Source organism: Haliotis asinina, chromosome 12 (genome assembly GCF_037392515.1).
Source record: "Haliotis asinina isolate JCU_RB_2024 chromosome 12, JCU_Hal_asi_v2, whole genome shotgun sequence".
In the NCBI taxonomy this organism is placed as follows: Eukaryota; Metazoa; Mollusca; class Gastropoda; order Lepetellida; family Haliotidae; genus Haliotis; species Haliotis asinina.
The window spans coordinates 7,653,296-7,725,384 of NC_090291.1; the positions used below are offsets into that span (position 1 = coordinate 7,653,296).

General features: G+C 37.8%; 1 protein-coding gene across 1 annotated transcript; it reads right to left on the minus strand.

Annotated features, from left to right (window-relative positions):
* Positions 1-22,605: 22,605 nt before the first annotated feature.
* LOC137257638 (putative G-protein coupled receptor F59B2.13) lies at positions 22,606-44,745 on the minus strand. Its single transcript, XM_067794967.1, has 3 exons — positions 44,657-44,745; positions 26,506-27,157; positions 22,606-25,798 (listed from the first exon to the last, which is right to left on the minus strand). The coding sequence occupies exons 2-3, from the start codon at positions 26,508-26,510 to the stop codon at positions 24,721-24,723; spliced, it is 1,083 nt and encodes a 360-aa protein (XP_067651068.1). The 5' UTR covers positions 26,511-27,157; positions 44,657-44,745; the 3' UTR covers positions 22,606-24,720.
* Between the last annotated feature and the right edge of the window lie 27,344 nt (positions 44,746-72,089).

The following is a 72,089-nucleotide window of genomic DNA, read 5'->3' on the forward strand; positions in this document are numbered from 1 at the left end:
ACTTGGTGTAAGGCTGCTTGATTCCATGCTGCATCCTGAAATCCTGTTTGAAAGGTTAAATAAAACAATGTTCATGAGTATGCTATGGAAACATTTGGGTCACACATATTTATACCATTGTGACCTTCTTCATACAACTGACACAGCTGAAGGTATAATGGACACTTATCTGTGTACAATGCATTACTTAAATAGTAACGCACAATGTTGTATTTGTTACATTACTAAGGAGACCACTGTATGGGATAGCCATCTTAGCTGTGCAGAGTTGCATCTCTTTCCTCAAACTCTTGATTGCAGGTTTGAATGTCAGTTCATCCGAAATATTGGTTTGTTAGTGCCGTACCCAGGCTCATGTATCTGCATCACTTCTTCTGGCACGTGTGGTAGGGTATTGTGCTGCAAATGAAATCTCTTGCTATATGTTGGTAACGAAAATCCACAGTTGATGAGGACGATGATGATAATGACGGTGAAAGCTTCGGTCTTTAATTTTTTCTGTACCTAATATAAATGACAAGTTTCAGGAAAAACATGGCAATTAAATGTGCAAATGTCGCTTATACAAAATGTCCCATTTCATCCACAGTTCCAAGCTTTCATACTCAAGATTGTTGTTGGTGCCATGGTATGGTACGTCTTCGTCTCCTGCCTAACATTGGGAGAGCAACCCAATGCTTCCAGGAACACTGCCCTTCTGACGCTGTGGGAGGTGGGTGATGCAGGATGCGGCAGTGCTGGGTAGGGTTCATCTACAGGGTATACGTTCTGATAAACTTCCACTATACCCAGTATGCATCCATGGCTTGACCCAGTGATTTTATTACCTCTTTTGGCTTGCTTTTATCCAATCAGGTTTCAACGCTGGGAAGATGAGCATATCAATTTCATCTCAGTTTTGCTCCTTAAATTATCAAACCATTTATCTTGCCAACACAAATGATGCTGAGGTTCTCTGAAAGATGTAGAAGGAGTTCTAACATGTATTTTTTAATGTTTCGGATCTGTCCATTTGTCTGTATGAGTAGGTTCAACTAGACACTGCTTGCTGGGAGAAATCCCAATTGCTATCTGGTTTGTGTGTAAAAGAGGACAAGGGCTCTGAGCTGATGATGAGCCTAACCAGTTTGGGACAATTTATGAACCTATCATCGTGCTATGACTGTTGTACCTCCTGTACTGTAACATAGGCTTACAACAGTCTTAGCATTATCACAAACAAGACACTGGCTGCCCGGGTACATTTATTTTCATGTTTAAATGCCAATGATAATGAAACCATGGACAGTCAAAAATGAGGCCAAGATGCTGGTTTGGCTAACGGATGGGAGTAAGTGTTTCAGATTCCATATGTAGATTAGATTAAGGAGCAGTCCCAGTAATACAGTTATGTGTAAGCTTGCATTAAGATAACCCTATATAGAACCCTCAAGTGTTAAGGAATCTTCAATCCCCTTAATTTCAGAGTTGAGATGGGGATGAGTATCGGTAGTGTGAGCTGAGAATGAGATGTGAAAGAAATGGATGTGATTGTTTTATTAAATATGTACTCTGTTGTCAGTCAGTACTGGTATTGCCGTCACTGATGACTGGTCAATGCTGCCTGGGACTTAAAAGTACATAGGTACTACAGTAAATGTCAGCTGAAGATTGATAACTGTTGTTATATTTTTAAGGTTGCATGTAGGTTGTGTATTACCAATAGACAACAAAACAACTGTGGTTTTTACCTGGCTGCATTGAACATCTCTTGTATGTTGAAACATTTGAATTTATGAAAATATAAGCTATTAAAATAAACCCTATATATTAACAAAATTACATTTTGGGGAAATTTGGCTCTCATAGGAACTTCGCCATCAACAATAGATATAAGAAATAGAAATGTTCATCAATATATCAATATTAGTTACAGGTATACTGTTATGGATTGTTCAAGTTCTAATACATGTCAAGAAAATCTTGAACTATTTCACAACCACAGAAATACATATTTTCAGAAAAGTAGTCACATTTACAGATATTTTGTAGACTTTATGTTTAACCCCATGGATGACACAGGGACATATATGTCCCTCCTCTACACCCCTCACTTTGAAGCACAATAAAATTCTAAACATACCCTGCACAGTTATATACTTCACAGTTTTGAATTCTGCGGAAAATTCCCCGTTTCCTGATACCATCCACTATTATCTCAGACCAAGCTAAAGTGCTTAAAATTGCCTTTCAAAATAGGCTTCATCGTAAATGTTGTCATTTTTCACACTGTACAAAATAGTGATTCAGAGCATTATTTGCACTATGTTTTGAAATGTGAAAATCAGATAATTACGAGGAGTATTGAATTTAAAAAAATCATGGCATATTAATGATCAAGTTTTCTTGTAACCAGTAATGATAATTCTGAAACGTCGCCGATGAACCCAGAATCGGTTGGGATGTTTTCAAAAATACACCTGTAAACACGAATGCCGAAGTGCGCTTTCTGCCATATTGGATAGTGTTTACAAAATCACAGTTTGAGAGGCCTATTACATCATGTATATTTATTTCATAGTCAGCTGCAACAAGTGCATCATTGAATTCCCCAAACATCTTAGAATCAAATTACAAATGGTCATTGTCACCCATACCAACTGTCTAGATAAAATGCAACGAAATATACTTGGTATGAAAATGAAAGCTGTGTTCGAAAGACAGCGTGTGTTTGAAATGTAAACAAAGAAAAATTCCCATTTTACACTGCGTAGCATTTTAGGAAATTTTCCAGCATCCAGCCGTGTAATCATTGCTTAGAATGGTTCAATACGCTTAGAATATTCAGGGGAAGAATATCGTAGCAAGAAACAGTAAATTAAAACTAGATACACTGCAATCATTTGATAATTCATAAGAAGCTCTCATTTAAGTGAAGTGTGATGCCATGACTGCTGCAAAATCAAGCAGAACGACAATGGTGCGTGTCTACATTTCTGGCTTCTTCCGTTATTTACAATGCAAACAATAAAAACATATAACAATACACAGATAGTCAAAATAATTCTGGATACTTACATCCTACATTTATGAACAAAAGATCACTGAATCAATTATAGAGTCCTCATAAAATCCTGTGTACCCTTGTCAGCGAAGCCGCCATTTTGAAAGAAATTGGTCACGGGTAGCTATGTCACACGTCAACATTGTTTCACATATTAGGCAATTTCTTTGAGGTGAAGGTCGGTTGAACAAGAGTAAACACAATGACCATATCATTCTGATTGCACTTTCAGTATTGTGATGTATATTTTGCATATATTCAGATATTTTTTCATGAAACTGATTCAGTACCGGTATATCCATTTTCAACACCATATCATATGTGGATACAAGGTATGTGTTTTTATTCTTTGAAAGCTTTTGATTGGGAAATTGACTGGGAAATAGACTGTGTTAGTGTACTATACCACATTTTAAGCCTCTAAGCCTCTTAAGTGTTGGAAGATCACACGTAGCCAGTACTACAACATGTGCTTTGGTTATCTTTGATGTACAATATTCAATACGTTGGGATAAATATTGCAGTTTCACATCTCAGGTTAGTAAACAGCAATTTAATTCCAACTTATAAGTAAAACTGATAATCTTAATGAAAATGATTTGTACATTTCATGAAATGTAGAGGCACACATATGTAAAGGAATTGTTTTGTTCATTGCATTGGTTTGTGTCATTTTTATAGGCAGAACAATTGTGAATATTGATTGACCAAGAGTGAGTTTGTCAAAAACGTTTTATGATTCATTATCATCTTTTTAGATAATAAAGTCAATTCAAATTCAATTAAAACATATCTGATGGCAGAATATCTAACTGAAACAATGTTTATATGAAAATATGTTAAAAATATATAAAAAAGGTTATGTCTTAATTTGGACAAACCTTATGTCCATATTTCTTATTGTTCTGTACTGAAAAAGCAATCCCTTTGTACGTTTCATTACATACTTATGAAGTGAAATAATTACATAATCATACAAAGAAAAATCTATTTCCTAAATGAATATTCTATTAATATTCAGGTGTTGTGAAATTTTCATTTACACCAAATTGATGCCAGACAAGTGAGCATGTTGCTCACAGTAAGATACGTAGTAAAACCGTGTAATTGTTGATAAATTCAGGACACTATTTTAGTGGTAAAACCATTCATTTTATGTTTTGTCTAACAAGTGTTGAATTCTGACACAGAAGCCGAGATGTTTTACAAATTGAGTGGAAATTTAGGTTAGATATATACTAATCAGCAAACCTGTGTCGTCTTTTTCCGACGTCACAAAATGCACAAAACATGCCATGACATCAACTAAAATGTCGCATTATTTTAAGTTATTTCATCACATTTGAAAATGTGGCTGTCACTCTATTAATAATGATGCAAAATTAATCAAAATACATCTACACAAACAGGAGAATATGGAAATCAAAGAAGTACATTATGTATGGGATAGGTCCATCCAAATCGCTATTACCTGCTTTCTGATGTAGTACATTGGCATGTTTTGTCACAAATTGTGAAACTACCAACAGGTATCCTCTCATATGGGGGAAGTTTTAATTGGAATAATTTGGTTCACTGTGAACAAAACATAACGAAAATATACAGTCTGAATCCACAGGAAATTCTCTCCATGTTATCTGAATTACATTGACCTAATATAAAACATAGTGGAGTTATGCCTCCTTATCTTTATACGTGCATGACCTCACTGTCGATGTTTGATGTCATAGAAGAAAATCGATTTTTGACATTTATTGAAGGTCATTTTTTATTTTGTGAGTATGACGTTATACATTAGCAGATACACCCATTTCATATACACTTATGTCATTCAGATATCAAGCTGTATTTCCTTCGCTCACACTTTCCGTAAAGATGACAAATTAAAAAAATCGTAGCAGAGTGCTGTTATTGGTGCACGAGAAAAAAACAAAGCAATTTACTGTTTTAACGCACACAAAATTTTTGGACAACATTTAACAGTGTCTATTTCTCACACCTCTGAGGTAGTCGCAGTTATATTTATACCAATGGGATAGGAAATTAAATATTCTACATTTCTGTGTAATTTTATAGCTGTACGCAGATCCAGGACCACACAAGCGCAATTCTGAAACAACATTCACTTTTCAAACCTTACGAAAAGGTGCATCTGAAAAAAACCTCAGCATCCAGAGGGTTAAACACAAGATGAAGTGCAACCACAATCCAGTCAGTTTAAGGCTTGTCAGTGCTGTATCCATGGAAGATTCTTTGGCACATATTATTGAATTCTTGACTGATCTAAAGAAGGATTTTGAACATTATCTGATGTCTGTTCACATGAGGGAGCAAGGATGAGTCGATTGAACAAGAATAGTCAATCCTGTTAGTAAACACTGTTAAGCAGTGGTGGACTCTCACTTTGCCAGAGTCAAAGCAGAGGAATCTTGTTAAGACACCTTAACAATAACACAGTAGAGTCATAGCACAAACAATGGAAAAAGCACATTTTACCACTGCCCTCTCAGATATTTGCAAATGTTGTTGTGATGATACAACAAACCTGTCTGGAAACTCTCTTTTTGAAAATTTCACTTCTTTACTAAATGAGATATTTTGATGTTTGTGATCTGGGAATCATACCATCTGCAACTGAGTCCGTGATGGTGGCACCAAACCAAGTAACAGCTCATCAGCAATGAAATACCAGCCAATCCCTATTGCTGTTGGTGAGAGTTTACTTCATAGGTATTTAATGAAATAAAGGGTAAAGAAACAACTGTGATATTAGACCATAATAGCTGGAAGTTGGATATTGCGGAAGGTAATTACAGATTCTGGAAGTGATACAAACCCAGTGTTTGCCCTCACAGGAGAGGTAAACACTAATTTCCTCTGTGTTTGGATAAATGGCTGAATCTGATCAGTGACAAAACTGTGTTTACTTCAAGGTGTTATATGGATGTTTGGTCTAAAACAGTTGTAATTGTCTGAAAAGATTTTTATGTGGAGATTTATGTATCCAGTAGCCACAGAAATGTGATCTCCCGACAAAGAAATCACAAACAGCAGTCAGTGTCACCAGTAAGTAGGAAGGAAAATGTTATTGTTTGTCGACAGAAGTAATTTCAGATAAAGGATACAGCGTCTTGTAAAACACATTAAGCTTGCTTCACGCATGTGCCAAAATATTTTCTCAAAAGATAATCATGTCGATAATCATTTTGTCACTTACTTTAATATCCTTTTGATTGTGCATTTGACTTGATTTTTATAGTAGTTTCTGCTAGTATCACTACTCACTATGAGGAAAGAGTGACAAGTTTACTCACACTTCGTTAGGGTAACATACATACACTTTTAAAAAAGTAACACAAAAAAGTAAAGTTCCCTATAAATTTTGATATGCTGAATATATTGTGTTATGGAACGTACAAAATGCATTTTAATCACTAGAATCGTTTTGAAATCAATGACTTTGTACAGAGATTGGTAACAGCAAAAAAAACCAAAATGCAATTGCTGTCATGTTTAGCTACTTATGCAAAGGCATGTAATGTGTATGCTAAAAGACACAAGCACTTTAAAAGTGCAGGATTCTTGTCTTTTTATCTCTTCTCTGCATCCTCAGTACAGGATCTCACAGGATCTCGGACCAGACTGTCCAGAACTGTCTACAAAATACGTCCTTTTAGAGGCATGACTTTGTCCAGGCAGGGTCCACCTTAGGGACAATGGAGACCCCTATGCTTCAGCAATGAATCCCAATTCATGGTCTGTAGTCAGGGTGAAAGGGCTTGTGCCCACCACTGAAGAGATGAACACTTTGCAGTAAATTGCACACAGGAAATTAACAAATTTGGTGGAATAAGTGTCATGATGTAGGCAGACATCTCTCATAATGCTGTTTTCCAGCAGGACAATTGCCCATTGTCACACGTTACTAACTGTATGCGATTTCAAATGTGATATTGGGATGTTGATGACAGTTACTAAAGCCTAGGTTGCTGTTGTGTATCTGTACAAAATTTCAAATTTCTCTCCTTTTAAGTTCATGTAGTAAATATCTCTAAACAAAATCTGGCCTTGTATTACTTGGTTGAAGAGGATTCAGGATATATCCACCAGTGATGGTCATAAGACAGTGTATAATTAGGAATTAATATGTCCTAACAGTCTTGCTGTTCGTAATATCAATCAGTGGATCGCCTGATCCAGATTTTGTGATATACAGGCTGCAGCCATATAGCTGTAAATCCTGGCATGTATTTGATCCCACCTGATTGTAGGCGATGAACTAATTATCCTCCAGACTAAACATTAGAAGGATGCTGCAGAGCTCTGTTGGCATCATGGCAAGCACCATTAAGCTGAATTAGGCACAGAATATACGTAAAGCAAGACTGGTTCCAACAGTCTGCAACAAGGTTGTGCATCTAAACAGTTTTTCTTTGAATTTTGGCAGTGAAAAATTTTGAAACAAATGTGTAATTCAATTGTGATGCTTAATTAGATATTGTTTTAGTGTTGTTCTTTGTTTACTTTGCATAACATATTCTTTGGTACTATTATGGACAAACAATTATCTAATTATTACAACAATGTGTCTATGGCAGAAACTTTGAGGGAAAATATATGATGGATTTTGTAAGGTAATTTAGTTTACTCTTGCATTCATATAGATATACACTTGGCCTTTAATGCAGTAATGTCAACTATGGTTAAACCTATAATATCAGTCATTGTTTTGTCTAGTCAAGACTTGATTATTTACATACCATGAACATATAGTTGTTACTGTGGTGAGTGAGTGAGTGAGGGTGAGTGGGTGTGTGAGAGTAAGTGTGAAAGTGAGTGAGTGACAGAAGGAGGGTGGATGGGTAGGTGTGTGAGAGTGAGTAAGGGTGGGTGGATGTGAGTGAGTGAATGAGAGTGGTTGTGTGAAAGTATGTGAGAGTGAGTGAGAATGTATGGGTAGGTGTGTGAGAGTGAGAAAAGAAGGGTGGAGGGGTAGGTGTGTCAGAGTGAATGAGTGAGTGAGGGTGAGAGTGAGTGAGTGTAGACAGAAACAACGAGTCTGACACAAACGAACATATCGGTTATGAAACTTGGTGTCCAACTCTGAAAGGGTCCAGAATAGAGAGGCAGTGGTAATGAATGTTATGAAAAACTTGCCATTTTCAGTTAGTGGAGATCATCATGAAGATCAGGAAATGAATCACAGAGGTAGATGTTTTTCAAGGCAGGGTTTTGAAAACTATGGATTTAAGTCGCGACAGAGGAAGAGAAATCTGTAGCATAGCAGCAGCAACGTTGTTATTAATCTGATACAAAAAAATACAGAGGCTAAATAACACTGAAGAAAGGAGAAGATTCAAGTTTTCACAATTTGAAAATTGGAATTTCATCAGACTGTAGTTAAGTGTCTCTAGGAAGGCAGGAGTGAACAGAACAAGTCTGATGTCTCGGGTTGTACAAATACTCGTATATTTGTGGGGTCTTTGAGGCAAAGTGACTAGACTGAAATGCTTCTTGATCAGGAGTTGCAGAGACACAAATACTTGATTTCAGGTCTGAGTGATCACTTGTCTTAGATTGACTTGTAGTCAGCTTGGACTGGAGTGCACAGACAGCTTAGTAGTTTACTCCAGGAATACAGAGTGAGTGAGTGGGTGGGGTTTAGACCCACTTGGACTGTTTTGTCATGACTACTTTGCTCTTTGTGGCAGGACAGCTCAAAGTGATATACGTGGCATTGATGGTGCTATATTGATGAAGGCAAATTGTGATTGCAAACATAGAATAACGATCAGTGCAAACTGGGATTAGGACCCCTGATCATAACACCCATGTCTGCACTGAAAAATATAAAGTGTAAAGCTGAGAAATAACAGTCATAAAACACTTGCTGATATACATAATTCCTTCACTGATCAATATAACATTGTAGGGAACAATTTGTGATCACTAGCACCAGACTTGGGTGGCAAGGATCGTGGTGTTTGTGCACATGCTCAAGGTCATTAAAGGTGTGTGACACTGGAGGGTGCCATTATGAATATACTATACACAAGGCCAGGATGTATAGATGTGTAATGGCTTTATGAGATGTTAATAACACTGAAGGGTGCTGTTATGGTGATGCTATATATGAGGCCAGGATGTGAAGATGCGTAATGACATTGCGACATGTCCATTTGGTAGTAACACTGGAGGGTGCCTATGGTGATGCTATATATGAGGCCAGGATGTAAAGATTTGAATGACATTGCGACATGTCCATTTGGTAGTAACACTGGAGGGTGCCTATGGTGATGCTATATATGAGGCCAGGATGTAAAGATGCGTAATGACATTGTGACATGTCCATTTGGTAGTAACACTGGAGGGTGCCTATGGTGATGCTATATATGAGGCCAGGATGTAAAGATGCGTAATGACATTGCGACATGTCCATTTGGTATTAACACTGGAGGGTGCCTATGGTGATGCTATATATGAGGCCAGGATGTAAAGATGCGTAATGACATTGCGACATGTCCATTTGGTAGTAACACTGGAGGGTGCCATTATGGTGATGCTATACACAAGGCCAGGATGTATAAATGTGTAATGACAGTGAGATGTCTGTATGTTATTAACACTGGAGGGTGCCATTATGGTGATACTATACACAAGGCCAGGATGTATAGATGTGTAATGACAGTGAGATGTCTGTATGTTATTAACACTGGAGGGTGCCATTATGGTGATACTATACACAAGGCCAGGATGTATAGATGTGTAATGACAGTGAGATGTCTGTATGTTATTAACACTGGAGGGTGCCATTATGGTGATACTATACACAAGGCCAGGATGTATAGATGTGTAATGACAGTGAGATGTCTGTATGTTATTAACACTGGAGGGTGCCATTATGGTGATACTATACACAAGGCCAGGATGTATAGATGTGTAATGACAGTGAGATGTCTGTATGTTATTAACACTGGAGGGTGCCATTATGGTGATACTATACACAAGGCCAGGATGTATAGATGTGTAATGACAGTGAGATGTCTGTATGTTATTAACACTGGAGGGTGCCATTATGGTGATGTTATACACTAGGCCCGGTTGTATAGATTTGTTATGTTGTCATGAGATGTCTGTATGTTAATAACTCTGGAGGGTGCCATTATGGTGATAGGGTTTGAATCTTCAGAACAAATACGGACTCACTGACAAAACAGGATTTATGAAGAAAAGAAATTAGTTTAGGCATGACATATTATGGTCAGATGTCAATTACGCCCAGAGAAATATTAGATTTATCCTTTCATTTCATTACAATCAATTTGATTATTTAAGCACCAGCTATAGAGATGGTACTTTCATCTTGAAGTGGGTAACTGGATCAGCTTGTCACAATAATGTTATTCACGGTTGGAAATGATGGTAAATTCTGGTAAGCTGTTGTGGGGAGACTGAAGGGGCTCTTCACATTTCTTTATCTGGAGGTTATGGTGGCATCTTCCAGTGGCATTTTAAGAGCTGAAGTGTTTATCAAGACAGGGTTTCAAGTTTGTAGCTCCACCTATACATGTTCTTGTACCTTTAACAGACAAGTATAGCACTTGCACAGATTCACCTGCATGGCAATACCTGATCTTAATTACCTGCACCGAAACACCTGCTCCAAAATATTTGCACCCGCATACCCATACTGAAATACCTGTACTGATACTGTGCTGAAATACTCATGTCAAAGTACCTGTGCTAAAATACCTGTGCTAAAATACCAGTCGTGAAATACATTTGCTGAAATACCAGTGCTGAAATATGTTGAAATACTTGTTGTGAAATACATTAGCTTCAATACCTGTGGTGAAATATGTTGAAATACTTGTTGTGAAATACATTAGCTTCAATACCTGTGGTGAAATATGTTGAAATACTTGTTGTGAAATACATTTGCTGAAGTACCAGTGCTGAAATATGTTGAAATACTTGTTGTGAAATACATATTCTGATAAACTCTTGCCAAAATAACTGTAGTGAAAGTGAATTTTCTGAAATATGTTTGATACACTTTCAACTGTACTGTAATACCCTTGCTGAAATACCTATACCCTATACTAAAATACCACTGATGAAGAAAACACTCTGAAATACCTTGGCTAAAATACCTGTACTTAAATATCTACACCAAAAGACATTTATTGAAATAGACTCTTATGGAACCATCTGTTGCATCACAATACAAGGCCTGAAATACCTGATACAGTGAACCATCATTATGTAGCTTCTTAAGCATGCCACGACCAAAGATGCAGTGTGGGGAACCCTTAAGAGCCAAAATAATTCATGAGGAATTTCACCCATAAGTCTGGAAATAAAAAGGTGGCAAATAAGCTAATGAGATTTTATCCCAATTCATGGTATGTATGTTTGTACAATTGCTACTTTTGTGATATATGTCAGCAAATGATTGTCACCATTCTGCAGTTAAACTTCACTTCTGAAAAAACATAAATGTATACAGATTTCAGCAAATTGCAACAGCAACCCAATTAAACAACAGTTTGTTGTGAATGTTGAGATACCGTGTCTTTCGCCTTCAAAAGGATTATGTTAACACAGTTTTGCATGTTCCTGTTAAAGTGGCAACCGTATTACATTGACAACAAATAGGGCTGGGACAGGACCAAAATTTGTACCCTGTACTCCACCCCCTATTGCCCTACCTTACCTGGATATTCATTATGTTAATTTCTGATATCAAGTTTGTAAGAAGTGGCAATAAATTCTTCAGCTTGGAGGCTTAGATATTAAAACTATATTAAAAGCCATACAAAGGGAGATATTTGCCCTCAAATACATTAGAAGTGACACCTGTTTTCACATTCGGGTTAAATGGAAGCATCAAGCTCATATTACACAATAGTTACGACTTTATTAGCAGATGGTTTTGACACAAGAAACCAGAGAAGGGGAAAAGAGTCTCCATGTCAGTCTTACAGTCTATAGCCTGTGACACTGTGAGTTTCCTTTCAACTGTGAGATGTTGCTCCACGGTTTACTGGCCTTACCATTTGACTGTCTGAGATGCCTCTGACTTTCTTTGTACAGTGAGATGATGCTCCTTGATGTAAGACTGACTCTTTGACTGTGAGGGAGAATTGAGGGATTTTTTCTTAAATGATGAAACAATTTAAATCTGTGTTTGTAAGTCTCTGTGTCTTAGTTTCCTTATCTGTGTTTGTAAACCTTTGTGGCTTAGTTTCCTTATCTGTGTTTGTAAACCTCTGTGGTTAGTTTCCTTATCTGTGTTTGCAGACCTCTGTGAATTTGCCTGAAATAAGTTTTAGTGGTTACATTACTCCCTAAAACATTCTAACACCAGTTTTAAGGTAGGCTGAATCAGAATTTTTAGCAGATGAATCTGAAAGTAAAATTTAATGCTGGATATTGCCTTGAATATTCATATTTATGAATAGAGCTTTTCAATTGATTAGTGTTCAAAATAATCAAAGTTTTTATTGGAAGTGAAGTGTCTGGTGGCATAGCCTAACAGGCATGTTGTTTCATGAATATTTAAATGGAAAAGAGTCATTGCTAATTGATGTGTATTCCCATTATGTGAACAATATGATAATATTTGGTCACAGTTGGTAACAATATGTTTATGAAATGCTAATTCATATAATATTCAGAAATGTTTTTATGTTGCCTACTTATTAGTGTTAGGAATCACTAATAAGTGCTTCACTTATTAGAGATAGAGGCAACCTCTAGTTGTTTTAGACTTTCCTTCATTTAAGAGATGTTACTCATTGAATCACCTCATGAATATTAGTAAACACTGAAGCCCTTTTGGCACAGCAGTCTCAGATGCATCCTGGGGCTGTACACCAGGATCGCCTCATCTTGGGTATGAACCTAAGAATCTCCCCATTTCTTAACCTTGGTATGTCAGTGACTGGTAGCTTGCCATTCAATTTCAGTGAGGTGAAGTAAGGTCCCTTTCATTTTTGCAAAGGAAATTATGAACGTGAATATCAGATTATCAGATCTGCCAGCTGACAGATGAAACCTTAAAAATATGACTACATCCAAGTTAAACTGTTTAACCTGCCTGCTAATTCAGTTTATCATGCTGTTTTAAGTATTGAGAAGAGTCACAAAGTCTCACACACTGGGTTAAAAAGAACATGTAATTTTTATAGTTCTCTGTCTGAATCTGAATAGTACTGTAATGATGGTAGCAGAGGATGATTCATGTTTATTGATGTGTTGCATGTTCACATAACCACAATATTTATTCAATAATTAATGTCATCAAATGAGTAGTGAATGACCTTTAATGAACACATATATGAGTCTAATATAATACAATCTAATATGCATGCACACATCAGCAAGCCTTACCACCCAATCAGTTTTTACTTGCATCTTCATGTGGAAAAACCTAATAAACCCTTCAAAAGTGATCAGCACCCAGTAAACCCTTCTGCATCTGTGATCACCACCCAAGAGACCCTTCTCCATCTGTAATCACTACCCAGTAGACCCTTTTCCATCTGTGATCAGCACCCAGTAGACCCTTCTCCATCAGTGATCAGCACCCAGTAGACCTTTCTCCATCAGTGATCAACACCCAGTAGACCCTTCTCCATCAGTGATCAGCACCCAGTAGACCCTTCTCTATCTGTGATCAGCACCCAGTAGACCCTTCTCCATCAGTGGTCAACACCCAGTAGACCCTTCTCCATCAGTGATCAACACCCAGTAGACCCTTCTCCATCAGTGATCAGCATCCGGTAGACTCTTCTCCATCAGTGATGGTTTCTGAAGTGTTGGCTCAAAGCACAATATGTCAAAGCACATTTCTAGTGTGACTGCGTCCCAGCAGCATAAAACTGAATTCACTCACTCCGTCACTGATGACCACTGAGTAGACTCTTCTCTGTCAGTAATTTTGTGTTGTAATGTTATTTTGGCATCATTGGACATTTGTTTCTTGGATGACCATTGATGGGATCACTGATGAGCATGTATGTTGGGAAGATGATATGCCACACATTTTATTCCAGAGTCCAATTGTCAGCATTTCTTTCTTCCATCAAATGAATAATGGAATAAGTTAGAAATCAGTACTATCATGTATACAGGGTAGAGAAGTAATTAGTTGTGTGACATATTCAAGAGTGACAAGTTAAAACCCCTGAGATAGCCTGTGTCGGATGACTGTTCAAGCACTGTCAGACATCCTGTATTAGCACATTCAAGGGGAACAAAGCAAAGCCTCCCACACACTTACATGCAGCACTTGTCTGTGGCCACTGATTCTGAGAGCATCGACTCAAGAATTATTGCCTTTCAACATCTTAAGATTTATACTTTTAGTTATCTACTTAACTATTGTTATGGAAGCACATTCAGATGGATGTATCTGTGGATTGAAGCTCTTACCACTGACGATCCACTAATACAGTTTACGTATCCATATAAAATCATCAGGCTGTGTCTGTGAATCCGGTTGATGACTGCTGATTGTCTTGAACAGTTTGTACATGAGAGTGTCCTCCATGTTTAAGGTCTACAGTCAGGTGTTATGAGATGTATAGGCCTTGTTGTCTTTGCCTTTTTGAGAATTTGTTTCTGTAAGTCCATACCAGTTGTGTTTTGCATTGCATGTGACCTTTTAAGATCCTCAGTTTGGTGTTGTATGATGTTTAAGGTCTACAGTCTGGTGTTGTGAGGCGGTTGAAGCTTACAGACTGGTGTTGTGAGATGGTTGAAGCTTACAGTCTGGTGTTGTGAGGCGGTTGAAGCTTACAGACTGGTGTTGTGAGATGGTTGAAGCTTACAGTCTGGTGTTGTAAGATGGTTGAGGTTTACAGTCTGGTGTTGTGAGATGGATGAAGCTTACAGTCTGGTGTTGTGAAATAGATGATGTTTACAGTCTGATGTTGTGAGATGTTTGATGTTTACGGTCTGGTGTTGTGAGATGTTTGAGGTTCACAGTCTGGTGTTGTGAGATGTTTGAGGTTTACAGTCTGGTGTTGTGAGATGTTTGAGGTTTACAGTCTGGTGTTGTGAGATGGTTGATGTTTACAGTCTGGTGTTGTGAAATGGATGATGTTTACAGTCTGATGTTGTGAGATGTTTGATGTTTACAGTCTGGTGTGTGAGATGTTTAAGGTTTACAGTCTGATGTTGTGAGATGGTTGAGGCTGACAGTCTGATGTTGTGAGATGTTTAAGGCTTACAGTCTGATGTTGTGAGATGGTTGAGGCTGACAGTCTGATATTGTGAGATGCTTGATGTTTACGGTCTGGTGTTGTGAGATGGTTGAAACTTACAGTCTGGTGTTGTGAGATTGTTGAAGCTTACAGTCTGGTATTGTGAGATGTTTGAAGCTTACTGTCTGGTGTCGTGAGATGGTTGAAGGTTACAGTCTGGTGTTGTGAGATGTTTAAGGTTTACAGTCTGGTGTTGTGAGATGGTTGAAGGTTACAGCCTGGGTTGTGAGATGGTTGAAGCTTACAGCCTGGTGTTGTAAGTTGGTTGAGGTTTTCAGTCTGGTGTTGTGAGATGTTTGAGGTATACAGTTTGGTGTTGTGAGATGGTTGAGGTTTACAGTCTGGTGTTGAGATGTTTGATGTTTACAGTCTGGTGTTGTGAGATGGATGAAGCTTACAGTCTGATGTTGTGAGATGTTTGAGGTTTACAGTCTGGTATTGTGAGATGGTTGATGTTTACAGTCTGATGTTGTGAGATGTTTGAGGTTTACAGTCTGGTGTTGTGAGATGGTTGAAGCTTACATGTGTCATGACATGAAAGGACGACGGTATATGATGTTTGTGTTGTGGCCAAGGTTATTACCGATAAATAGTGAATACTAAACAATGTCCCATGTAATACTATATTTATGAAACGAGTGAATGGTTTGGTATCTAACAAGTGAAAGCTTATTGGCATACTGTAGTACAACTAGTTACAATGAGCTATCCAGTATTTACTTGGCAATATCAAAAGAGTGAATGAATGATAAATTCCAAGTGAGAGCTTCACAATACCCCCAAGTTCTTGGTTGCAGCTGACAGTACCATCAGATGTGAATCAAAGTGTAGTAAAACTGAACATTTAAACTGGAAGCAATAATGCAGTCAACTAGAGATTTAGGAAAACCATTCACAGTTTAGTTATAGCTTGTTTGGCGTTCTTTCGTAGGAGTTTAGAAATCTGTTGCGGAAAATGATGGCATTATCACCAGGTCTGTAAATATTTGAGTCTGGTCCTAATAATCCAGTGACTGTTTGGAAAACTTTAATTAGTTATGTACTGATGTTACTGGTCATGTTATAAAAATACACGTATGTGAAAATGAGTGGAACTTTGCAAGTTTGTTTAAATGATACTTTGGTGTCATACTTTGAACTCTGGTGCCATAAATACGTTTTTCCCTGAACTTCTTCAGTTGTTGCATGATATTTTATCATTTGCATACAGATATGACATAATATCATTGCATTCAGTGCATTGAGCAACATACTGATGTAACACAAATGAAATATGTGTTTATCAAGGTACTTGTCAAGACTGAGCTTGAAAATTGGTGCCATAAATATTGTTTTTCCAAGAGACTCTCAATGTGTGTTTATTTCACATTTAATCATTTTTTCTAATGTCGTGAAGTGACGCCAGTGGCTCTCACTTCCTTAACGATGTGAATGACGCCATTTCTATAGTTAACTTGAAGTTCCTTATCATTCATTGGTATATGAGCAAATATAATGCTAATGTGCCCTATGAATGGTGATAATGCTGGTTTGTTGTTAACAGAGGACTGTATGACATGAATACTTACTGTGAAGGGTGACTCTGATTGGGTCGCATGATTGATAGTAATGGTGTCAAGGAATGATGGTTCATTAAGTCGATCCATGCTTCATCTTGTGGCAGTCAGGAGTCAGGGTTGTCATGTTTCATGACAGTTGTTAAGTCTATACTCTGGTTGTTGAAGAATCCTAAGGGTGAATCTGGGTCAGGATAGGCCTCTGTTGTCATCACAGCTGACTGAACGGATCTGATCATCAGATTGTGATTGGTCAGACTTGGACTGCCGAATGACAAACAAAATTCAAAAGACATGTCTCTTTGCTGAGGAAGCTATATGACTTACGCCTCCCAAAGACATGTTAGTAAGCATTAAAACCACGGGATAAAACAAAGCTCAAATATAGCATGCCGTGGGAGCCATGCCAATTTACACTTACCAGAGGGGTACACAAAGTACGCAGTCTAGACTACCAGTTGTCCGACTTTCATTTTTATGGAAGTCGCGTTGGCTGAGGGGGCTAGGCGGCTGACTTTGTGTGCTGGCGATTAGGTGCCTGACTCTGAGGGTGCGGGTTTGAATCCAGGATGGGACTCAACCAAAAAAGTACTAGAATTTGTACTTTACTATGAAAGTGAAATCCCAAATATGACATATGTTGCATAGGATGCTTGTGTAATACTTGATACTTCCCAACATGTTGTAAGAAGTCAGTAAATAAATTTGGTGGGCAGAAGGCATAAAACCGTACTACCTTAGAGGTTGTATACAGTATCTGGTTCTTCAGACACAGATCAGTTTATTTTCAGGGTTGTCTGATGTACCTGTATTCATGCTTATGACACATAAACTTGTTGATTTTCAGGATGATGTAATACAATAGTATGCTTGTTTATCACAAACACACCTGCTGATATCATATAGCAGTATGCATGTTTATCACAGACACGCCTGCTGATATCATATAGCAGAATGCATGTTACTGACACATACGCCTGTTTACTTTCATGCTGATGTACTATAGCAGTATGCATGTTTATCACACGAAAACAGTTTATTTTCAGTTGACTCTAATTTAACAGTATGCATGTTTATCACACATAAACCTGTTTATTTTCAAGTTGATCTAATATAGCAGTATGCATGTTTATGACACACAAACCTGTTTATGTTTAGGACAATCTAATGTATCTGTTTTCATGTTTATCACACGCTGTTTATTATCAGGCTGATCTAATATATAAGAACATATGTTTATCTCCAACGGGATGACTTGCTTTGTTAAAAGAAACTAGTGAGTATAGTTGGTTTTGTTCTGAAATAACAGAACAAGCAATATACAAATACTTGTACAAACTTCTATTCACCTGCATGATTGATCAAACATTCAGGTTCTTTTCAAGTATGGCTAATCCATGACAACTGTTGAACTCTAACACCCTGTGACATGGTTCATTCAGTTATTTGACACAATTAATTTTGAATGTCAGTTCAGTTAATCCTGTCCAAATATTAGTGTGTCATCCATGCCAATTCTGTTGTCTCTATGGATGAACTAAAGTGTGAATGAAGTATGTCTGCCAGGAGAGGAAACCAGTTGAGATCAACATGCTCGCCCTATCTGTACTATAGACGTACACAAATATCAGTAGTGGTCCAGGAATAGAGTCTGTGTAGCTGATGGTATCTGGGCAATACCTCAGGGCACCATTTAATGATGAGCTGTTGACAAAGAGAGGGGACATTCACTTGTTTGCTGACTAACTGGATTTGATGGAAGGAGACATTGACTTTGGTTCTTGGTCAGTGTCAGTGGTTTAGTTCACAAATGGCATCCATAAATGATTGGCCCAGTTTAATCTTCTGTGACATTTCGATAGGAAAACATCCATTCATATGTGTTTACCCAGAGGTTCTGGGCTGTACCCATCTCCAGAGTTATTCTGAACTGATGTTGTTCAGATCAGCTGACAGGATATTCGAGGCTGTATTACAACAGCAGGAAATTAGGATCAACAACACGTTTTATCTTCAAGCAAAACTCAAGTGTTTTCAGTAGAACTTTGCCTTGAGATGAGTCAAAGGGGATCTTTTGTCACGCATGTGGGCACGTTCGTATGTTTAATAGTTATCTAAAAAAATCTTATAAGAAAGGAAAATATAAGTAGTAGACACTTAAAGTTACTTGGAAATTAACTTTCAACAGATCTTCAGATTTTCAGATCTATAATGAAAAACAGGATGGAAGACAATGAAGCAATTCAAAGCAATTTAGTAACTGAAAAAACAGTAAACATTTAGAAGTAATGTCTTTTTTATGGCTTCTAGGACAGCAATATTTCAATTCTGAGATAGTGTTTGCATTTTTAATAACATTGATTCATTGGTAGCGGTTTCATGGTTTTCAATTTAACCAGTCTATTGTTGTCATTATTCAGCTTCAGTAAACTATGTTTATACTGAACTCACTTACAAAAAACTGACAGAAATAATTGAGTTTCTAAGTTCCAGCCATTTGCTTTGTACTTTGTAACATAAAATTGATGGATACAATAATGATATTTACAATGAACTGAATGATTCTGAAGTAACTATATTCATGTGATTAGTGTTCTCCTAATGAACATTTTAGGGATTAAACATTATCCCTGAACACCTTAGGATAGATAAGATGGATATATTTAGTCTGCAAACATTCCTTGCTGAAATAGTAACAATATTCCATAAACAACATCAACAAAATATATAATGAATCAGAGAAACAAAACATAAGATATTACAAATGTGTACAATAATGGCTTAAGACAGTGTAGATATCTTTTAGATTTGCTTAGGTTGTACATAAGGTTGCAGATTATTTCTATATTATATGGCTCATTATTTTTATACAGAATACCTTTTTCTGTGAGTAAGGCTTTGAAAGTTGTTAATTTGAGAGGAAATGGAGTTAAATAAGCAATGTCTTGCATCTGAATATTTACTACAGGACATAAAATAGTGTTCTTCATCCTCAAGGACTGAGAATTGATCACATATAGAAGGTCTTCCTAAAGTGTTGAAACCTTTCTGGTTACAAAGTGTGGTCTGATCAGGTGCCTCACACCTGTGGGGAGACCTGTGAGAATCGGTCCTCACGTTCAGCAACCCATGCTAGTTGTAAGAGATGATTAAAAGTTTGAATGGTCAGTCTTGCTGTCTTGGGAAATCGTATTCCCATTGAGTAGATTGTAGCCACAAGATTTTCTGCACTGGGCTTGAATATTTGATATGCAGGCCATTTTGTTGTGTAGAACAACATTCAAAATGCTAGGACAAGAGAGGGACAGGCAGGTGTACAAGAAGCACACGAACATTCGTGCCAACAAAGTTATTGCTTCATTTACCTGTGCTGAATCCGTCCATTTTTTGTACACCTGGCTCTCCCTCTCTCTGCACTCCTCTGTCATAACAAATAGTGTACAGTGACAACATTTTAATGATAGTTTCATAAACAACTTCTATATTTTTAGAACAAAAATTCTGCTAAAAACTCAGAGTTTTTCTGATGTTTTGATTATGATCAGCATCTTATTGAGTATTATATATTTATTAGTTTTTGAGTTAGATTGCAATTCATCGGATGGCTTTGGAGTCAAACAGACTATGGTGGTCAACCTCTAGGTCATCAACTGTATCAAGTGCAGCAAGCTGTAGTTACACACTATAACATGAAACCCTGCACAATGTAACATATAGATGTCTTAGAAATCTGTGAAAACTTGAAACTTGCAACTTGCCCCCTTCACTACATTACTGAATGTCATGTTTCATGTTGGAAAGATCACCTTTGATGAGCTGATATGGAAGTCTCTTTAGGACGATTGCATCAAGGTTGTGGCCTTCCTGTGACCTACACAAATGTGGCTGTCGCAGGTCGACAGATACACTATTTTACTTCATCATCTACACTGGGCATTAGTATTTTATTTTCGGCTTATTTTCAATTCCCAAACCTGTACTCTTGTTTATGCTTTTATCTTTCCTTATCCTGACTCATGCTTAATTGCTTTTGTCATGAGTCAGGATAAGTATAAAATATAAATTTTATTCAGAAAATTACATCTTTATTATGTTATTAGGCTTATTTTACCTCGTCCATTCTTCATGTTTGCAGTCAACAACTGAATCGGTGGGATACCCACCTCTGTACGCAGATTCCTTGCTGCTAATCGTAGAGGCTGTCAACATTCTCTTGGCAGGAAGGATTCTTTAGAGAGTTTTTTAAACTAACCAGTCAGGTTTACGTAATGTAACACAAAATAATAGATGGCATACAGATACCAATTTTCAAAGTAAAATGTATTTCATATATGAATACAAAAGGCTTTTTAGAAAGTGGTCAGATGTAGTATACATGTATATCATTTGGGATTACACTTTCTTAGTAAAGTACAGATCTAATACTTTGGTAGGTGCCTGACTGAGAGTGTGTGGGTTTGATTCCTGGATGGAACTCAACCTAACAAGAATGCTGTAATTTGTACTTAGTGAAGAAAAAGTAATCCAACTTAAACATATGTTGTATTTTATAGGCATTATTTTATCAGTAGTTAGTTTCATTAATATAGGTCAAATCACACTCCAGACATGTATTCAATAGGATGTTTTACCTTTGGATTGATGTGAGATTGATGCAGTGCGGGGGTATTAGTGTTTTTTTAGGCATTAAAGTGGGACTAGGCACCATATTGCAGCGGCCTATGTGCAACATGACATTGTGTCAGTGGTTAAAGTAGGATGGCCTTCAAGAATGAAAACGCTGGCTTATGACATTTTCAAGTGGAATTTTACTGGTTTGTAAATAGTGAAACCTGATGAATATATGTTTGTGGCATAAAACAGGAAAATCATTGGTCCAACTTGCAAAATGAGAGGAGAGGTTTAGGGCAAGTCATCAATATGGCTACTGGCCCACTTGCCAAATGCTAGCTCATTTTGAATCGGGCCTGTAATATTTTGTTGAAGCTATTCCGACTGGCTAAATGAAAATATCAGACAATGACTACTTTTGTTTAAGCAGATGAATATGTTGAAGTCAAGTATTAAGGGGTTAAATGTCTATCCGCAAATGTTTCCCTATATTTATTATCTCTTGTCACACAAAGATCACTACATAAAGTTAATAGTGTTGTGCAACCTTTACAAATGGAACATTTGGCATCTGCAGTTACCAATCATTACACCAGTTCCAACCACTATGCATTTTAATATTGATATTTTGCAGGGCCAGCGAAGTATGATGTAGACTAGCAACCTTTTTAGTTAACCATCCCTCCTGGTTCAGTGACTTTTCAAGATTATTTCACATGTTGTTTAGGACTGAGGACTGTGGTAAAGGTATGCCAGGAAACCATGTTTTCCTTTTGGTATGGCTTTCAGGGAAATATTTGAAGATAAATATGGAGAAACATATTATCATGTGAGTTCAGTTCCCTCAATTAACTTTTGTAGTAAAAGGCTAGTAAAAAAGGGAGAGAGTAAACAAAGATATTTAACACCTACACAATATTTTCATGCGTGTGGTTTTTTACGTTACTGTTTGGTACCATGCTCATTCATACGTTGTGTAAGATTTTGGCCTGGACTGATCCATCACTGGTTATTTGTGTGTATTTTGCATATTCAAATGAATCCAAATTCAAGAGAAGTATATGCTTCAATGATTCTGATCTAAGTGTAGTTTCAGTGAAGAGAAGAGCAAGGTGTCAACATTATAACTTTTATTCCACACGTCAGCCATACAGTGCAATATCGTCACACCTGTGCCAGTGTCTGTTCTTTACACAGTGGAACCTTGTTAAACTGGACAGGTCTTTCCCAAGCTTCTTGGCCGACAAGCGTTCACAGTAACCTGACATAGAGGAGCAACTATTATATCTAATATGTCAAGGTTTCAAACAAATGTCCACAATGTTGTGGTGTGGACATACATGATAGCATTGTTTCTACATAGAGTATAAGGTGGACATGCAAAAACATGTTCATTCGGAATGTTTCCCTTGTCAATAACTATGCTGAATGAAAGCCTTTTACAGCACAATCATTATCTTACAACAACATCTACTTATTAATCATATTTTCTAATTGACAAAGATTATTTTAGCTTAAAATCTTTTTCAAGTGTGTGATTATGATAGGAAGTACAAAAAAAAGAGATTCTTTAGGTAAATTCTTACAGATAAAAGAACAGAGACTGGCAACAAGATATCATAGACTGTCTCCGTGGAAACTATATATTATGCACATTTGATCAGGAATATGGCCATATTCAGTGAGATTCTGATTTGAATTGTATGGACCATCCGGTGTGTAATAACAAATATATACATACAAACATCAACAGCACACAGCTGTAGTTACCTGAGAGGAAAGGTCCCAGTCTGGATATTGTTCTTGGGGAAACATTAAACAACAAGAAATTCTTTGGTCAGGTAACTGTAGATGTTCGTTCATTGGCCAGTACATGGCTGGGGCCGACCATTCTATATTCTGTGTGTTGTTTATTTCAGAAAATGATGTAAATGTAATAAATATCAGGTTTAAGAAACACAAAATTCATTAATATGTTGGCTGTGAAAAAGCAAGAAATCCCAGTCCCTCGGAATATTAAGTGGCTGGTCCCATACAGCAATCATAGAAGACAATATTTTCAGCCTGCAGCAATCAGAGACTCGGGACTGGACAAGATATGTACAGGTCATTACTTTCACTCACTTCACAGGCCACAACTACATTCTTGTTTCTGTAGCCTGTCACAGTATGCCATGGTAATCTAAACAAGAATATTCATGCAAACAGATACTGCATCACAGATTACGTTGTCCACGCACAGTGGATCATTATCTTTATATCGGGGTGACCTTATTCATTTACAGTGATTGGATTGGGAAGTGATCTGATGACTGGGATGAAGTACTCACACTGACCAACGTGTTGATGTCCTAAGAGTGGGTACATGTCCCAGACTCAGGGAGAAGTGTTTCTGCTGATGTAGCAGGTTTTCTACCTGATGACAATGAACTGCAGTATCCCAGAAGGATGCTAATGATGAAGAGGGAGATATTGACCCATTGTTGAACACTGTGTCTAACAATGGTGTATAAATCTTATATACCATACTTGGGGGGAAATGTGTACTAAAAGAATCATACAAATTGAGGATAAGGATTGATTCCTAATTCACAAATAAAATAAATAAGATTAGTTGAATCTGAAGTCATTCAGAGATATACTGACATTATCTTTGGTAAAATGTGTGGTTCATGAGCACTGTCTTCAAAATCAGATTTTGCTCCAAATACATAACAAACTCCACCAGGACCTGACAGTCCCTAGACAGATCTCAGGTGATCCTGAGAACACATTCTTCATGAAAGATGGATTTTTGCAAGCCAGTCAGATGTGATCTGTCCAAACAAGCAAACTTTCCTTGCTATTTCGCAGACTTGGTGTCAAGGAAAAATGAAGCTGATAGAATTTATATCATCAGTTGTGTGATGCGACTGAAGCAACAACAACACATTCTCAATATTGCACCAACATTATTGTTCTCCATTTGGAACTGCCTGTTCATTCTCATTTCACAGCTGTGGCATTATCTGTTCCCAACATGCTCCACTGAATAATAACTTGCTCTGTTTTTCAAAGCCGCCATGCTAATAGTCTGATGCTTAAAGTGCACGTGACATCATCTCTTAAAGAAGGATGGTCGTATCGATACAATGTATCAAGTATCAGAGAAGGTCAAATTGGCATAAACTGTCTGATTGTAATGAGATTGAGTTTATGAGAAACTTTGTAATTCCAGTTCTGTCTGGGGGGTTGATTGTCACATGAGTGACGTTTCAAACTCCTTCTTCCACTGCTTGGATACCTGGTAGATGTTGTAGCAGCCACAGCAGAAGATGTATTTGAGTGTCTTCCTGAAGTACGGGCTGATGATGCAGTACAGGATAAAGTTGACCGAGAAGTTCAGTGACTGGAGGAAGTTCATCACAGCTTCTATAGTCATGTAGGAATAGTTGCTCTCATTGTTTGTTATTTTGGCTATCACAATCACAATCTCCGACGGGGCCACCAGGATGAAAAACATCACCACAATCACCACAAGCGTTATTGTTAGAGTGTGGCTTGAGTTTTCTGATCCATGTCGGTCTTGCTTAAATTTTTGTCTCATTTTGTATGAACGATAAATCTTTCTGCACAAACACACATTGAAGTAGAAGAGCAGGATCAGAGGAATAAAGTTTCCAATGAAAGCCCACAGTATCCGGTAAGCTGTGTCAATTTTCACGCTGCCCAGTAAAGGAACTGTTTTCGGCATGTAAATAGGATGTGATGAATTTGTACTACATAGGAGTCTGGGCTCGTACCTCCACAGAATTGGAACATTGAAGATAAAAGAAAATATGTATGATATCACAATGATGATTTTTATCCGCCGTGTTGTTAAATATAAATCTTGCCGAAGAGGATAACATATTGCCAGGAAGCGTTCCAGCGACATGGCAACTGTGAGCCAGGTGCTGACCATGATGAACACATTGATGATCGCTGTCCCATACATCCGATACTTCAGAAGAAACGCTGTGTTGTCATACATGTCATCCCCAGAAAGAAATGTCGTTGGAAATGCAAATACACAAAACATCAGATCAGATACAGCCAATGCCACGAGGCAGTAGTTAGCTGCCATTTCAAGTGTTCGGAAAGATTTTTGAAGTTTACGCCGTGTTAGAATGGTTAGGTTAAGAACATTGCCCACCATTCCAAACAGACAGACACTTGGCAGGGCGAAGCCATACACTATGTAGCTGACATCCTCAAACAACAACTTGGCCCGCTCACTTCCTAGCCCTGTGTTGTTGTCCTCCTCATCAGTGATGTTCAAACAAGGACCCTGGATCCTGCAAAGCCAAGTCAAACAGTCAACATTTGGAAAAATGGACCATTGCATTAAAGTGTTTTGTCATGATTCCATTCCACATGAAATATTCTCACTTATCCTGTTACTTGTTCGAAAACATATCATAATATAATATAATTCCTATATTCACTTTGCAAGAGTTTTTAAGAAAGAGTGGCAGTGGGTTAGTCCATTTGTTAAAGTGTTAGCTTGTTAGATCTGGGTTCAGTTCCCCACATGGGTACAATGTGTGAAGCCCATTTCTCGTGTCCCCTGGTCATAATATTGCTGGAATATAGCTAAAAGCAGCTTAAAACTGAACTCACTCACTATTAAGAAGGCAAATAATCACATCAGCATTCATTGTATTGTGTGTCACTATGGAGACAGGACTATGTCATCTATAGATAGGTTACCTTTTTGTGAGCTATTATATTGCAATGAAATTCACTGTGTATTGATTTCTTTGAAGCTATTTAAGGTAATAGCATTGTGTAAATGACTTTTGTTGGATTATTATTTTTGTAGACAGCATCACTTCAAGAGATGAGGAAATAGAAGTTAAAGGCGTTTCCTGGATGAATGGCTGTATTACTCCCATTTGTCTGAATGAATTTTGCTTCTGGCTTTAACATGTTGTGAGAGTGAATCGTTGATAAGACAGGGATGTTAAGTGTGAGGAATATCAAGCTGTTATTGTATACTTACAACATTTTGGCAGTACATGTGCTACATTACTTCAGGCTTGAGGTGCTCTTCCAGAACTGGAGACTTTTGGGGGAAGTGTTCTGTTGTTGGTATTCTTTCTTCTTTTTATTTCATCATAATTACCCAGGTATGTGTTCTGTTATACCACAGCTTTTGTTGTTATTATAACCCTGCTCTTGTAGAAGGTGGTTTTTATTTCACAGTCAGTATATACTCCTATAGCAGTATGAAATGGTGTTCAACAGTTTGAATGTAATTATAATACTCCAACAATCAGTATAAAGTGATGACAGTGCTCCAGCAGTCAGTATGAAGTGATATTCCACTATCAGTATATACTGATAATACTCCCAGTCAGTGTGAAGTGGTGACAATACTCCAATAGTCAGTATGAAGTGATATTCCACAGTCAGTATAAGCTGATAATTCTCCCACAGTCTGTGTACTTTGATATTCCACTGTCAGTATGTACCATATTACCTCCAACAGTCATTTTAAGTTGTTATTTCACTTTAACTAGTCCAGTAGATTGTGTGTTTTGATGCCAGCCAGTGCGGTATATCCCATATTGCTCTTGTGGGTCCGTCCTTCTGGGATGATGGGATAGACCAGTGCCCTAGTTACCAATCACACTGCCAGAGCCTAGATGGAACTGAAATATAAAAATGACAAGCTCATTACTTTCAACTAATAGGAAAGGAAGATGAAAGAAGAAATTTTATGGTTGTCATGGCTAATTTTGTAGCATTTTTGATGCATAGTCTGTAGTTATTGATAAACAGTTTAGAGGAACCCTACAGCTCCGACCACAGGGTGTGATGATGTGTGGACTAAAATTGGCCGGAAGGGATCCCCAGACAGGGGTGCAGCCATTAAACTACTAAATGAGCCATATGGATGGGATCATGTGATCCCCAAGTATTGCTCATTAGGGTTCTAGAACCACTGATTAATAAAAATGTCTGATGAGTCTTGACGTTCTCTAATGTTTAGTGGACAGGCCATCAGTCACCTGTTTGAAAGCTTCATTGTTTTAGCTTAATGAAGTGTTAGCTGGTGTGACCTTGCCTTAATTTAATCCAGGTCCTAAGTCAGCTCAACCCTTCATGCAAAATGTGTGGTCAGCGAACAAGTGATTCTTGCCAACACTTTCATTAATGTAATTTGCTTGTCTTTGGTCAGTGAAAAGCCATTTTCGGATATTACAAGTCAACCAACCAACTGAAGTTATCTGACTTTTGGAAGCTGTTCCTCCATTTAAATGTAACACATGGCATGATTTAACTCACAAGCAATCAATGATGGGTTTGTGTGCTTAAGACAAACTTTTCACTTTCACTAATGAGATGAAGACAGACTTTTTCATTTCTGGTTCTATATTTGTTTTTCCTGACACAATGAGAGTAACGTGGAAGACCATACTGTCTGTAAGAATGATGTCAGTGACAAGGAGGATTCGTATCAGAAGCCTAGCATACATGTATGGTTCAAAGGAGAATATTTCTTTTAAGACACCTTGGGGTATTACGAATGCTTGCGTTTTTCAGGTTCAGGCCCAAAGCTAAAAAGGGGATGAGCATGGGTTAGTGGAGATGAGAAGGGGATGAGAGTGGAATGGGGGTGAATGATTCATTAAATATATGCTCAGGGGTCTAAAAATAAAACCCAAGAATTTTTTCATTTAATCTTAAGAAATCCCTGCCAAAAGCAGAGTCTGCTATACAATTCTGACTGTTTTACAGGCATGAGGAGAGACTAAGTGTCTCTGTACGCATGTCAGAGAGACAAGGTGTCCCTGGAGACATATCCTGTTACACAAGCAGACGTGAACAAGGCTTCACATTGTCAGTATGACCGGCAGTTATGCCCCTGTTTTTCACTCATTCTAAGTAGTACCATGAGTGCAAATTTATTGACATATTGGCAATATTGTGTTAGTCTATTGGATTGGCAAATAAGTAGCAGGTTGTTAAGGATATAAAATCATTCCTAATTAGTGTATAGGACACAGAGGAGGTGGGGAGGGGTACAAACACACTCCTTCGCCCCTCCCCACCTCCTTTAGTCCTGAAATTTTGTTGAATGACCACTGAAACCCTTTCTCAATAGTGTGCAACCTCATAAAGCTCTACCTGCCCCTGTAGTGCATATTAATGGGTGAACAAAGGTCCTCTAATTCAGCTTTAATATCGAGAACCATCAAGGATGTAATTGTAAACATTCTTTTTACTTGTTTTCTAGAATTCTAGAATTCTTCATCTATTTCCTGAAGGAAGAGGTCCCTAAACACTATAAATTAATAGAGGACAAATTTTATGGATAGCAACTTCTTGAGTTTATTTTCACAACGTTTCGGGGCTTATCCTTGCCCACTCATCAGGTAGAGCTGAACTGAACAGTGAAACGAAACGTCGTGAAAATAAACTCAAGAAGTTGCTATCCATAAGATTTGTCCTGTATTGCTACGCCAACTTCTAAATGCATTTGAAGACCTATAAATTAAGTTGTCCAAATTCCAGAAAGTGCATAATTTCTGTAAAATGCAGACATTTTCAGTGGTTGCAAGATGAAATGTTCGTTCTTCTGTAAAATAGAAAACCCTGTGTTCTGACTCAAACCTGACAGCATCAAAGGTTCTCTCTGTACTGTGTCATGGGTAAAGTGGTGGCTTGTCACCAAGAAACCTCTTAACAGGACCATGTAGCTAATATTCTGTAGCATCAAACTGGCAGACAGGAACCAGCTTCCTGTTGCCTGTTTCCCAACTGTCATTATAACCTCCTATATTGCAACATATGATGCATGACATAACTTCTATAGACTTACATGTTATTTCAGTGTAGAATAAATTATTTTCATGAAGTGAGTTCAGGTTTGATCTTTGTAAAATTTGACAAGCAAATTGGAAATTATCTCTGCTCACTGCACATAATTGCATTTCAATTTTCCGACCACTATTTAATAATGACATCACATTTATCAACTTAAGTATGGTTCCACCATGCACAACCCTATAAGCCACCATGTTAAAGAAGTTCATGGCACTGTATAAATGTTGATTAAAATGTTGCCATTGGATAAATAAGCAATGGAAAATAAAACAGAAATGATATGATTCAAGGCAAGATCATTCCTCACAAATATGCAAAATTTGACTTGGACCTTACCAAACTTAATGCAACATATTTATGCTACATTGAATTAACATGTACATCGCTGGAAATTATGTCAAGTGTCCAAATATAACTGGCACAGATTTGTACATTGTCGTAGCACTATGATGGCGCCCTTGGTCCTGTGCCACATCCTCCTCTTGATACCCCTGACATATTGCTGGTAAATACCATAACACGGTCGGCTTGTGTTCGGCTAAGTTCTGTGCTTCATGCTCACCAGACCAAGGCTTTTTAGTTTCTCTTTTCAAGTTAATGCTGTTATCACTGTATCCTTCAACATCAAACAATGCTCATCCACTAGGAAGGTATGGCACGTCTCCCTTGATGTACTGCTTATCAATGGATGCCTGCAATAACAGCCAGTGCTGTATGGTTTGAAATATCAGCACATGCAACATCCAGACAGTGTTGGGGGATTTGTTCATCAGCACCACAAAATATTCATCACTGTGCCAGTTGGAACTGATAATGTGCTTATGGACACAAATTGTGTAAAATCTACGAAACTGACTAAACTCATCACTATTTGTTGGTAACATAACCAGAAATTAAGTTCAGAAAAAAAAACAGCTTTTGAAAAATCACATCAGAGAATAAATCTTTATACACCCATCCCTCCCTAACATTTTCAGACACTTTAAGCACAAACTCACGAGCATCAGGCATTAAGAAAACCCACTCATTTTCACATCCTCTGATTTGCTTCAACTCGTGCCAAACAATTAAAGGTTTTGTGTTTCGATTATTTGCTTGGATGTTAGGGGTTTTTTTTGTTGATCCAGCACAATTTTGTAACTATTCCCATTTTCTAATTCAGACAGCAACATTTGCTGAAATTCTTGAAAGCATAAACAAAATATATAGTGAGATAATAGAGATAGTGCTTTAGTGTCTACTCATTGAAAAGAATTGTTTTAAATTTGAGAGTGTTGTTCGAGAGCTGCTCTGTATGGTAATAACGGCTCACATGGGACAACAATGATGGCATCAGTTGGTTTATCTTCATGTTAGATCCTTAAAGATAAATGAAATTTATTGATGAGTGGAAATGCATGATAATAATGGTGATATGGAGTTGTTGGTTTAGAGATTGGTAAGTCCACACAAAGCACCCCAAGTCCTTCAAAGTGAGCCTTAGAACATTAGCTCATCTGTCATAGTGACCGTGAAGCAGTCAGGATTTCCACAGCTTCAGGAAAATGAAGAAATTCTCAGGGCTCCTTTTCTATATATTTTCTCTTTTTTTTTTCACTATGAGATTTTTTCGATGTAAAATATGTTCTTTTCAGAGGCCAGTTGTCAGTCTAAACAATAACACATGAAATTTTCATCGATAACTGCTTCTTTATTGTTTGTTATGATGTTTGAGGAGTTTTTCTTGTCCATTTGTTCAGCGTATGATAAGGCATGAAGTAGCATTATGGCAGTTTGGAAGTTGTTATCCTTTAATAACAATAAGAATAAGAGGACATAAATATGTATACCCATTGTCTAATCTGTAGAATGTTGCCTGGAAACCACAGGTTCTCTGTGGAAATTGTATGAGGAAATTAATGAAATTAAAGCAATCCCATTGACCACCAAATCCACTGGCAGCATTGACCTTACTCTAGCAGTTTGTCGTCGTAAAAAGATTTTACAGTGATTACTTGTAACTGAGAATTTGATGATGCCCTCCGTCTCTCCGACAGCACAGGGATTTAATGGACAACAGTGTGCACAATTACACCTGCGACACACAGATTAGGGGTCGGCAAGGATGCTGACATCTGTATGCCTTATCAATGCCACAATTGTGAATTTGCATAACTGTAAGTAGAGGAGGGAACATCTCTGTTTCTTTCCAATCTTGGCTAAGTCGTCTCCAGACTGTACAGATCAACCTCTTCAAACTGTTTCCACCTACTTAAGATTGGTATTAGCCTTCCCTGAAGAAAATTTGATGAGAAAGGTTAAATTACGTCAGTGAGTCTTAATGCAAGTAAGGCATTCATCCAGGACTTTATAATTGACAGTGTTTCCTGTGGAAGATTCTGGAAGACTCAGTGGTCAGCAGGACTTGTGCAACAAATCTCACAGTTTCAATTCTGTTACTCTTCCCAGTCAGTCTTACTTAACCTTTCAGCAGGTTGTATTGGTTTTACGAGTTCCGAATCTCATTTCATTGTATGTGATAGATGAATTTTCTTCCAGTGTTGATGAATTACATTTAATTAGACAAGATCTTTTTGTTTTATTCATTGATCCTTTTCATGTGTCTGAAAACTCCTGCAATTCATCAGTGTTTTGGACATTATAGGAGAGGCACACAAGCGCCCAGCATTAACATTGTTTCTTCCATCAGATTGCAGTACATAGAGAATCTCACACAAGTGTCTACAGATGTAAGTTATATGACCACGAGTTGATAAAGTTACAAATATAGTTGCATTTTTCCTCTTTAAAGAACCATTGGAGGGTTGTTATGCAAATATCACCAGCCAGTTATATTCTAATTCAGTACTGGAGAGTTTTCATACAGGTCCTTTCTTATGCACCCGCCATATATGGCGGAGGGCATATAGGGTTACCCTTCTTGTCCATCTGTCCGTGAGTATGAAACAGTGAATGTACTCTATCCGCTTCGCTACAAAAAAATGCTCTGTGGAATTCAAGGAACTTATACATGGGTTTTCTTGGGACTTTAATGAGGTGCATCTCATAATTTGTTTTTGTATTTTATTGGGTTTTTTTTTAAGTGCAGAGACATTTGAACTTAGATGCATTTTGCTGAATTCCTCTTTTGATTGTAGTGTTTAAGGGGATGAAGTCTATCCAGTTCTCCACAGAAACTGCTCAACAGAATTGAATGAACTTCTACATGTCTTTTGTAGCTACCCTAAAGGTGTGCATTTCATAATTTCTTATGCAATATCTTAATTTTTGTCAGTTTTACAGATGTTTGAACTTAGTTCTATTTTGTCTGATTCAGCCTGTTTTTTCAATCCAGCGGGGAGCTGTATGTTATCCAATTCTCCTCAAAAACTACTGTGTGGAATTCATTTAGATTACACATGTGTTCTAAAGGTGTGCATCTCATATTTTGATTTTGTATTTTATTTATTTTTCCAATTATACTGCCGTTTGAACTTGGATAAATTTTCATGAATTTCTCTCTGAATATAGTTTTATTGGGGATGCTTATCCAGTGGATGTTTATCCACTGCTCCCCAAAAGCAGCTCAACAGAACTGATAATGCTTCTACATGTGTTTCACTGGGACTCTAAAGGTGTGCATCTCATACCTTGTTCATCCAATTTCTTAATTTTGTCACATCTACAGATGATTGAACTTAGTTGATTTTGGTAATATTCATCCTGTTTGTTCCATACAACAGGGTGTGTACTTTATCCACTTCTCCTTAAAAAACGCTGCACAAAAGTCATTAGCTTACATTTTTATAGAGTCTTTTTTAGAGACTCTTAAGGTATGCATCACAAATTTTGTTTTTGTATTTTATGTTTTTTTGTATGTTTAGAGACAACTTTGATAAATTTTGTGGAATTTTCTCTAATGATATGTGAAATAGGGGATTAAGTATTTCCACTTCTCCACAAAAACTGTTCAACAGAATTGATTGAGCTTATTTATGCGTTTCATTGGGACTTGAGAGGTGTGCATCTCTTAGTTGCATAGATGCATGTTGAACTTGTTTAATAGAAATTAATCACCAGAGCACACTCAATGTGGGGGAACATTTCCTAAAGCAGCAATGGCATCTGTGTCCTTAAACACAATTTTGTCTTGCATTACTCAGCCTTAGTAGCGTGCTGTGTTCAATCGCCTGGTTAATATTGTTTGCAATCTGATGGCGTTGACTATGCACATAACAACATAACATTGTGGATATTACCAACAAATATGTGCCTGACAGATCAGTGATGGTGATGATGATAAAATGGTACTGGTAGAATATTTAACAACCAGTGTCAATAATAATGACAATATCTATAATGCGCCTTTTCCAGACAAGATATACAGCTCATAGCGCACAATCTGATCACTGTTGCGCTATATAACCAATGCTGCCTGTGAGGCATAAGAATATTAATAGTCTAGTAACCAGTGTTTATCCTACTACACGCATACTGTAGTATACCCGTGAAGGTCCCGGGGTAGAATAGGCTTTCATCAACCCATGCTTGCCACAAAAGGCGACTCTGCTTGTCATAAGAGGCGACTAATGGGATCAGGTGGTCAGGCTTGCTGACTTGTTAAACACTTGTCATCAGATCGATGCTCATGTTGTTGATCACTGGATTGTCTGGTCCAGACTCAATTATTTACAGACTGCTGCCATATAGCTGGAATATTGCTGAGTGCGGCATAAAACTAAGTCAGTCACTCATACTATCATACCTTTCTGGATATTACCAACAAATATCAGTCAGATCAGTGAGGGTGATGAATATTGTGGAATATTAGATAACCTGTGTCAATAACCTATGTTAATCCTACTAAACACATATCTTTCTGGATATTGCCAGCAAATATATGTCTCACAATTCAGTGATGGCAGTGGTGATAGATATGGGTAGAATAATAGATAACCTGTGTCAATAAACTGTGTTAATCCTACTATACATGTGTGTTTCTGGTTATTACCCACAAATATATATTTGTAGAATAAATATGTGTCAATAACCAATGTTAATCCTACTATACACATACCTCTCTGGGTATTACCAGCAAATAAATATTGGTGGAATATTAATTTGATATTACAACAAAACCAAAACACAACACAGCATTTATCCCATACCTCTAATGAACCTGCGTGTGTTCATGTGGGTAGGGATTATTAAGCATATCTTCTGGATGATATGTACTCTATGTTATTGACATCAGCATGGTTACATGTGGGAGAGGGTGGACAGAATGTGTTCCTAGCTTGTGTTATGCGTTCTATCATGAACCAAGAATTAAGAGAGAGACTTGTTGAACAAACTTAGTATATTCTGTAAGTAGCATTTATTTTGTTGAGATATGTTGTATACACTCTTTGAATATCTGGGCTAGGATTGGTGTTCAACTTGATGTAATATTGGCTAGTAGTGGGCTGGAGAGGTCAGGCTAGGTGACTTGATGTTGTCATAGTCTAATTTTGTGGATCAATGTTTGGTTCACCATTCACTGGATTGTTTGGTCTAGACTTAATCTTGCAACATTTATGATTTCTGTGAAGTATACTTGTACACTATCATTCCTTATAGCAAGTGATACATATGAATGGAGAAGTCTAGGAGTGATGGATAATTTCAGGAGTAAAGCATAATTTCATGTAATAATTAAAATAAGTTCTTAAGAAAATACTCTGTGGGCTGATTGTGTCTGACATGTTTTAAAGGAAACTACTGGTAACCCAAGACTAAACATGAAACCTCAACCTATGCCCTGCGACTTAGACCCCACCAGATAGATCCTCCATGACATTATTCAACATTTACATCAATCTTACTTGAGGTAATCCTCAGTTGGCCAGTGTATTTTCTTATCCACCACTGCTCGTTTAGCGCGAAACAGGGGATACTGTATTAAGCTCCATCCATCCATCCCCCTGTCCATATGCAAGAATTAGAATATCTTATGATCTGTTGACTAGATTCTTTCCATATGTGGAACTAGGTCCATCAGAGTATGCTCCAGTCCCCAGTCAGGGTTAGTGACCTTGACCGTCATCTCAATTTCAAAAGGGGACTTAAACATTTTACCATTGTCAGTGAGAAATCTAAAAAACTGTTCACTGAATTTTCTTCATATTTGACAGCTTCATCTAGGGAAAACAAAGGGCCCAGTCAATTTTGGTGACCTTCATCAAGATTACAGCAACTCTTTGAAGATTTCAACATGTTAACCTGCAGGTCAAGTTTGTCTGCTAGATATCTCAAGAACCATTCACTAGATTTTCATCATTATTTGACATCAAGCTTCATCTAAAAGAAGGTGCAGGGACCCATCAATTTTGGTGACCTTCATGTAATTTTCAAGGTCACAGTGACACTAAAGATTTCAGCATGATAGCCTGCATGTTAAGAACCATTCGCTGTATGTTTGTTTTCCATATTTGACACAAATCATCTTGGGACGGTGCACCTGGTTGACTGGTCATGTTTTTGTTGACATTGAACTTAAATGACAACCTTCACCTTCATTCATTATAATTTGCAGTGGAGGATTTTGTCATCTGACATTCCACTTAGTCTCAAAATTTATATGATATTGTTATTGATAAACCTCAACTGAACCTGAGGAAATATAGACCAACTAGGCAGAAGGGGACAGAATGTGGTTCAGGGACTGTGAGACCAAGTAGGTTTAAGAGAACATAATGTGGTTCAGAGACTGAGAGACTCACTAGACTGAAGGGAACCTAATGTGGTTCAAGACTGTGAGACTGGCCATTGCCTCAGGTGCCAGACAGGGCCTCAGCGAAAACATCCTCTGACTGTCTGTACTCCTATCTCTTGTTTTGAGTGACACAACATTGAAATGGCATCCAGTGTAATTATGTTGTTCTGTCATCAGTGAAGTCAGTGAACCTGTATTCAACACTACAAATGGCTGCTGTCTCAAGTCCAAAAGGAATGACTTTATAAGTTGTCCACGGGTCACGAGGGGGCTGGGGGAGGGGAGCATAAACAAACCTCGAAGGTACATGAGCCCATGGCCCCTCCCCGAGGGACCAGTGAACAACATATTTATCTTACCAAACAATTGAATTTTAGTTTTAGACTGTTTGAAGCATTTCTGTCGAATGCAAGGCGAATCGCCATTATGCAGACGACACAAGGTAAACAGATTTAGAGTTATCTCCCTTCCATCGATTTTCAATTGCAAAACATCGGTAATTTCCATGCTTCATGCATGATTCAATGTTATTCGAGACAAAGAAGTACTACCATGAAGCACCAGAAGAGTTCGGAATTCCCAGCGGTGTACATTGAAAATAATACATCTCCTGTAAGCGGGGTACATTGGAAATAATAGAATAGCACTTAGCCAATCAGAAAGCAACATTCATGTGTGAGGTAAGATAAGTACCCTTATCCCTTCCCAACCTTCTTATCCAGGAGTATGTTGTTTTTTTCCTAACAATCTTCTAGACTGATTAAATCTCAGGGACTCTTATGAATGAAGATACACTAGAAATTAGTTTTGGAGGCTGTTGATTCCAGCCTCTGGGCCTGTTTGTGACTTTCAGGCTTGTCTGTGAATCTGTCCTGGCAAATAGCCACTTTTAAGACCGTTGCTTTTCTACCTGAGTACATCTTCAACCGTCACATTTAAAATTTTGTTTTATACGGTAATATTTCCTCCCGATAATGGCTGATGTAGATTGCTATGATTGTAATGCTAATGGCTATTTATCTATGCTAAGCAAATTTGTTGGTTGAAGTATCACATTATCGAAATGTCTGATTATTGGTTAGACAAGCAGACGTACTGCCCAAGGGAGGTAATCCTGTACGCACGTAATTGTTGATAATCCTGTGTGCCAGTAATTGTTGAATGATTGAGGAGAGTCAGTCACACCAGGGCCATGGATGTTGACACGATGAATGTGTTGGGACTAGGGAACAGACATCTACTTCATGAGTTAAACAGAACATAGGTCATGAGATAAAGCCAGCAGCTTTTAGGAACAAGGAAATTAATCAGCCTTACTTCTAACACATGTCAAGTGATGGGAACTGTTCTTTGGGTTTATTACATAATTGGCCATACACTCAGTGTCTTAACTACTGATGAACTAGAAGTGGTCATAAAATTTCTGAATTCTTTCATGGGATTCAAACCTTGGACCTTCTAATCAGGTCCCATGCCTTGTGCACATGACCAAAGTCATGTTATCATATCAACAAGCCAACTGCAGTCAGGAGTAGAATCTGTAGTTGATTACAGTTAGTATTAGGTTCAGACAAACAGGATAGAAGCTGACCTGCATTTTAAAGATGGATTAAAAATCTGTGAAATTTTTAGATTTGTGATTAATGGACACCTTGTGTCACCATTTAGAAATGTTTTATCCTTGATTGTGGGACACTTAATGCCTTGTCGGTGACACGAAAGCAGCAAGCAATCAGCTACAGTGCCCTGGAACAGGCTAATTAGTGTCAATTTCAGGATTGGGATTTGTTTTAAAGTTCAGACTTTCTTAAACACTGACTGCAAAGATATCAGAAAAGATTAAAATCTCTTCCAGTATGTTTGTCCTGTTATCAGTAAAACAGTAGTCCTCTCTACAGTTTTATCATTATGGTGCAGTCTAAGTTCTGATGGAATAGACTGGGAACTTCATTCAAATTAGAAGTTATTATTAGGATGTTTGCTGCAAATTCATGTCTGCTGCATCCATGTGTCAAGATTTTGTTTCTCTGCATGATATCCTATAGTTGGTGAAACAGACCCTCAAAAAAATATATCCAAGAATGCCCACACATGTCTAGAAATATGGCAAGTCTAGATTTCCACAGCTTCTGAAAATGAGAAAACTCTCAGCGCTCCTTTTTGTTGTAAATTATTTTTGTTTACTATGAGTTTATTTTCTGTAAAATATGTTCATTTCAGAAACTAGTAGCTAGCCTAGGTACCCTTGTCATGGTAAAGTATCATTCTCAGACATTCATGTCATTTTGGATCCAGGCAATTATTCACTGTGGCAATAAGTCATGCTCAGTAATGCTTAACGTCTGTTTATTCAAACATGCAAAAATATGTCATAGAAGTGGAATGAGGTTTTTAATGTACTCATCTATTACAATATGTGCTCATATGCATTATGTATTTCACATTTGTTGACATCTGCGAAATTCATCACAGGAATTAATAGTTTATCTAATTATTACTAGTAATCAAAGTTAGTGTTTAGGAATATCTGTCCAGATTAAGACTCTCAGCTTTACCTCGAAGATATTTTTAAAAGAAACAAACTATTTTTATCCTCATATCATAGGATATTATGGGAAATCCTTCAAACAAAATGGATTGGTCTGGCCAAGTTTATACAGGGCTTAATGAAGCAGTACCTCATATCTGGAGCTTATCCCCCTTCTTCCTTCAATTGATGTTAATCCTTCCCCCCTGGATCCATCACTGATATCATCCTTCACCCCTATTCATGCTCACTGTACAACCTGATCAATATTGATGCACACCAAGTTTATTTCTCCATTTGTGTTTATCACTTATTGAGGGATCTGTGAAGGCTCTGTCTCATGAACTACATACAGATTCTTCAACATGTGATCCAAGAGAATCTCTCACTGCTGTTTTATTGAAAGTAGAGTGGGGAATGTTAAATCCTGGCTGCTGTCAGTCAAGGGGAATAATTGAACCAATACTGCACCAATGAACCCCTTGAGGTTCATGATATGGTGCAAATTGCCATGAAATAAAAATATGTTTTCATGGAAAGAAAAACACGAAAGGAAGCGAGAAACCTGATTGGGTGCTAGATAACTACTACTGTATAGAACAGGGCAGTCGTGAATGGATCTGATATCTGACACCAGTGCTGTTAACTTTGTGGTATATATGCAGTTCACCATTGAGAGTGTTTGGATGGATGATGTATTTTGTTCTCAATAAGGGCACCATTCTACAGTGTTCTGATTGGTGGAAGGCTGGTTGCTATACAGAATCTTTGCCCTTCATGCAGATACTATCGTTCAAACAAAACTAATTCTGATCACAACAATCGTTGACTGTTACTGTGTTATGAGCGTGTGTTTGAGAGTCACTATCTCTTGCATGGTGAAGATACCAGGTGTTGTAAATAGCTGCAGATCCTGTTCCACTTTTGGCACTCATCACAAACACATGCAAAGCCTGCTGAAATGTGCCTCCACCTAATCAAACTAGATATCAAAAAGTGGCCACATGCATGAGATAGTGTATTGCAAATCTCGTAACCAACAAGTGTTTTGAAAGCCCTAACCATGAGATTGTTGTAATTCTGATCAAAGAACTTCCCTGTAGGAGGCAGAATTCAATGTACCTCAACATTTTCAGATTGCAGTTGCAAATTTGGGGACAGCTGGACGACCTTTATCAGGGCTGCATATTCATTGTTTTTATTTCTCATCGCCAAACCGACCCTGATAGTTTTATTGCAAACCTACCACCCAAAACTTTTTATTTTCATTCCAACACTGCCGACTCGAACCTAAATGTACCGGCTCATCATATAGAATGTTTATCTGTCTAAAATGTTCAATTACTCATTGTCAAAGACCATGAGAAATTGTAGTAAGAATTAATATAAATGAGAATCAAGGTCATTCGGATAATTTTTAGGCAGCAAGTGTAAAACTTAGGAATACTGATTGCAAAAGTTGTTGGAAAAGTGGAAATGAAGCCTGAATGGAAGCAGTATGGATGAAATAACCAATGACGTCAAGTCAAGAGAATGTTTGCCTGGCTGCGAGCTGCCATCTCCTGTCTGCCATACTCATAGTCACTGGCCAGCGGAGTGGAAAGGGCAACAAAGTAACCAGCACTTGTAGTGGTTTTGACAATTACATTTACTGTACTTGATAAAACTTGACATTGTGAAGGACTGCTAATGCTAGGTATGCAATAACGCTCTGCATGATAATGTTTCCTGTTGCTTTAAACATCTGGGATGAGGTTAAGTCAGTCCAGCTATCTCATCCTATTTTGACTACTTGTATCAATGCATTTAACTGCAGGAATCATTACACCACTGGATAAAGGATATTGTAAATCACTGCCACTGTCGCTCATGCCAGGCTCATCCGACAGTTCATCAGTAACTCTTTCTTGTGGTTACTGATGGTGAAAAATAGTCACTTGGTTGATTAAATGTCATAATAATCTCTATCACCCATATCACAATTAAGAGAACTGCAGTGTCTTTTAATATCACACATACCAACACAAAAATATTCAATCATTCAAAGCCATTCTTCCAGCATTTTCAGTCAGTAAACAGTAATTACCAATGTCTTGAATGTAAGTACAGCTGACCAGTTTCAGCAGCAAATCAACTTGTGATGTCATTTGATTGTGATGTCATATTTGTCTAATACCTTGAATACTCAGTTGTACAATGGTACTGATATCTCCTTGTAATGTTTAATTTCAGCAGTATTTTTTGTGATAGCCAGTTGCAGATGCTATATGGTATATCATCTTGTATGCATACATGATGCAGGAAGTACCAGAGATCACAAAAGGCAGAGGAATGTTCTGCACGTCTGCTAGAGATCGAGGAAGTGATGCCTTATCACCATCATGTATGCTCATGAATGCTTTATATCATGAAAGCATAACATCAAACCCAACTTCACGTATTGACAGCCTGTATATAAGGATGTATCAGGGCATATATTCCCATTTGCATGCATCACAGAATCAGTGAATGCCACTGTGTATGGACGTCAAGAAAGGTTTAGTACTGACGCCTCTCCTGCCATTTAGAGGGTTCTGACTACTGTAATATGAGGAGCACTTTGACAGCCTTGACTGCCTGTTGTTGTTATCAGCATAATGTTACTTGAGACAAAAGGAGTCAGACAGGCCCAAACTACTCATGCACAGCAGCTTCACTTATTGCTTTTGATGACTCCATTTATTTCACTAAATAGAAACTGACAATACTTTAAGTCTCACTTCCACAGACCCAAACAGACAAATATTATGTAAACAGAAGGCTGGACACTATATGTTGAGTAAAGACTTGGTACTGTATATAAACTACAGGCTGGGCACTATAAGTTGAGTAAAGGCTGGACACTGTGTGTTGAGTGAAGGCTGGGCACTGTGTGGTGAGAGCATGTTCAAGATGCATGTACAGCTAACAAAGAGTGTAGATCATAAAGTGTAGGACTTACAAGTGGTAAGTAAATCTGTTCAGCATTTACAAAATGAAGCATTTCCAGTTACTACAGTGTTCAGTCTAGATATTGAAGTCTACAAGTATCAAGGAAAGACTGGTTCTGACTACCCTTCAAGGGATAGTACTGGATGCTTGACAGTAGATGTTCCACAAGAAGCAATACTGGCTACTTAACAGTAGAAACCCTACAGGAAGCAATTCTGGCTACTTGACTGTAGATGCCCCTCAAGAACCAATACTTGCTACTGGACAGCTTATACTCCACAAGAAGCAACAATGTCTCGTTGACAGCAGATGTCCCTCAAGAAGCATACTTGCTACTTGACAGTAGATGTTCCACAAGAAGCAATACTGGCTACTTGACAGTAGATATTCCACAAGAAGCAATACTGGCTACTTGACAGTAGATGGTCCACAAGAAGCAATACTGGCTACTTGATAGTAGATGGTCCGCTAGAAGCAATGCTGGCTACTTAACAGAAGATACCCTACAGGAAGCAATGCTGGCTACTTGACTGTAGATCCCCCCAAGAAGCAATACTGGCAACCTGACAGTAGATGCCCTACATGAGGCAATATTGGCAACCTGACAGTAGACGCCCCCTCAAGAAGCAGTATTGGCTTCAAGTACCAGACATACACTGACTCAGGTTTTGTTCTCTGTATCTTGTCACATGCCCTTAATTATACCATTGCCATAGACTGGACATATTTCCGGTTGGCACTCAAAGTCTTCTTGATACAGATATTAGAAAAAGAGTTTCATGATGGTTTAACAGCTTATCAGTCCAGAGAAAGGAATCAACTTTTGGAAAGAATCCATCTTTTTTTTTCAGAAATGGGTTTAAAGCTACACATTCATCTTAATGTTTTCTGACAGTTGTCATTGTTATGCTTTCCATTTCAAATCCATGAATGTTATTGAGTTGGGTTCTGAACAAAATATTTCTCCGAAATATTTCACACAGAAGTTCAGGAAAGGCACATCATTTTGTCATATTCATTTTAGATCCACTTGAGACCTAAATACCGTCTTGATATCTTCTATAAAAATGGAAACATCAATATTTTGAGGAAACAGATGATCTAATTACAGAATTTGAATCAATACATGAGATTGTATTTAGCTTTGATAATTTGTGAGGAAAATATGCATGAGGAATTTTTACATTGATACTATGCTATGCTAATCTAATCAGTTAAGCATTAATCAGTCAGTGAGAGAACTATTGTTGTGTAAAATATAACACTGCCTAATAACGTTGTCATAACACTGTCAGAACAGTCAGTACAGAACTACAGGGGACCAGTAAACAATCATACATGATGCTGTTGTTGTCGCTGTTGAATGCTAACCCAATACAGACCGTTTATGCCATTTTTAGGACAATTTCATGTCTATATTTATACTTTAATAAACATTTAAAAGCAGGTCTAGTTTAGATTGGTGAGTATTCCCAGAAATTTGAGAACCATGTGAGTTTAAAACAACTCGTATGGACCATTTCATGTTGATCATAACTATTGTAAGCATTTAACATGGCTTTCAAGGTAAGAATTTAATACTTTTTGTGAAAAATGCTGAGTAAGCATTTACCATAGCTTCCAAGGTAAGACTTTAATTACTTCATGTGAAACATCTTGAGAACATTTTCCAGTTCCCTACAATGATATTAAACATCTTACCAGCTCATGAATTATTTCATTTATGTGTCATCATGTCACATCAACCAAGGATAAACTTTTAGAAATATTACTATAGAATATTATGACAATATGGGAAAACTAACATATGGAGTGTCTGGCGTGACAAACAAACATAGATATGTATCAGAAACAGACTTTCTTCCTCAAGAATAATAGGTGAGGAATTGATCTGTTTCCATAACTCTGTTTATGTGAACTCTCCTTTAACACCATGATTGTTAACTTTGAATAAACAACTGTTAATCAATGAACAACTCAAATGAGGCAGGCAAGAGTCATTGACATACATATGTAGACTGTAAAATTTACATACATCTGTATGCTGGCAAGGATGTCTGTTAAATTCCCAAGGTTTGTTTCAGTCATAAATGTTTCCATTCTTACCAAGACAGTAGACATTTTTATCAGACCAAGTTGATTTCTAGTTCAAAACAGTGGTCCATTCTGTATGTTTTTACAAACACAGGGACACCAAGAAACACCATTCTTTAGGTGTATGTATTTGTACAGTAGACCATACTAACTATGTGTTCTGAGTGGTTTTGCCCGTTCTGATAAGGGATTCTATTTAATATGTGACATTTAATAATAAAATGATGAAATGATAATACAAACACATCCACACAGCCTATGAAGTTTTGTTAAATTTTTTTTATTGTTGTCATTATTACTTGTACTTTAATAAGGCATCAACTGAAAATATATGTACAATATTAATGATCTATTGTTTGATTGTTTGTGTCACAATAAGCTACTGATATAAAAAATAAATGATTCTGAAAAATCATGACACTTATGGGAATTTGAAAAGCTAAATATCTATTACTACATCTATTACTACTTCCATTTATAGTACAGGATCATTTCAAGATCATGGAAGAAAATGTTTTCCAATCTGTCAAATATCGCATGTTGAGGTTCTCGACAGGCATTTAGAAGTTAGTATTCAAGTAAAAGGCAAATATTATGTGACACAATTCATCTGATGAAGGGGCAAGGAATAGCCCTGAAATGTTGTGATGTACTATAAACAAGATGTTGTCATCCATAATATTTGCCTTTTACTTGAATGTGGTTTGTTGTTTGCAAAAGATTTCATATTCTGTATGAACTAATCTGTAAGCCATATTAATCTACCTATCATATGTTTTGTGTTTTTCAAACTTCTGATTCATGATTCTATAAGATTACCACCACTTTTCCATGTTTGTTAATTGACAAACTGGTTGGACAGAATAAAATCCAAATATGTTAAGACAAGTAGCTATCATTTAGCGAACAATTAGAAAAAAGTAATCCTAACAAAGTTTTGTAAGAAGAGCTGGTTTGAAAAACAAAATAAGTTTAGAAAGTGGAAAAATAACTTACAGGAGAGAGTAATTCTCATATCCACACTCAGACAGCAGCTAAACTTGTCCACAGCTCTCATCCAGTAATTGATCATTGCCACACAATGCTGAGTTGGGGCCCCGTTCATAGGCGGGGATTTCATTGATTGCTTCCACAAGCCAGTGTAGCCCTACAATACTGACAGTTGGCTAGCTGCACACTCTGCTCATAAAGGCAGCTTTCTACTCTCTCTGGAGGAAAACTCCACAAGTTCCTGTCACGATTGGTCAGTAAGACACAAGACAAGCAGTGATACAATGTTACATTAGCTGCTCATACAGGAATGGTGTGGCCAGACAGCTGGCCATGTTGCTTAGATGGAGTCTGATATGATGGTGATAAATGTCAACTGCAGTACCTGGAGGGGGGCAGAGTGCAGTCTAATGAGTGGGGAAGAGTGGTAGGGGAACAGCATCACTTCAAACTGGTTACAGCAGATGTGGTGTAACCAGGGAGGCTGTAACAAAGTCACAGCACACATCTGTTGTTGAAACAGTGTATAACAAGTTTACAGGACACTACAAAAACATCAGTATTACATGTTATAGCTATTTGTAGTCTGACAAACTATAAATGATATCATGTGTCCAAACATCATGTTTCCAATTTTTTGTATTTTAGACACTGACAAAGTCGTTTCATGGAAGTTTAAAGTTTCCATTTCAGATTAATTTAAACACTGGGAAAGTCTGCATTTAATAGTCTGTTTAAACATGTTTCTGTTTTATTATTGAGTAATTTAATGACTGCAAAGTGTGGATATAATAGCAGTTTATGTCAATAGACATTATGTTTCTGTTTGTACTATAGTAACTTAAACCCTGACAGAGTCAGTATTTCATAGCTGTTTAAGCATTGTGTTTCTTTTTTGTAACAACTTACTCTGACAAAGTGGGAATTTTGTAGAAGTCGAAACATTGTGTTTCTATTTTGTAACAACTTAAACTCTGACAAAGTGGGAATTTTGTAGAAGTTGAAACATTGTGTTTCTATTTGCATCAGCTTAAGCACTGACAAACTCTTTCAGTCTAAATGGTGTTGGCTCAAGAAGTCAGCCTTTTTAGAAGGCCCAGGTTGTCAACAAGTGGTACACTTTGAAGTTTGAGTGTTCTTTTACCACATGACTAATCTCCTGTGGCATGTTATTACAAGGCTGGTTGTTGATGGAAGTGAACACATCATGCATGGAAGCCGACCATGTCTAAACAGAAGCCAACCATGTCAAAATGTGATCAAAACAATCATATCAATGAGCGCATTGATATATGGGTATAAATAAGGAGAAAAAACATAGTGTTGTAATGGCTCGACTTGAACATTAGTTTATTTCGACATCTTGCGATGGTCGTTAGTTTTGTATATTTATTTTGTAATATTTTGTAATATACTGTATTTGTAGTACTCTCTGTAATTCACTGCTTTATCTAAACTATTTCATATATTAATTGAACCATTTTGCATACTAAGCTAAAACATAATTAACCATTTCATAGCAGTTGTAAGCTTGTTAGGATATGTTTCACTGATTTTAATTATACAGTTATGAAGCAGATGCCAGTTTATTTACATGTCATATAGACAGTTACAAGCTTATTGATCTTCAAACACCACAACCCCGCACCACCCTACACCCCGATACATTGTACATTTAATGGTAAGATGAAAATGTTGTATGCTTCTCCATCGGGTAATATGTTCTGATGTACAGTTTTTTGTAGCAATGTCATCCCCTTTTTCTTCAACGTGCTAACCATCAAAACGATGTTTCCATTTTATAGTAATCTGAACTCTGACGAAGTCTTCATTTTGTGGTGTATTTAGACATGGCATTTCCATTGTATTGTTATTCCAACACTTATCAAGTGCAGATTTTATAGCTATTTACGCACAAGATCAGGTATATTGAAGATCAAAATCTTTTTGGTCATGATTCAAAAACATATTTAAGTACGAGTAGGAAGTAGTTTTTGATCCTTTAATTTGATGAAAACAAACCATAATCTGATTGATTCTCAAAATGACTTTAGTCTGTGACACCACAATTTTAAAATATGGCGGCACCCTGTCACGAACATCTGCCAGTCTGAGGATAAATGCTGTTTAGGATTGACTGATGAGCTTGTTACACATTCTTTATACAACTAACTGAAAATCCTTCCTTACATGACATCACTGCTGTTCACTTCAGCACTCTGGCGACAAAGTTACATAACCTGTGTGTGGTTTCATAGCAGTTGAGAGTGAAGCAAGTGACTTTTTGGCAATTTTAATCACTCATGTGAAATAACCACTCGTTTTTCAAGAATTGATTTTGTGTTACGCTTAAGTCTTTCATATGTAATGGTGTAATGGTTAAAAGAGTGCAAAAAAAGTAAGTTTATTCATTCATGAAGGTATTTTATCTATTTTGACTTGTAGCAAGGTCCAACTATGTCTGGAAACCCAATTAACTAGTGATTACTCTGAAGATAGCCCTCTACTGTGTATGTAGTGAAGTAGATACTACACTGAACAGCAAGCCAAGTATTCATTAATGTGGACATCTGTATATGTAATGATTTCAGTTCAGTATAATGAAGCTTCATCATCAACAGGCATATTCTTCATATTCACTTCATTTCTAGTGTTATTTGGGAATAAACGTATTTGACCAAGTTGTATTCTCTGGAGATCCTTATTTGGCTGAAAGATCACATCTACTCTGTTAACTGAAATCCATTCATTGGATGCTGCAATAACACTGAATATGACTGCAACGATGTTTGTTATAAATTACATTTATAAACCTACCTATCAGAGAGATTAGGGTGATAACACTATTACTTAACCCAATTTGGATCTAGCGTCGTGATATTCTCACTCCTCGACTCAACAATCCAATTAGACCACTATAAATCAAATAAGGAACAAACATCTACAATGACAAGCCCCTATGTGTCAATCATCAAACAATTACCCAGAATTATTCTCTCCCCTACATGTCGCCTTCGTGTTATTGTAGGTGTAGTAAGACTTGGCGAGACACAATGTGCTGGAATGAATACCTCACTCCTTAGCGCGACATTCCATAATTTCCTGCTTCTGTGAGAGGAGGTAATTGCTGCGATTGTACTGCTACTGCTTGATTGGCTAGTCTGACTTTCACGAACCAGGATACAATACTTCCTTTGTGATTGTTGTTGCTTTTATTCAACGATACTCTGGTGTATCAATCTCAAAGGCACTTATTATTATGATTATGTTATTTGTCCTGTCTGGAGTATCAGTCATAGTTATGTTTACACTCTCACATGAATATCATGGAGACACATTATAGAAGCTTCTCTTAGACTAGATTTTTGCAAAATGATATATTTGGGTTGCTTGTTGTTGGTCCATCTGCCCAACAGTATTTGATGAAAGGATACAGCCATACATGTAAGACAGACTGGGCTGGAAAGAAGTGTCTCCCAGTCTCATGTCACTGTCAGGGGTTAAAAATCCCATCACCCAACACCTGGGACAAGTCAGTTTATATTTTGGGCAATCAATAATGGTATCTTTCTTGTCCGTTAGTAACTACATAGTTTCCGCTTATTTTTTCAAATTGCAAATAAACTTGGATTTCATTTCATATCTGCTCAAAATGAAACCATTAGATTTCGCAATGATAATGAAGAAGGGTTATCTGCCGTGGCTATTTATCACTTTTCAATAAATAGTCGAGTAAACATTAACATCAGATACCATGTTCATTTATTCTTTCATAATTTTAACTCAAATCCCCACATGGGTACAATGTGTGAAGCCCATTTCTGGTGTTTCCTGCCATGATGTTGCCGAGATACTGTTAAAAGTGTCATTAAACCATACTCCATCACTCACTCTCTTGCTGAAATTATTTGTAAACTAACAGAGGAAAGAGTTTCCAAAAAATAGTAGACCTATTGTTGTGTGTTGATACTGAGTGAGATGATGATGTTCACTGACAAGCTGATCCTTTCCGTGCAAGGTACAACACTTTTTACCAATTCATATATGCTGATGTTAGTACTGGTTTAGCAAGCCATTTCTTCCCAGGTCTAAACTTTCCCTGGGGAAGTTGCCCAAGGATATTTTTACCCCAGTAAAATTTTAGGTAAGGCTAATATTCCCCAATCCCCCATCTAGGCCAAAGTTTCCCCTCTGTTTCAATGGGATGTTTTCGTCTGTTTTCTATGAAAAGCGGTGAGTTTCTGGCCTAGCTAGACTTTTTCTTCCGCACCCTAGTTCTTATATCAACAGGGCTCTTATATCAAAAGGGTGTTTCTTAATCACTCCATGGTATCTTGAGTGACTAAACCTAACATGGCCACAGGTCTGGACTATAACAGCTAGCCACACACACACAGGCATGTCAATATGTAAAAGGATAATCTAGAGAGAGATAGTTCACCCTACCTCATCTGTCAGGTGAAATGAAAACAGGAGGATTGACTGACAAGTTTGTGAGCCTCACATGGAAGCTGCTACATATTGTGTATCTCACTTATTGTAGCATACATTTGTCACACTGGAACCCTTGGTTTTATTCCTTGCATGGATGAGACTGTAAGTTGTCTGGCATTATATTGCTGGAGTATTTCTAAAAGTGGCCAAATATCACGTTTATTAATCCAAAATGTTGAATAAGTTACATAAAGTAAGTTGAAATGCAGGAAGGATCTAGTTTTAGATAATCACACATGGCATGTCATCAGTGCCGTTTGTATTCTGACAACGTTTTGTCTGCTCTACATAAACAATGCTTTTGGGCACGTGAAATCATTATCACCAGGCTCATAGGAATTTTAATAACCGGCATATCTTGAACCAAAGAGGTATTATGCAGTGCAGGATGAGATATCATGCTGTGGATGTGCCACTTTGGAATATGGCTCACTCATAGCAATTCAGGATATAAATTTCTTCATTCTGTGAGCAGTAGATCAGTCACTTCATGCCAGTTGCAATGAATATTCAGCATCAAATTAGATGAACTTTTTTTTAATGAATAATTCTCACAAAAGCACTTACTTTATTTCAATTGCCCACCAAACTGGTTTGTGACCACACATCACAAAGAATAAACGTCAAATCATATAGCTTCTGTTGACTTCAAAAGTTAATCGATTGTGGAAATATTTTGTTCATTCTGTTGGCTGCAAGTTTTATTGGCCTTGATGGATAATGAAATTTATACCACAGCATCGTCTTCAAGAGTTATTTCCCCTGAACACTGAATCAATAAGGCAAATACAGGGCTAGGATGGGATGATTATAACTTTCCAGACGCTTTGTTTGTCTTAGGTTTGAATTAAGAATCGAAGTGAATCTCCCAAACTTGTCCCATACCTTTGAGTTATAGTGTCAGAGAATGAGCGCCAATGAAAATGACATTTAAAGAACAGCCCCCAACTAAAACTTTTAAGAATAACTGTTTATCTTGGCACTGCAGATGAGTGTGTGATGTTTGACTGCTGGATGTTTTTCAGCCTGTTATTAATAAAAATCCCATTTCTGTTCTGGATGTATTGATGTCTCACATTTGAGTCAACTCTGGAAACTTGTTTGTGTTTACATTCACCAAAACTTATGTAGTTATTATTGCAGATAATTTGTAAATCATTGCCATTACATGCACTTTTTGTAATGTGCTTAACATTTTTGTTTGGTTTGTGTGTAATGATGTGTTCAGATTCTTGATTGTGAGGCTGTAAGTGTCGGTGCCATTGCTACTGTTTTGGGGTTTTGTCAAATTGTTAAACATCCATAACCTGCATCACTTTGATTTCCCTCAACTCAAACCTAAGATGCCACAAAGCAAACACCACAAAGCCCTTCTATATATTTATTAGATGTCTGTGCTAAAATTACAGCCAATAGCAATAGGCGCTTGTAACACAAAAGACGACAGCAAGGTATATATACTGTTTCTGATAGGGTCTTAAGACTATGTAAAAGGAAAACACGACAAGCTTGTTTCAGGGTGAATTCAACAATGCCAACAATACCCCATTAAGTATGCATGCTTTTCAAGACAATATGTTTTCCTATAAAATGACAAATACATCACAAAAATCAAAGTGGACTTTGGGAGCTTGTTTCTTTTTGTGTCACAAATGTCATCAACATCTTTGTAGTGTCACAAATGTCATCAACATCTTTGTAGCATCACAAATGTCATCAACATCTTTGTACCATCACAAAAGTCATCAACATCTATGTAATGTCAAAATGTCATCAACATCTTTATAGTGTCACAAATGTCATCAACATCTTTGTAGCATCACAAAAGTCATCAACATCTATGTAATGTCAAAATGTCATCAACATCTTTGTAGCATCACAAATGTCATCATCTTTGTAGTGACACAAATGGCATCAACATCTTTTAAGTGTCACAAATGGCATCAACCTCTTTTTAGTGTCACAAATGTCACCAGCATCTTTGTAGCGTCACAAATGTCACCAACGTTAGAAATGGCATCCCACTGTTCTCTACGTAACAAATGGCATCCACATCTTTGCAGTGATATAAGAGGCCATTTTTTAGGATTTTCCCATTTGTCAAATATAAATAAGAAGAAACACTATTAAGATTGCTTATCTTGATCTTTTAACTTTAAACATGTGACCAAATTTCATGAAACAATCGAAGGTATGATTATTTACGTAACAATGCAATATTTGTTTTCACTTGGATCGTGCAAAGGAAGTGTTTAGAAATGGAGTGAGGTTTGAGGATATTGAGTTTTTAGCCATCCAAGATGCCATGGGCATAGAACTGCTGTTCCGACAATGTGTTTCAGATATGGCGGTAGGTGCTGGCAGAGCAATGCAAGCTTTACCATCAGCCTAATCCCTTGACATAGAAGGGTCTGACCAATGGTAGAGCCCTGTCACCACGGCTCCTTCACATACGGCCATTCTAAGCCTGGAATCTTAAACTACCTCTGAATTAAGTCGTGAGGATTATTCTGGCTGCAGCTTGTGTAGACTTGGCATCTACATGGCAGCAATCATGAGCTGCATTGGTCTCGTCAGACTAGCACATTTCATTAACAATTCATTGTATTGTGATTACAAACGTGTGTTCAGAGAATGATGTGTTATGTTTGCACAATATGAATAGTTCTCTTGTAACTTCTTTTAACATAGTTGTCAGACAGATTGTATAAAAAAATCTTTATATGTTGAATAAAATTACTTATTCCTTATTGATTTTGCAGAAATATGCAAATATTATCATTAATTGTACAGTTGTTGTATTATAGGATATTTATATAGAGCAATTATCATCACAACAAGTGCTTGCTCAAGGCGCTGGTATTTTCCCCCTCGACCATTGGATGTCAATCTCACAGCACATCGGGACATCATATCATCAATCTCAACTCCCTGGGAGTATACAGCTCTTGCTGCCTCAAGGGGCACTGAGTTTAATGTTGTAATATGTGCACACAGCTGGGTGGACTGGGACACATAGTCACAGTACTTTACCCAAGTTCACTGCATGTGCACAGTGCACAGGGTTGTGTACAGCACACTAGGGGTTGTGACAATACAGAAAGAGCCTGTACACAAGTCGGCTCCAAGGGACTACTAGCCTGGTGCATTAGCTTGCCCACCATGCCCCATAACTTACAATACTGAAAGAATAATCGTGTAAATGTGTATGCATGGGAAGATATACACTGGAGATGGCAGGTCATTTATCACATTATTTCCCGTAATTCTGTTCCATGGCGCCAAACTTTGACACCAAGAAATACATGGGACAAATCCTTGTCAGGTATGCTATACTCATCTGGCACCATTGTGTGTATCCAGCAGACTGTTTCACATTGTTCCGTATCTGATCTGCATGTGTTGTGTTCTGTCTACAGTGATATACAAGACCTCACTGGCATGGAGTAACGTTTACATATTGGATAAATATGGTAACTATCAGTTTGCCCCTGCCTATGTCCCATGTTTCCCTAGTGCACAGATGTTATGTCACATCTGTAAACATCAGTACATGTGATGATTTATGGTTTTGTAAGAGAATTTTTTCCATGCTGTCATTCTGTTAGTAAAAATATGCAATTCCAGTGCAAATAAAGGAACTGTTTGCTTCAACAGACATGTGTAATTTGCAACAGACAGAAAACTTTTGTATAGACATTTTCAGTCATGTTTGAAAACCTTTCCTTTCTTCCCCTTAGACTTGGTCATATGGCCACAAGGTGGCCCCTATTACTACGGCTGTTACAATTCACCACCATATTCAGTGAATCAAACTATAGCCCTTCATGAATTCAATTCTTTGTTCATGGTCACCAGAACTGAATGTTAGCAATTATTTATGATTTTATTTTTTAAAGGAGAGTGTTTTACGTGAACCCATATGTACCTTTTCAAAGTGAGATATGCAGTATTGGAACCTGTACTAACTCTGCAGTAGCATATGTGATGTTAGGTTGCCAAGGCCACACATGATACCATCAGCTATAACTATCACATACAAAATTTGGGTATCATGTCATGTATGTTATTGCTTCGACAAATTAACACTGTCATCAGAGCACTTCCATATCGTGCAACAATCACTTAACTGCAGTGTTGTTATTGTGAATAATTATTTGTATTTGTTACTCGGTATTCATGATACGTATCGTATTCCCCACATAGTGTATTTGTTATAGTCCTACTTATTACCATAAAGAATAACGACAGCAAGTATGTGAACCAAGCAGTATTTACAAAGTCATGACTTGCTTTGGTCCAGTTTGAGTGTAAGCTTCCTGAACACCTCTAAAATCATCATACAGCCTTTCCTTAGCTGAATGTGAGTACTGTAATACCCCTGATGAAATATCCAACTGATGTGAATGGGTACAAGGTATTCTGTCATACAGGCCCTGAAGCAAATATCCAACTCATGTGAATGGGTACAAGGTATTCTGTCATACAGGCCCTGAAGCAAATACATCCAACAAAACCCATGCATGTCTAGAAAATGTGGCAAGTTTAAATTTTCACACCCTCAAGTGAAGAAAGTCTCAGGGCACCTTTTTCATTATGTTCTATTTTTTAAACTATTAATTTTTTTTGTAAAATATGTTCATTTCAGAGACTAGTTGTTGGTCTAGGTACAGGGGGTCTTGTCCTACACATTGCAATTCCCTGTACAGAGTTACTTTCCTTAGAAACACAGGAACATGGGTTTGAATCCTAAATTTGCCCTGATCACGTTTCAAAGTAAATCAACCTCTGAAAGTATTACAGATCTGTTTTACTTTTAACTTTACTTCCACATGAAACTGACATTCATAATGATGTATCAACAGCTACAGTACTGTACGCTGTTCCAATCAACTGCTTGTTACGTGAGACCTCATGAAGAATTTGCTTTGATGAAATGGACCATGTGGCAGAGCTCCAGATAAAGCGCATATTTGCATATTTTGCTCAATAAAAATCACATTTACTCTATTGATTACAAATCTGGGAGTACAAAAAAACACACAAGAATTACTTAAAACCCAGTAGGTCTATAATACCTTGCGTACTTTACTCATTGAACTAAATTGGCTTGCGTATGTTAATCATCATGGAGCCCAAACTCTACAACAGCAGTAGCAAATGGTAAGTCATGCATATGCCTATACATACATATACTATTATAGACGTAGCCACTGTCTGGAGTTGACTGTATTAGTAACATGACTTCCATGTTGCCGATTCAAAAATGGCTGCCAACTATTTGGGAATATAAGAGTTATTAAAAACTTAGGCCCACTGAGAAGCGTTATGTATACATTTTTAGAAGTATTAGTTACCCAGTAAGGAAAAGACACTCTGTGTAAAATAACTCAATTCTTTAAACTAGTAGGAGTATACAAAATGCTAGTTACTCCTCATAAAATGCAATCACTCATACATAAACAGACATGGGAGTAAATACCCAATTGCTTGAAAAATTATCTGGAGCTCTGCATGTGGCTATGTCATCATAGTGCTGGGTTGCGTCCCTTAGACACACCAGGAACATAAGATTGTTGATTTGTTTGAATCTAGGGTCATCCTGTTAATGTCCTCAGCTTTGCCAGCAGTATACCCATGCTCATGTTACTGTCAACAGTATACCCATGCTTATGCTGCTGTCAACAGTATACCCATGCTCATGCTGCTGTCAACAGTATACCCATGCTCATGCTGCTGTCAACAGTATACCCATGCTCATGGTATTGTCAACAGTATACCCATGCTCATGTTACTGTCAACAGTATACCCATGCTCATGTTATTGTCAACATTATACCCATGCTTATGTTACTGTCAACAGTATACCCATGCTCATGTTACTGTCAACAGTATACCCATGCTTATACTGCTGTCAACAATATACCCATGCTCATGTTATTGTCAACAGTATACCCATGCTTATGCTGCTGTCAACAGTATACCCATGCTTATGTTACTGTCAACAGTATACCCATGCTCATGTTACTGTCAACAGTATACCCATGCTCATGTTACTGTCAACAGTATACCCATGCTTATACTGCTGTCAACAATATACCCATGCTCATGTTATTGTCAACAGTATACCCATGCTTATGTTACTGTCAACAGTATACCCATGCTCATACTGCTGTTGACAGTATACCCATGCTTATGCTGCTGTCAACAGTATACCCATGCTTATGTTACTGTCAACAGTATACCCATGCTTATGTTACTGTCAACAGTATACCCATGCTCATACTGCTGTTGACAGTATACTCATGCTTATGCTGCTGTCAACAGTATACCCATGCTTATGTTACTGTCAACAGTATACCCATGCTCATGTTATTGTCAACAGTATACCCATGCTCATGTTATTGTCAACAGTATACCCATGCTTATGTTACTGTCAACAGTATACCCATGCTCATACTGCTGTTGACAGTATACCCAAGCTTATGCTGCTGTCAACAGTATACCCATGCTCATGTTACTGTCAACAGTATACCCATGCTCATGTTACTGTCAACAGTATACCCTTGCTCATGTTATTGTCAACATTATACCCATGCTCATGTTGCTGTCAACAGTATACCCATGCTCATGTTACTGTCAACATTATACCCATGCTCATGTTACTGTCAACATTATACCCATGCTCATGTTACTGTCAACAGTATACCCATGCTCATGTTACTGTCAACATTATACCCATGCTCATGTCACTGTCAACAGTATACCCATGCTCATGTTACTGTCAACATTATACCCATGCTCATGTTACTGTCAACAGTATACCCATGCTCATGTTACTGTCAACATTATACCCATGCTCATGTTACTGTCAACAGTATACCCATGCTCATACTGCTGTCAACAGTATACCCATGCTTATGTTGCTGTCAACAGTATACCCATGCTTATGCTGCTGTCAACAGTATACCCATGCTCATACTGCTGTCAACAGTATACCCATGCTCATGTTACTGTCAACAGTATACCCATGCTCATGTTACTGTCAACATTATACCCATGCTCATGTTACTGTCAACATTATACCCATGCTCATGTTACTGTCAACAGTATACCCATGCTCATGTTACTGTCAACATTATACCCATGCTCATGTTACTGTCAACAGTATACCCATGCTTATGTTACTGTCAACAGTATACCCATGCTCATACTGCTGTTGACAGTATACCCATGCTTATGCTGCTGTCAACAGTATACCCATGCTCATGTTATTGTCAACATTATACCCATGCTCATGTTGCTGTCAACAGTATACCCTTGCTCATACTGCTGTCAACAGTATACCCATGCTCATGTTATTGTCAACAGTATACCCATGCTCATACTGCTGTCAACAGTATACCCATGCTTATGTTACTGTCAACAGTATACCCATGCTTATGCTGCTGTCAACAGTATACCCATGCTCATACTGCTGTTGACAGTATACTCATGCTTATGCTGCTGTCAACAGTATACCCATGCTCATACTGCTGTCAACAGTATACCCATGCTTATGCTGCTGTCAACAGTATACCCATGCTCATACTGCTGTCAACAGTATACCCATGCTTATGCTGCTGTCAACAGTATACCCATGCTCATGTTACTGTCAACAGTATACCCATGCTTATGTTACTGTCAACAGTATACCCATGCTCATGTTATTGTCAACATTATACCCATGCTCATGTTATTGTCAACAGTATACCCATGCTCATGTTACTGTCAACAGTATACCCATGCTTATGTTACTGTCAACAGTATACCCATGCTCATACTGCTGTTGACAGTATACCCATGCTTATGCTGCTGTCAACAGTATACCCATGCTCATGTTACTGTCAACAGTATACCCATGCTTATGCTGCTGTCAACAGTATACCCATGCTCATGTTGCTGTTAACAGTATACCCATGCTTATGTTACTGTCAACAGTATACCCATGCTCATACTGCTGTTGACAGTATACCCATGCTTATGCTGCTGTCAACAGTATACCCATGCTCATGTTACTGTCAACAGTATACCCATGCTTATGTTACTGTCAACAGTATACCCATGCTCATACTGCTGTTGACAGTATACTCATGCTTATGCTGCTGTCAACAGTATACCCATGCTTATGCTGCTGTCAACAGTATACCCATGCTCATGTTACTGTCAACAGTATACCCATGCTCATACTGCTGTCAACAGTATACCCATGCTCATGTTATTGTCAACAGTATACCCATGCTTATGTTACTGTCAACAGTATACCCATGCTTATGTTACTGTCAACAGTATACCCATGCTCATGTTACTGTCAACAGTATACCCATGCTCATACTGCTGTCAACAGTATACCCATGCTTATGTTGCTGTCAACAGTATACCCATGCTTATGCTGCTGTCAACAGTATACCCATGCTCATACTGCTGTCAACAGTATACCCATGCTCATGTTACTGTCAACAGTATACCCATGCTTATGTTACTGTCAACAGTATACCCATGCTCATACTGCTGTTGACAGTATACCCATGCTTATGCTGCTGTCAACAGTATACCCATGCTCATGTTACTGTCAACAGTATACCCATGCTTATGCTGCTGTCAACAGTATACCCATGCTCATGTTGCTGTCAACAGTATACCCATGCTTATGTTACTGTCAACAGTATACCCATGCTCATACTGCTGTTGACAGTATACCCATGCTTATGCTGCTGTCAACAGTATACCCATGCTTATGCTGCTGTCAACAGTATACCCATGCTCATGTTGCTGTCAACAGTATACCCTTGCTCATGTTACTGTCAACAGTATACCCATGCTCATGTTGCTGTCAACAGTATACCCATGCTCATGTTACTGTCAACAGTATACCCATGCTCATGTTGCTGTCAACAGTATACCCATGCTCATACTGCTGTCAACATTATACTGCTTATGCTGCTGTCAACAGTATACCCATGCTCATGTTACTGTCAACAGTATACCCATGCTCATACTGCTGTCGACAGTATACCCATGCTTATGCTGCTGTCAACATTATACTGCTTATGCTGCTGTCAACAGTATACCCATGCTCATACTACTTTTGTCTGAGACCTACTCACATCATACTTTTTTCCTATGTACCACCTGTGATTTAACTGGAATATGATGAATGGTGTTAGATATTTGGAATATCCTTAATACTGTGATTTAACTGGAATATGAAGAATGGTGTTAGATGTTTGGAATATCCTGAATACTGTGATTTAACTGGAATATGATTAATGGTGTTGGATATTTGGAATATCCTGAATACTGTGATTTAACTGGAATATGATGAATGGTGTTAGAATACTGTGATTTAACTGGAATATGATGAATGGTGTTAGATATTTTGAATATCTGGAAAAAAGTATGGTTAATGAAAAATCGGAAATACTGTTCAAAGTGGCTTTTTACTTGATGCAAAAGACCCAGTTTAGTGGCTAAAACCTTAGGTTCTTCTTTCAGTCAGAAAATATTGTTTGTCAATTCAAGAACAGTAACAAGATATTTATCCCTTTTCATTTCGTGACTAATACTGCATTTATTTGTGGAAAACATTTGTGATGAAGTTTGTTCATGTTGTTGTTAAAACACAAGCAGCTTATTGACTGGCACATGAGTCTACTGTTGCACACACAGGTTTGAATGGGTCCATATAGGCAGTACAGTGGATAAAGTTTATGCCATTTGAAGTTATATGCTCTAGGATCAAGAGATGCTTCCAGAGAGGCAACTTTCTGTGACAAGGTAATAGGCTTCTCTCCACTGTGTTCTGATACAGCATAGCCAGCTCATTGTCAAAGTGTAGCTATTGTAGTGTCATCATTTAGCATTATAGGGAGACAGAGTGGTTCAGCAAGGGATCAGGTCACTGTACATCACTAAGCGGGTGATCAAAGGGACAGGGTCAGAGACATATCAATGTTCAAACAAAAGAATCTAAAAAAGAGTACTTGTCAGCAGTGATGCGACTGATTCCTGGTCGCACTCAAAGCCAGTTTCAGCTGGGAGAATCAGTGCATAGGGAGACTGCACTTTGTGGCACCATTCTAAGGCTGAGCGGGCTAGGCGGCTGACTTTGTGTGCTGGCGATTAGGTGCCTGACTCTGAGGGTGCGGGTTCGAATCCCGGATGGGACTTAACCGAAAAAAGTACTAGAATTTGTACTTTACTAAGAAAGTGAAATCCCAAATATGCCATATGTAGCATTTGACCACTTTCTAAATGGCATCGTGTAATCATAGCTAAAATCTAATTATAATCAGCTGAGGGTTAAAGTGGGCAAGTATTTCGTATCTCCTATAAACAATGAAGTTCTGCTTTAAAGTTAGAGGTGATGAATGTGGTATGAAGTTGGAGGATGAATATGCTTGCTCGCTTGCTCGCTCGCTCACTCACTCACTCACTCACTCATATTAAAATGGTGTTCTGTTCTTACAGATAAGGTCCAAGGTGACATGCTTCCTTCTATTGCAGATTGATTACCATCAAAGATAGGAACTCTTTCCTCCCAAATAATTGATTTCAGAAGTACGAATGTCTTGGCCTGATATGGAGCCAAAGTTGTGAGAATGAAGCCCGCAGGTTTTAGGTTCATCCCAAGTGAAAGAGGGCAAAGGGGTGGTGTGAGGGGGAACAGGGAGTTGGTATTGAGACTTGGGACCTCAAGTCCCCAAGGCACATCTATCTTGATTTGGCAACAGCTGTATCCTGTTGTTGACAATAAAACTCAGGACCAGCCTAATCAAACTGTGACCTCAGTTCTGGTGGAGAAGTGTCCAAGATTGATGATATCAATAAGGGTGTGCATGAATTATTTATAACCTGTGATCATTATTCATTATAGGTGGTGGCACAGATACTCAACTGGGCCATACTCTTTCATGCTGAGCACTTTTAGCAATATTCCATCATTATCATTGTAGTCAAGAACGCTTCATATTATACATACACATCCAGGGCTTCGAACCTAGACCCGCAGCAAAGTAAACACTTTACCTACTTGGCATTCAAAGAATGTCATCTAGATACTGGTCACCTGTTGGATATCAAAGTATACCAGACTGTGTCATCTAGATACTGGTCACCTGTTGGATATCAAAGTGTACCATAATATGTCATCTAGATACTGGTCACCTGTTGGATATCAAAGTATACCAGACTGTGTCATCTAGATACTGGTCACCTGTTGGATATCAAAGTATACCATAATATGTCATCTAGATACTGGTCACCTGTTGGATATCAAAGTATACCACAATATGTCATCTAGATACTGGTCACCTGTTGGATATCAAAGTATACCATAATATGTCATCTAGATACTGGTCACCTGTTGGATATCAAAGTATACCACAATATGTCATCTAGATACTGGTCACCTGTTGGATATCAAAGTATACCAGACTGTGTCATCTAGATACTGGTCACCTGTTGGATATCAAAGTATACCAGACTGTGTCATCTAGATACTGGTCACCTGTTGGATATCAAAGTATACTAGACTGTGTCATCTAGAATCTGGTCACCTGTTTGATATCAAAGTATACCAGACTGTGTCATCTAGATACTGGTCACCTGTTGGGTATCAAAGTGTACCAGACTGTGTCATTTAAATACTCAGATCACCTAGACACATTAATGCAGTATCATTGTGAACAGGGTATGCAGTTGTATAAATCAACAACAGGATTAAAGGTGAATACATGTATTTGGGTACATCTTAGTGTTGTGAGGTCTTGTAGCTTTGTAACTATCAATTAACTGTACATCTCTTCACACAAACTGTGCACCTGTACACAAAACCTGTACACCTACACACCTGTACACATAAATATAAAAATGTACACCCATACACAACAAATGTAAAACTGTACACCTGTACACAATACCTGTATACCTTTCCACCTGTTCACAATACCTGTATTCCTTTACACCTGTACACAATATCTGTATATATTTACACCTGTACACAATATCTGTACACCTTTATAACTGTACACAATTCTTGTACACCACAACAAAGTACCTGTACAAACATACCTGTGCAGCTTTACACAATACCATTTCACTTTTCACCTACACGCCTGTACACAGGGCCTGACTAAAACATTGTTTAAAACTGGGGTTTATGAAATGTTTGTTCATCCATATCCATGTTATATTCTATAACAACATATATAAGAATATTTGTACACATAATACAAACCTGCAGTCAAATGTTGATAGTTGATAGTGACATAATGTCTTCTCTACTTATTGCAACAAAATAATCTGAGTGATCTTTCCAATCATGTTTCGCTGTGAAAGCATTTTGGATGATACAGAATAAGGAAGAATGATGGCATATCATCCAGTGCTGTGGCAAAGGTCGAATTGTGGGGCTGACTTTAGGAGGAAATTGTGTAACAGTTCACTTACTATCTCAGACTAGATGCCAATGGGGAAGCACCTTATATTTCAAAATTTATACGCTTGTTTCAGTATGCATGGTTAAGTTTGTGCCATGATTGACCCTCTTCCATAAAGAGCTGTAGTTGAAAGGACTATTTCTGAAACTTAAAATAACACAGTGAAAAAGATGTCTGTAATTTGTAAAGATGTTTTCAAACATTGATTTAAGACTTGACGCCAAATAGCACGGACATATTGATTCATCTCAACGTCCACTGAAGTTGAGTTGCAGTATGGTGGGTGATCACCTTACAGACCTTTCATTTATTCCCTAAACTGATGTGACGTTGTGCTGATAGTCAGCGGGAGACACCTACATGTGTTGTGTTCGAGGGGGTTGTCTCGGGGTTGTCTCAGAGTGATTACACCATTGCACTGGGGTGCTTACTACACCATTCAGCAACAGGCATACTTAGATGTCACCAGGGTAGCTCACCCTATAATCATTAGTCTATATTCTTGTAATATGTTCACACAGCTTGCAGGATATGACATTAATAGGAATAACACTTACGTATAAATGCCATTCTTATTAAGGTCTATCCTGGGATAGTTAATATAGCTTCCAAGTTCAACATTGAAATAAAGCTGAAAGTGTTGTTAGAGCTCAAAGGTATTTAACAGGAAAACAACATGGATACCCTTTTCCATGTGACTGAAATGTGGGGTATTTGATTACACATTTGCCATATTCATGAAATTAATGGATTACACACAGCATTTGTTTGAAATAGGTCTTTTGTAGAAAGTTGACATCAAGGTAGCTTAAAGTCATCCTTGTATGCAGAGATGTTTCATGACCTTTTTTTTAATGTGAATATGATTTTTTATGCCACGTTTATCAATATTCCAGCACAATGGGGAACACTGCAAACAGGCTTCACACATTGTGCCCATGTGGAGAATGCAATTAGTGTTTTCAAATGAGTGCTAATTTTTAATAATGTTTTGTATGGTTTGTTTATTTGTATGACTGAACACATGCCCGAGTAAATTTGTTACAGAGTCATGACTAGCTCAGCCGTGTTCTGGCCCTCATGCCCAATGAAGGGGAAATCCACAGTTAATGCACACAAGTATCTCTGTTAACAATTTCCGTTTCATTCTTTAACCGCTTTCAGGACTTAAATTGTCCATTGCCTAAATTGTTCACTGTAAGAGCAAAGATTTCATGGTAATCAAATTACTTAAGGATCTGGCCTGGAAATTGATTTTCCTTAAGCGTTCTCATCAATGCCCACACAATAAAAATTGTAAAATCTTCACAAATAGTTATTTAATTTCTGCTTTCATTTTTGTAATGCAATAGGTGGCATAAAGTGACAAATTCCCATTGATGCTTGTATTGACTGGTAAGTAAAGTATGCACTAAATAGGTACAGGGTACAGTGCCATGTACAGTACACACCCAATTATCGACTACAGGCTGTCATGGGTTCCCAGGGTTATTTGAAGATTCACAAACTGACAGATGTTTTGTTTTGTTTTGGATTGTGGGCAGTTGTCGCAATCACATTTAAGGATTCAAAATGCAAATTGTATAGTTGTGTTTCATTGTTGTGTGGAGGTGGCTGGGAAGCTTAGTGGTTAAAGTGTTTGCTCATCACACTGAAAGCCCAGGTTCGATTCCCCACATCTGTACAATGTCTGAAGCATATTTCTAGTGTCCCTTGTGATGATGTTGCTAGAATGTTGCTAAAAGTATCATGAAACTGAACTTACTCACTCATTATTGTATCATGCAATAATAATTCTCAATACCTGAATCCTAATATATTGCTTACACTGGTAATAACTACTAATTTGTTTTCGTATGAATTTTTATTCCATGATAGTTTGTGTGCCCAAGTTTGTTCTCTAATGCCACGTTTCATGCAACAAATGCTAAAAAGGATGGCAGTTTTCCGCAGATCTGCGGTTTTCTGCCGTTCATATTTGAAACTGATCAATTTTGTGAAATTTGTGTGACCCATTTGATGTTAAGTTTTCAGCTAAAAACTGATTTTCCTGTTGCCATCCCTGGCTAACATAATGCCTGTCCAGTGAGTGGAGGGACGAACCAGAAGGGCAGGACCTGTTGCCATCACTGATGTACCATGATCCAGGCTTATACCTTTCACCAGCTTCTGGCTATTTCTGTAATCAAAGGAATTTGTGTTCTTGGTAGTCATGATAGGTCTGTCCCTTGCTGGTGTAATGTTCCCAGTATTTGAATACCTCATGAGAGTACTGCAGCCAAGACAACATATTCCTACTTCCCATCAGAGCATGCATGACATCACGCATCAGTCTCCATCTCGTGATTATGAAAACATTATATTCTCCTGGACATCTGTTGGTGTCTCGTTTATCCAGTGAACAGGAACAAACATGTAACAAGCTCATAAAGGATAACGGTATACTGAACACAAGCTGTCATTCAGACGGTTGCAGTTGTTATTCAGCATCCCTTGTTACAGTGAGTGAGCTTTCAGTTGTTATGCAATGGCAGTGATGTCACTGTTGTTCTTGGGGGATACTTTTTCTTGTAATAACCCTCAAATCTGATACAACCTCTTCTCCTATGGCATTTATCTAAATAATGTCCCTCTGACCCGGGCTTTTTCTTAGTAACTTCCCAATGTCCCAGAACTGTGAATTATTACTTGTTTTGAAGATTGATACAATTTTGCCATCAGTGAATATCATTTTAAAATATGATATTATTGACAATTTACAACATGTATTGCTGACACCCAATTTCAAACCTCCAATCCTTTGCTTTCTAGCTTGGTGGTTTTATCCACTAGGCTATGAACGATCGGAGCGAAGCATGAGATTGTTTCTCAGTATAAACCATGTGTTCCTCACAAGACAGTAGTGCAGGCAACACATGCAAGGCCACTTGATTTCTTCAGTGAACATCAAATATTGAAATATTAGAGATATATATCTTCAGTCGGTTTATAAGTTGAATATAACATGACCCAGGGGCATTATTAAAAAGTAAGCCCTCTTCCCATGGGAAATGGCTTCGGCCTTAGGGCATTTCCAGTGGAAACCACAATTACTTTTCAATATATCCTACCCATAACATATGAATCCCGAAAACAGATGATCTGATGATATGAAATAAACATGTGTTTGGGCTAGCCAGTATCCCCAACAGTCAGTGGTTATATGCATAGAATAAAGCATGACCAGTGGGCATTACAAAAAAGCAGGGATGTTTTCCTCCGAGAAATGCCCTCAGCCCTCAGGCATTTACTTTTTCGTAATGCCCATGGGTCATTTATCCAATTTATAAACTGACCGAAGATATACTTCAGACATAATTTCAGTATTCAGTACTCACTGATGAAAATCAACTGGGATGAGACTGGCACCTGACGCCTTTCTTTGCACTACCCATGCCCTGCACATGTGCTTGCCACACTACCTGTCTTGAGAGGAACACACGGTTCATACTGAGAAACATCTCACAGTGATCCCTCGTATCCTTGTGAATAAAACCTCCAAGCTACTAAGCGAAAAAAGGATGCTGGTTTGAAGCTGAGTGTCAGCACTATACATGTTTGAAATTGTCAGTAATGTCATATTTTATGATCATATTCAGAGATGGCAAAACAAAGTCATATCAATCTTCAAAACAAGTAATAATTCAAAGTTTTGGGGCAGAGGGACGATACTGAAGTAATATCCAAGGACAGAGGGAAGATATTAAAGTAGTGTACTCTCATTGATGGGCATCGGGATATGACAAGAAATATTGCCTTGTTAGAACACAAGAGTGACGTCAGTGACAGTTTGTAAGAAAGGATATTGCATTCACATTAGTTGGCTATAGAAATAGATCAGATAGAACAAATTGCAATAAGTATCTACCTCTCAACATCATTAAGGTGACACATGGCAAAGACAACCAGGAACCAGTCTTTACAGGATTAGCTGTAGTACAGTTTGCTTTGTTTCTTTGAGGGAAGTTGACCACTGCAGATTTAGGTAACTTTGTGTGTTTCTGCAAAAAGTCATTAGTATGTGAAAAGACAGGGCTTGACAGGGTGTAAAACTTTGTATTATCTGAAGGGATAATACTGCATTAATGTGTTCACATTTACATCCAACAAGACTGTAGACTGTACACAAGCACTGTGCGAAATAGTTTCCAAATTTTTTTAGTCAGTTGGACTAGCTATGCTTGAATGTTACTGGCCTACACAATAATTCACTAGCCCAAAATTTGAATGTAGAAAATGACCCCCTGAAAATTCACTAACCAGTCGGACCAGTGACTGGACATTTACTGGCTTGACTGGGCCAGCAGACCAGCGGCTATTTCACACACTAGTTCTCAGGCTCTTTTGTCTTTCAAACTGATAGAGGCATAAGACAATATTCCATGGTTGTGCATTCAAGGTGATTGGGCTCCATGCTCCTTAAAGAAATCTTGACACAAGAAACGTTTGACGGTGCTGGATGAAAGTCAACAGATAGGGATCAAATTAGAGCTGCCTTTGGATATTGAAATTAGTATTGAACAACTGAAAACTTGTAATTCAATACCTTTCTTAGAGCTGATAGAACTAGTCGGATTGAGAAAACATGATATCGCCAGACAGGGGTTGCCCAATGGGACGTGGTACATCATTTCTGTGGGGCTGCCTCATGGTGTTTCTTCTTCCATCCAGCCCCAGCATTCATCGTATGACAATGTTTGTGTAACTGCCTGCAACAAGTTGCTGTACTCTTATAGCAGCAAGAGAATGTCCCAACAGGAAATGAATAATCCTAGAAAAGGATGGAATGGTCCCCAGGACGGCAGATCAATTTTGGACAACAACAATGATTCTGCTCATGTCAATGATGCAACCCTAGCAGGCTGAACAGTGATGTGAGACTGGTAACGCCAAACTACAAAGCCAAGCACAATACCCTGAAGATCTATGGGATATGTTTTAACTTTGCCTTTGACAGTGTTCTCAATTGAACATTGTTAGCATGTTTACCGAGACAGGATGAAATCTACTGAAAAGAGATAATCACCTCCATGGTTGTGATTTTTTTAAACCTAAGGCAAATGCCTGTGAAGGCAGCATTCAGTTGACTTAATCTATTTATATAAACGAAGATATTTAACATAGTTATATTTTTCCAGAGACCATCTGAGGGGACATTGGCAACCAGAAAGCGGGAACTTACAATACATGGTCCTGGATGTGAGGGTTGGGGGTGGGATAGGTTTGTGGTTAATGTGCTAGCTCATTGCCTTCAGGCTGTGGTTCATGGGTGTCAGGTGTCCGTCATCTTTCTGGTATCATCTGCCTTGATATTGGTTGACTATTTCTAAAGGGGATGTGAACTAAGAAATATCTACAAGAAATAATTATTAAAACTAATCAGGGAAGTTGGAGTATGTTTTGAAACATGTTTCTTCCTACTAGGAAAAGTTTATTCACCAAAGTAATTGCTTGTGTGGGAAGATAGGATACAATTCTTGAACTGGTGTCCAAATCTGGAAGATTAATATGATTCTAGTGACTTCATTGTGCTGTGTAGCTGATATGGTTCAGAGCCCATACATGGGCACTGGTGCTGATAGTATCTGATTGTCTGGGACAGGAAAGGATATATAAAAATTATACCCCAGCTAATCTCCAGCAGCACCCTGGGTCTAATTAAAGTGACCTTGTACTTGGTTGAACTACTACGTAAATGCTGATCTAGTTTATGGTGTTGACAAAATAACCAATGTTGTTATGTTCCTCTCCAGTCCCTGGATCAGACAGTAATGGAGTTCCAGAATGTCTTTGGGCTGTTTGTATTGGATGCAGACAGTGTAGATATAGGCTCCTTGACCTGTGTAATGATGACATTCAAGTCTTACATCATCCAGCTCTTCTCACTGAGCTACAGTACATGGTAACAGGGCTAGGTATTTGATGTTTCTGTCATCTGATACTTGGTCTGAATCCTGTATGTGATTTATGACAGCTGACCAGTAGCAAGTCATGCTGGCAGTTCTAACCTAGACTAACATCTCGTCACTGAAATGACCACAAATGAAGAGTTAATAGTTTAAAAAATAAAACATAATGACATTCTAGACTTGCCAGATATTCTAGACTTACACAAGTACTAGTGTTCTTGGAGATGTTTGCTTCAGAGTCTGTATAACAGACTACGTTTAACCAGTAGTTGAAAATAAATTCTTCCAGATTGTGATGTGCAAATCTTAATTACACACCACAATATTATGAGGGAAAAAACATGATTAGAATGGAAAATATTGATTTGTTTTGGATATACAGTGGAAGTTGTCTGAACCGGCACTCGCTGGGACTGAAGAAATAATCCGATATAGACAATGTGCTGGATTGTAGAGCTGGTCATAAATGTATAAGCCATCAATGGGACTGAGATTTTGTGCCAGTGTTGACAACTAGCCAGATTTGACAGATGCCCGTTTTGACAGCTTCCACTGTATATATTTTGGAACTCAGATGTTTCAATTTTTCACAGAATAAAAATTGAGAATTGCATTCCTGTATTGAATTTCCAAAACCACTGTCACAAAAACAATTATGTTAATTTTTCAACCTGATAAATAAATGGATTTGAGAACTTTTGTTTTTCGGTTTTTGAAATTCTTGTTTCTCAGGAGAATGGTTAAGTTTCATTCAGGAAATGTCAGTGTAAAAGGCATTTCAGTCTAAGCAATAAAGCAAATTATATTTGAATTAAACTCTTTGAAGAAGTTAGAAATAGTTTAGGTTTAGTGACCATGGCTTATGTAGTTAGTTGAAAAAGCTGTTCACATTGAAAGCAAGTCATTCTGTATTCAGAGTTATGATTGAAGCCAGATTCCAGGGCATGAGAGGTTTATTGAAATCATGTCTTTTTCTCTGGTATGATGGTTCTCATCAGTGAGGATTCTTCCGTAGGAGGTCATCTTCGGTTAGCTTTCTAATCAACCAATCAGTAATGCAGATTACAAATTCTCCATATGAGTGAACAAAATTTTCAGGTCAGCATATCTGATACATCTAGCTGAAAAACAAACTGACCTAACAATCTTCAAATTGGGATACTTAACTTAGCTGCGACATTTCTTAGTTCATGATCTTCGATCAATTATGGGTACCATCGAAGGAGTATTTGTGTACTGGTTTTCTGTCATACGCATTTTGCTTGTTGGTGTTAAAGAAATGAACCTATTAATCCTTAATCCTGATGTGGCAGGCACAGTTTTCTCTGTTCCCTTTTTTATGGAGGTATCCCCTTGATGTCCACACAGATAAGGGTGGTATACGTGATCATATATATTGGTACATAAATTGATTTTGGTAGTATTCGAGTTATGCCATATTCTTTCACTTTAAACATATGGTTCATACATAGAACTAGTCATTATTCCCTCTGATTCTATTTCATGTTGAAGAATGATATTGAATTATAATGTAGTTGTAAGAATTTGATATTCTTCGGACAGTCCGACAGTCTCCATCAAATGTATGCCATGTGTTATACCTGGCAGTACACATTCCCAGTAAATTGATGATTTTAATACCTCTTGGTTTTACATTCATTATTAAACTCAGCTCAAAGAGAACCCATCAAAAAACACTAGAATCTGTATAGTCTATTTGTTGTGAAAACGTACTGTTGAATTTCACCTTAAACAGAAAAGTAAGTCGAATAAAGTGAAAAAAACATTGCGAATCATCATAATTTAACCTTGCCAGTTGAACATTTACATCTCAGAGTTGTATTCAACCTATGACAAAAGTTGTTTAACAACTGATCATAGATTCAAATCACTATTATTGGTTTGCATGTCAAGGGGAATAAGTGCAGTAGCTGGAACAGTGAAACAAATCCATATGTGGTGCTTGGTGAGTGTTAACTAACACCAACCCTACCTGGCCTCCTTTTTATCCCCCCGGCATGTAATGGCATTGTTTCCTGAGCATAACACAGAAACCATTCAATATTTTTAGACCAAACTTGATAGATATAATAATCTCAACCTATAGTTGTGCCTTTTGCTATTTACAGAGTTTTGGCATTTTTATTTTTCTTGTTTTTCCATGGAACATTTTGGTGTTAATCTCATGGTGGGAAGAGCTTCGTTTCCGGAGCAGAACTAGAAAAATGTTCGATATTTTTCTGCAAAACTTGGTAGATATATCAAGCAGAACCTGAAGTGGTGCCTTTTGCCATGTACAGGTTTTTGTGATATATCATTTTAGCAGTTTCCATGGAAACATTTAGTCTCAAAAGTGAGAGGTGTGTTTCATTTCCGGAGCACATCTCAAAAAGTTCCTGATATCTGTCAGCAAAACTTGGTAGATATATGTGGCAGACCCCAACATGGTGCCTTTTTGCTATTTACAGATTTTTGTGATTTATCATTTTCCCAGTTTCGATGGAAACGATTCTGACCTAGTCTCAAAATGGAGGGATGGGCTTCGTTTCCAGAGCTAAACTCAAAAACTATTCAATATCTTACGGCAAAACATGGCAGACCACAAAGTGGTGCCTTTTGCTAAGTACAATGTTGTGGCATATTTTGTTTCCTGGTTTCCATTTAAACAATTCAAAATGGAGGGATAGGCATCGTTTCCAGAGCACACTCGAAAACCATTTCATATCTTTCAACAGATCTTGTCCGATATATGAGACAGATCTTGAAGTGGTGCCTTTTGCTGTTTACAGATATATGGCATTGATATTTTTCATGACTTCTATGGAAACGACTCAAACTTAATCTAAGAAAACATCAAATAAATGTCAGATGATTTGTCCTTTCAAATATGTGGGGGCTGGGGGGATATGTCGTCTTCTGATGACCCTTGTTTGTTTAAAGTGAAATTCATCAGTATGTTTTCACTGCAAACAGACTACAGTTTTCTGAGAAAGTTTAATTCCAGTTATGTGCTGTGTGTGACCACATTCTCTATGGTCTCTAATATTCATACCCCATTAAAGTGATTGTGAAATGAATTATTACACTGATGAAGACATCTTTGCAGCAAAACGAAGCACTTGCTTTGTTTGTAAGGTTCCACAGTCATGAGGGTAATGTTCACAGAATGTGTAGATGTAGGTTTCCCAATGTTACCATCATTTGGCACTGCGTTATCAGTAGGGCAGATTATTCAGGCTTATATCCCTACACTGTTTAATTCATCAGAAAAATTATTTCACTCATTGAAAAGTCAGGACTGATTATTTCTTGAAGAATCCAAGAAGTTTTTGTTAGTTGTTACTTTAAAGGAGCAAGATGTATCATTTTTGGAAGTGATGTTTGCAAATGTAATTTGCACAGTTTCTAAATTAAGCCAAAAACAACAGATGACCATGTTATAATTATCTACAATAACTTATACCTTGCAATAAATTTGTATAGTGCCTGGTTTCCAGCACATCTGCTGCTCATTGGTGCTGTTACAGTTCAGCTATATAGATGGTCTAGGGATATGCATGCATCTCTGAAGAGAAGTGTCTTAAGTTGTTGTTGGAAGGTCTATGAGTCTTTAGTCTGTCTAATGTCAAGGCAGGTGATTCCAGAATACTGGATTCAGAACTGAGAAGGACCTCTTACCCAGTTTACTCTTAGTTTTAGATACACTGAAAAGTAAATATCCAACTTGACCTTTGGTACAGAGTAGAGCCAAAGTACTGAAATATTTTGATATATGTATACATATGGAAATTAATTAAGCAACACCAAATTCAAAGACACATAAAAACTGAACAAAGTTTAACGAAGTAATTTTGATGATTGATTATTCAATTTTGATGTATTGACATACAGCATGAGCTTTTCATGGGTTGATATGACGCGCGTGAAGCTTGCACAGCGCATGTGCATTGCTTTAACCTCAACTTTCGAAAAATGCACTTTTTCCCTGGGGTGTTTACAAGCGCAGGTTGTCGATTGCATTCGGTTTTTCATTCATTTCAATGTCATGGCACGTAGGAAATTATCAGAGGCCACTCGTTGGCAAATAATCGGCATGAGGAATGCTGGTATGTCTCTAAGACAAATCGGGACTCAAATCGGACGACATCATTCCATAATTTCAAAACTTTTAAAAAAATACCGGGCCACTAGACCTGCCTAGACCAGGAAGACCCAGGAAGACCACAGTCCGGGAGGACAGAGCTTTACTGAGACTTGTACGGCGCAGGTCCTTCGACTCAAGCTCTCGGTTGAGACAGGAGTGGCTTCCAGGGAGACCCATCTCGAACAGGACTGTTCGGAATCGTCTGAAAGCTGCAGGATACCGGGCAAGGAGGCCAATCAAGCGACCCAGACTGTCTCCAGCCCATAAGGCAGCCCGACTGGCCTGGTGTAATGACCGTTTGCACTGGAACATTGCCTCTTGGAGGAAGGTCCATTTCTCAGATGAGAGCCGGTTCTTGCTGCACATGGTGGACGG